The following is a 72,089-nucleotide window of genomic DNA, read 5'->3' on the forward strand; positions in this document are numbered from 1 at the left end:
AGCCTTACAACCACCTTGAATCATCTTCAGCATTCATTTTAAAAACCTGGAAGTTATTGGATTCTTTTCTCTCACCATGAGATTCCCAAAGCACAGTGGTGTGTGTCTTGGGTCCAATCACCAGAACAAACTGGTCACAACCAGCACTTCTCATGCCACCTGAGGAATGAGTAGCACCAGGCTGAGCTGATGCCCTTTCCTTCATAACACAACCTTCTCAAACACTCAGCATTTGAGCAATGAAGGAAAACCTGCACTGGTTTTCACCATCTATCCAGGTTACAAAAACACAAAAATATTAGCCTAAGTAACATATCTGCAGCAGAATCCAAGTGTACCATAGCAACATCTGTGCCATTCCCATGTAATTTTCAGCAAGACAGTTTTCTACAGGAAAATGGAGCAGAATGCATTTAAATGAGTCACTAACATCTCCCATCAGATCCTCAAAAGCTTACTAAGCTTTGTCCTTCAAACCCAGGCAAGGTTTCCATGAGGATCTTCAGCAGGGAGCCATACCTCACTATTCTGCCTCCATATCCAGTTTCTCCTTTAACCATATTTGAGCTGAAGACAGCTTTCTCTACAGTGACTGAAACCACAGGTAAGTGATCACTGACCTGTGTAGGAGAGACTAACAATGCAAAGAAATGATTTTCAGTTACATGTGGGATGCAGATGAAAATGGAAAACGAGTTGAAATGGAACTTTTTTCAAAAAGTTTCAAGAAACCCTGTTCCCAGCTGAATTCTTAATGGTTTAATCCAAAGGTCCTCCCACTCCAGAGTTCCAGCACACTGCTGACAAAAGTGTTTGGAAGAACTCCAAAACCCACATTACTTGCTTCAATTAAAAAACAAATGAAAGCACAAAAATATTTCCTCTTCATTGCTGGGTTGAAAGCACAGTGTTAAAGCAGCCCAGGTAAGCATTCAAATGCCAAAAGATCTTACTTTACAAACTTATTTACACAAGCAGTTTACTAAGACAGGGCTCTGGACAAAGCAGCACAAAGCTATGCTTGGCTTGCCAAAGCAGTGGAAGTGTAAACTGAAATCTTTTAACATGGATCACATCTAACAGATGGACTAATGTTTCCATTCAGCAGAATTTGTTATTGACCCCTTGGAGACTGCAGTATTTTAGAACAAAATAGGCCCAAGCCAAAAGAGAAAGGAACATTTTTTTTAAAAGCAAAGATGTATAACTTCAACTTTTGCAATGCTATGTGTCACTAAGTTGTTTATACTTCTCCATAATATACAAGTACAGTCACCAACTGAAAGCCAGGCTTGCTCTAATGCACATCATAACAGCAGTTCCTGCAGACTCCTCGCTGCCTTTACAAGAAAGGAACTCCTACCCTCAGCTTGCTTGACAATAGCTCTACACACAACTTTCTCAGACATTCAGAGAGAAATCATGTTAAGCTCACTAGGCAAGCTATGTTATACAATAACATCCCTCCTTCTACCCTGCCTAGCGACCCTCTGCTAACATGGAAAAGCTGCATTTGCCTTCAGCCACTAAATTGATAGTGAAATTCAGTTGTCTGCTGTAACTCCAAACTCTGATCCAGTAATTTAAAACTGAACCCCATCATTGCAGAGTACTCTGAGATAGCCCTCCTTCCCACTCTGAGGAGCTATGGGATAACTAACCTCAGAAACCAAGTTATTCAGCACAGCACATTGCAATCTCCACGGAGGATTAAGCTACACCTGCCAATGGATGTAAATTCCCTATTTGGAGGTATTGTGAAGCAACTGATGGTCAGCTACAAAATGAGAAAAGGCTCACTGATTTGAAGAGCACATTGCAAAATTTGTACTTTTGCCTTATATTAGCTCAATACGAGCCAAATAAGTTCATTAAAGGTCCCATGACAGTTAACAATATTGCCCACAAAGGCATTTGTTTTAAGCTGTATCTTAGTGTACTGCCAATGATACATTAGTTTTACTCCAAATTAACATGAATACAGCAGCTTGTCCCATTTGCCTTGCTCAGACACTAAGCAGAGCATTTCATTTGGCTCCAACACCCCAACACCACTAACATTTACAACTTCATAAAGGAGCTAGAGGTATTAAGACTCAGCCCACTCCTCACCTGCCTATTTAAACCTGAAAATCAAGACAGGGTGTTCAGTATCTACACAGGAGAATCAAAAAGCATTTGTGCTAGTGAAAAAAGGAGAGAAGTATTTCTGAGGAAGTGTGGAGTTGCATTTTGCATGCAGCTTCAGATCTGCTAGCTTTTTCCAGGAAGAATCAACAGATGTGGATTGAGTGGCCTACTTCACATAGTGATTTTTTTCCCCCAAAAAAACTTCAAGCTAATGGGAAAGATCTATCCATATATCAGTGACTGGTTGAGTTGCAGGGAGTTTAGTTCTCATAACAAAGGAGACCACCACCAATCACAAAACCTGCTATATTCAAAACTTATTTACACTAGCAAGGCAAGAATGTAAACATTGAAGTTACTCAAGTGATAATAAATTCTGATTGCAGAGACCAGAAACACCTTAATTTTACCAACTGTTTCACTGTGCATTTGTTTGTTATCCATGCATGTATCACATTAACCAGAGGGGGAAAAAAACTGAATATGGATATGCAGTGATGCACAAACTAGTTATCACTACTGATGAAAGATACTGAAATAACTGTCACTATTACTCTGAGAACAGAGCAGTGTTCAAAAGATGGTAGAACAAAGGCAATCTTCAAAAGGATCAGGAAAAAAACCAACAAGATACACTGCCACTGTGGTAAGCCATGCTATATCCACTATTGAAACAGTAACAAGCAGATGGACTTAAAAACTAACAGGAAACCAGAAACTCCCCAAAAAGGCAATGAGGATAAAAGATCTGGAACAGTTTGGGTTACAAAGACAAAACATAACAGCAAAGCTGAGAGCACAGAACTCAAGACAAGAAACAAGTTAATCCCACACCCAAAGTTAAAAGCCAGCTTTAATTTTGCAGCAGACCAGATACTATTCCAAGGTGATGAGCTTGCTAGCACTGGAGAAAAGAGCCAAGCTACTAAACTTTAGTCAGATTAACAGCATACACAGTACTCTTCTCCTATTAACACTTAAGTGCAAGTAATTAGCCATGTCAGTAATTAGCCAAGTATTTAGCCAAGTTAGCAATCATGTTCAACTTCTGTTACTGAAAGTAGGATTATTTCCATGTCCTGCACAAAAACTGCAACAGCGTTGCCCAGTACATGCATAGAAGGGGAAATTTTCACCTAGTTCAAGTACTTTACACCTTCAAACATTTTTACAGGACTCCTGTGTGGCATCAGTGCTTTGTTTTTAATATAAACTCATACAATTGCTGTACATGAAGCTGTTCTGAATACATGTTTAGGCACAAAGCATTGCACTAATCTGTAACTAGCCCTGTACAAATTAGGCCAATAAGAATCCATTAAAAAACTATCCAAACCAGAATTTTACTCTAAGGAAAATTAAAAATCAAGCACACAAGATCAATGTAAACGCGTTCTTTAATATCACTGAAAATAAATCTGCATCATCTTAAGAAATCCAAGTCTTAGGTGGGTTTCAAATAAATAATCACTTTGACTAAATGTTTACATATAAAGGGAGCTCTCAAAGCAGCAGTGCACGGTTTACAATTCCTCCCAAACACATTCCCCGAAAGGAATGTACAGTAGGTAGTGCACACTGGAAAAACAATCAAAACATAGAGCACACCTGCCATCTTCAATGACAAAACCACCGAATATGTTGAAGAATGGGGGGTGAGAAGTGAAAGCATGCACTGCCCTTTAGAGCACCACTATTCTCCCACAGTCTTTTTACCAGCATAATAAGAAGGATAAGAAGCCAGGGAATACAAGTCTTTTCTTGCTTCTAAAATCCACTCTCAACTTAAAAATTAACAAAGCAGTGCTCTGGTACAGGAAATCTATTCTTCAAACTGATACTGCAGCATAAAATATCATCCCTACCCTGACTGGCCTCTACTCCAGAACACCTACTCTGATTTTCAAATTCCTTTCTAGTAACTGCATGACCAATCCAGAAAGCTTAGGCAGGTAAGAGTCGTTCGTAGCAGATCCTGGCTCAGCATACTGAAAAGAAACATGACATGACAGGCTCTAAGGGGTACAGTTCCCAAGCAAAAACTCTAGTGTCCTATGTGCGCTCACTCAAAAATAAAGCCTTCCAAGAAGTAAAATTCTTCCTCAAGGTGAACATCGATTACTCTGCCATAAGAACATGCCTGATGTGAAATTTCTCACAAAACAAAAAGGAAGATTGAACAAATCAGAAAGACCGACAAGAAAAAAAAGTTCAACTATAAAAAAATGTCACAAATAGACTTGCAAAAGGGTTACTGTAAATAGTTTTCTTATTTAAGTTACTGTTTCATCAAAACATTTGCTCTCTACAGATATGGATAGCAGTCTTCCACGCTTTGTACTTTAGATCAACACACAACTGACCTGCGATAAGCACAGCAGTGCTCACCGCAGAAGCAGGTAACCCAGTAACATTAATCCCCCAGTACACTTAACCTGCTTCATTCCTCAAAGCTTTTCTTCTCCATTTCTGATAAACCTGGAAAAAAAGTTCTGCATCTCTTGGCTACAGGCCAGTAGAAAAACCTTACTAAGTAATACTGCTGTGTACCTACTGAACAAAAACTACAGGAGTTAAAGGACTGTTTCAGTTGCTATCTTGGCTTTGGCAAACACAAACTGGGATAACATACATGATATACTTTAGACATTTGAGTAAGGGATGCTGCAACATTTAACAGATACAAAATGTCTTAGATTTCTAGAACTGTCAGTACACAGGATTCCCAAGTTGCTCTGGATAGAGAAGCAGGATAATCAATTTTCAAGGAAAGCCACATAGTCGGTCAATCTGGCCAACTGCTGTTCATTTGGAATTGGTGGAACGGGAGCAGGTTCTAGAAAAAAAATAATGAAAGTCAAAAACACAGCATTAATAAAATTAAGAAAGTAAATCAATGGAAAATATTAAACACATGAGAATCTTAGGGGGCACATCTGAACTTCTGCCTATGCAGCATTAGCTGATAAAATATTTTTCTGTCATCTGCACAACTAAGTCACCAAAGAGTTACTAACAGCAAAGATACTTCTACCAAGTTCCAGTTGTCAGCAGGCTTTGAAATTATTTTTTTTTTCCTATACTGGGATCTATGATTATTGAATATTCCCTGGACTTGAATAAAAATGCTGCTGGAGCTCTTCAGGTGCTCCTTTCCTTACAAGCTGGCATACTGAAGATACCACAGATCTGTTGGTTACCTAACCAACAAAACACTGCACAGGTTGCAGGAGAACGCAGTGCACATGCAGATACTTAAATAAACACCAATGTGGAACTACAATTTAAGGATGGGGTAGAAGACAAGTGGCTAGAATCAGCTAGACGTGGCAGGAACGAAAGATCAAAAATTAAAGTCAGGAAAATTGCATTGTTTATTCTTCCTGAAAAGTTAGCAGCAGTTGAACAAGACATACTGCTTAGAATAGTTTCAAGAAGCAAGACCCTAGCTCTTCAAACTAAATCTGTAAACTGAAGACACTTCTGGCAACTGTGTTAGACACAACAAGCCACCAATTCAGATCTACTGTTACTTCTCATAAAAAAAGAAACTATTCTGGGAATCAGCATGACAAAATACAACACACCTCAACCTACAGCTACGCTTTGAGAAAAAAATTTCTTACACACAGAAGACTTCAGAAATCCCTCCTCATGAAAGCAATGAAGCCTACTCAGAGCTGCTTTGTGAAAAAACTGCCTTTTCATCAGAAATTTCTTTTTGTTTTACAGCAACTGCCTACTCCTGCTCTGGAATCAGCTATGTAAGTGTGAATCTTGAGCACCATTTAAATTGCAGATTTGTATGTAAGGGGAAGAGAAGACTGAGGGAGAAACATTTAAGCAGCCCAATTGTATTTTCCTATTCTGTGGTGCTGAGTTATGAAACTAATCATATTAATCATGCAAGTCTTCAACATATGCAAGCAAATTGTACACAAAGAGGAAGTACCTGATGAAGGAATAAATCTGTTAAAGGAAGCTTCCAGTACACCTACAGAAAAAACATAACAGAAGTTAGCCCCATGGACCAGTTTTAAATGATTATATGCACCAAGCCAAACCTGGATAAACAGGTATTTAAAATTAAGGCTGTTCATTGCCCAGGTTTTAGTTCATATTTAAAACATACAATACTCAGTGCTCAGTGAACTAGACATGCAGCTTCAGAACAGTGAACACCTCCTGCCTCTTTCTTTGTCCCAATAGCAGCTCTTGCGCTCATTTTTGGAAAAGAACCACACGTAACTAGCTCTCAAAACAGCTTATTTTGCAACTAGTTCATGAAAAAAATGGTCAAAGAGCTCAGGACTCTGTTTGGTTATGTTCTCTTTAGATGCATGACAGTTTGGCTCCTGCTTCTAGAGTAGTACTGTACAGCTTAAGAGCAGTCATTTTATCTCCGCCTTCACAGCTTAACATTTATCTTTGCCTCAAACAGAAAACAGCCGTCGATACCACTATGAAAAAGTGTTTTCACAGGCTGAGCTTTGCAGCAACACAGATCGTTATCAACACCAAGACAGTTAAAAGATTCCATAGAAAAAGTTTTAAAAGCAAAGGAAATTATTCAACAAGTTGAGGTCCTCAGCACAAAGATCTACTAAAACCCTGCCTAAAGAAGTTTAACTTCTGAAAAAGTTCTCAGGTTTAAAAATGATATATTTTTACTCATCTTTATTAGATTAAGACATGTCATTTGAGGTCATCCAACTTATGTTCCAATGAGTCAGAGCCAGCAGCAGAGGAGGAGCTGGAGAAGTCAGCATATCCTGTCTGCTTTTGTTTAAAAATGTTAATTTGAGGATTTAGTTTAATCCAGACTGCTTGTAAGACCAAACAAGACCCACTACTCTGTACTTCCTACATTTCATAAACATCCCATGTTTTACAGCTGCATAGGTCCACATAAAATATCTGACATAACATTATGCAAAATTTTAATTAGAAACTATTGCATAGTTATTAGAATGGTAAATTCAATGTCCAATGAAACAACAGCTCCACCCACCTGGCTTTTTAGGCATTACCATACGAGTGGAAAAGTCTGCTTGCCAGCCCTGTTCTAACACACCTGAAAAGATATTTTTAAAGTTTTTAAGAACAGATCTTCCACAGTTGTTAGAAACAAAACAGACACACACTAAGACCAGTAGAAAAGCATCTCTGTATGTTGCCTATATGCTATAACCGAGACATTTCTCATAAGTATTTAGACACTTAGTTCAACAAGCAAGCTCTTGAAAGTAATAGCACATGAAACCAGTTTAGCCCACTAACTTCACTGTTTACCAGTGAATTGCTTTGATGCTTCCACAGGTAGAAGGGGATAAAGGTAACAGGTAGCAAGTAAAATTGAAACATTTATCTAAAACTAAGCCGTTTACCTCTATGCACTGCCTCATCAACTCCCTCTAAAATAAACTCAGGCTATATATATACACATTTATTTACCACTTATGGCTCTCTGATCTCAATCTTTTACAGAAAAGTTACTCAGTGAATTAGCAGAAAGTACCTTTCACAGCTTCTTCTACAGGAAGCCCAACAAAAGCTGCAAAATCATCTGCAACTATTGATGTATATGCTTGAGAAACCAGTCCAAAAGCTCGCCTCCTAGTTGCATCTAAAAAGAGATAAATGTAAGCAGACATACTAATCTCCATAGCCAAGAAACCTCAGAAAATGTTTCCAATCCAAACAGCACACAATCCATTTGGGAAAACCACTAAAACCTCAAAGTTCCCCCTTCCTTCCCACAATTTGTTCAAGTCGCAGTCAGCAGATACTGACAATAGCTTGCTTATGTCCAGGGCAAAATCTGTCAGAGATTGCTTTTAACTTCAAAATGTTGTTTGCAGCTGCTTGGGTACTACCACCAGGATGTAAACTGCAGTTTGAGGAACTCCACTTTTGACTGCATTTGCCATTTGAAATGGATTTCTCAAATAGTTCTGAATCAGAAAATCATGAAAAATAGCAATTAGTTACAATCATTTCTTTTATCCCCACATCTTCTTTAGTACCAAAGCACCTACAAATCAGTTGTTCCTAATACTCACAGAAATCATTGCAAAACTTGGAAGATTTTTTTTAGCAGTCTGTAGCGCCCTCTAGTAGCAAGACTGTTTATTTGCATGTTACTATTACACAGCCTATAACTACTAAAGCATTTGTTTAAAGCCACACTTAAAAGAAACTTTCATAAGCATCACAAGGTTCTGAAATGTCAAACCAAGCTGCCTACGCTTCTGGTTAAACAAGTTGGATAAAGTCGAGTGCCTAGTAGCCCATTTTGCTATTACAGAGCCAAACACTGTGTGAAAATCCAGTAAGAAAGAATACACAACCAGACAATAAATAAAAGCATTCGAAGTCATACCTAAAAGTTTTTCTAATGAGCTTTTTTCATTTACACCTGATACCTGAGATCCCTTAATTAAAACAGACAAATGCTTGGCAACAATGTACCTTTGCTTTATAATGTTACTAAGCTGTTGCTTGTCAAGAACAAAAAAATTAAGGTACCTCTAAGTGCTTCCATGATTGGTTGAATGGTCTCAGACCACTGGTGCGCACTGATTGTTGTATAGATTCCTGGGAAGTCTCTTTGCCAGATTCGTTGGCCTACTGACCAAACTGCACCAAGTTCAGCATTTGCCTGTTGAGACAAAAAACAGTTAATCCATAGTTGTCTGTTCTCTGCAATGCCCATTTTACCAATGTAAAATGCTATGCTTTCAGAGGTGTAACCTTCCTGAAATAACCCATGCAACAAATTTCCCCCCCCCCAATAAGAATGTTGCTTCACACCAAATGCAAGTTACACCTAAAAACCAGACCAGCTACTCACAGAATGCTGCTGTTCAAACGCAGCAAGTTTCAGAGAAAGCCCAGATGAGATTTGGTTCAGCCTACTGCTGACTGAACTGATAATTTTTTTTTTTTCAATAAAAAAGTCTTTCAGAACCATGTGACAGGTCCCATCTTGACCCTGAGACTTCTTAATTCAGGACTACAGAGCACTTGTTTCTTGTAAAATATACGACCCCAACTGTTTCTTTGAAAAAACATCTCAAACTGAAACAACAAGTAAGGTTTGGAGGCATTCCTAGTATATTTAGCTAAATGCTCAACATACATCTTTGATCCACATGCAATGCAAACTGAAGTGCCTTCAGAAAGTTAAATCTGATGGTGCAACTTATCTGAAGTTGCATTTCACTGCACAAGGTATTTTACACCTTCAGGTGGAATATGGCCCCATCACAGAATCAGGTATTCAGAACACAGCCATTGCCTTCCTCCAGCTGACTACCCCTTACCACGAGGCTTTCAAAGAACTCCAGATTTACAGAATCCTGCATCACAGATTACTTTGTAAGGAAGAGAGAGTAGGCAAATCTGCAACTAGAAGACTTTAGGAAGACCAGTATGCCATCTGCTGGACATGCAGCTCACAGCAGAGAACTGAGCCCAAAGCTACTCACCCAACAGAATCCTTGGAGGGGGAAAAAAATCATCATGTGCAAGCTTACACAAAACTGTTTTAGTATCAGCTGGCATTTTATGAAGTACTTACAGATTTAATAGCAGGAGGGATTCTTTTCCAAAGATATCGTGCATTATTCCTAGAAAAAGGAAGTTAAAAAATGCTTCTCAGTGACCGAATGTTTACTACAAGGGGACACCAAAGATTGGTTCAGATGTTAAAATTAACTCAAGCATGACACAATCTTGGTGCTTTCAAATAATTCCTTTTATGTCTGATGAAGTAGAAAAAAGTTATTTTCAAGAAGACATCACAGTCACAACAAAATATTTCATTAATCAGCTCATTGAATAAAAGCTGAGAAGAGGTTTTCCACATTTCTACCACAAGCAGAACTTCACAAAAGTTAGGTTTGCCCTGTTTTTGGAACACTTGCAAATTGAACAAACACACGCACAACTAACTTTTTACAGTCAGTTGTCATTTAGACTGGTGGTCTCCAAACTTGGATCATGCACTTATCAGTAAAACCTTTTTATGCACCACCACCACCAATACACATATTCAGAAATTATACAGATGTAATATTGTACTGATATAAAACACAGAAATAGAACCTTGAAATTATAAGCCAAAAATGCAATTCCAGATTAACATTTGTTAGTAGTACAAGAAAGTGTTCTTAGTGTGACTGTACCCTGCTTTGGGGATCGAAGATTTAGAGTGCTTGCTCTTCTCAACTCAGCTTTCTCACATGCATTTAATTGAAATATCTAGTCATTGATCTTTAGAGCACAGCTGAGGAAATCTACAATGGAACTGATTAGAAATGCTCCAAAAGATTTAAAACACAAAACAGAAAATAAGATTCACTGCATCTTATTAAAGCACGGTTCTACAACACCAAGTCAGGATTAATTAACTAAAGCTAATATTCAACATCAGTACAGAATGGAATTTTGCCCCAAAATAACATACAGCTACAATACAAGAAAACACTCAAATCATGGAATCACTACCCTGACATTAGCTTTGGCTTTGTCATCGAATGTGGCAGTGTTGTTTACTCTGCCAGAACAAGTAACCAGAAGCACATCAATAAAACTAAATGCAAAGAATCAAGTTCATACAGGGATGCAGTAACAGCCCACCAGATTAAATTTAAAGGATCATTCAGAGGGATGCAGATGCAGATTTAACATCTTTAAACCATCAGTGTCCCTCACTTTTAGTTTAAAGCTGCCCTACCACACTGTAGACACAAGCAGCAGCCTGCAATCTTATTCAAAGTGAGCAAAGCTTGGAAGAGCCACGAGTCAAACACCAAAGTGTTCCATGCTTTCCAGTTGAGCCCATTTCACCACTTAAACAACTGAAATCTGCCCCTTCAGTTACGAAGGTGGACAAGAGCCAACAGAGGAAAATATTCCAACAGAGTAAGAGGCTGTGAGGCTGAAGTCTAGACTTTAATTTACTTCAAGAACACAGCATTACCTACATGCATTTTGTTAATCCCACAACAAACCATTAGCATTCTGGCAGCTACAGATCAGTCCTGATCAGCCTAACAGTAACAAATCCACTACCTGAAGTTGAAGATTAATACAAGCCACTTACATGTCATTATGCAACAGGTATAAAGCCAGAAGCTGGCCATAAACAAGAGGCGTTGCAATTCCTCCAGGGGCCTAAAAAACAGGCACAAGGAATTTAGTTAGATATTTTAAAAGCAGGATATCTTACCAACTAAGCAAGCAGCTAAGTTCAGTAAAACCAAGCTCTCCTAGGCAGTTGCTGATTTCACATCAGGTAACAGCTGTGGACAAGTTGCTGCAGTACTTTGTAAGTAGTTGTATCTTTCTATGCAGAGTAACTTGCACACACCACAAGTTTTAGTTAGAGAATTTAGCTTTGTTTTGCTGCATCAACAAGGAAGTGACATTTCACCATGCTATGTTCTAGCTCTTGCTCAGGGAAGTGGTAACCATCTTTATATCTCCTCACAAACTGTTCTAGGCACTCATGATTTCATCTACCTCGATCTGAACTTCAGTTCCATGCAGGAAGAAAAATTCCATCTATTCTGGAACTTTCCATTCTGGAAGTTCCAGCCAGAGCACAATTTCTTTGCTCACTCAAGCTGCCCTTCCTAAAAAACAGCCTAAGCACTGCCACACTTCAGCAGGCCTCACAAATCATGCAAGTGGGAAAAATGAATTATCACAAAGTTATAAAACTTTGATAGCCCATCATAATTTAAAAAGTGAAATGACTGATAAATTGCTAAAAGCTTATTGCAAAAGGGCAGTGCAGCAAGCACTCTCAGGAAGCCAATTATGCAGCTACTTGATTTAATTACACATGTGATTTACAAGCTCACCTAAGCCAGGAGGAGGTGATTAGCTGTGCCAGAGTGGATATCATCCCCAGCTATTCTTACTGTTTTCCAGGGATCATCACCTACCCTGAATAGTTTCTGCAAATGCTCTTTGGATTACAATTGCTAAAACAAAGCCAGCTCAAGCAATACCACCTGTAAGCACCGTGCAACTGCACCTCTAGTGTTTCCCCGTGACAAATTAAAGACAATTCATTAATTTCTGTCAGAAGACTGGAAGAACAGATGGAAAACCAACCACCACCAGAACCAGCCTAAAAATCTGCAGTTTTATAACTACAGTACTGCTGAAGGAAGCAAAAACGGAGCTACTGCTCACAGTGAAGCATTTCATAGAACCATTACGGCTGGGAAGGAGCCCCAAGACTGTCGGGTCCAACCATCCCCCTAATGCCAGTATCACCATGCCCCCAAGCACCACGTCCAACCTCTCCTTGAGCACCCCCAGGGATGGTGACCCCACCACCTCCCTGGGCAGCCCGTCCCAGTGCCTGGCTGCTCTTTCTGACAGAAATGTCTCCTCATTGCCAACCTCTGAGCCCTGCCCCGACCCCCCCCAGCCCCTCACAGACGCCGCAGGGCCCGCAGCGGAGCGGGCGCGGGCTGAGAGCGGCGGCGAGCCCACAGAGGGGGACACCCCGCGGCCCCACCTCGAGCTCCTGCGTCTCGCACTGCTCCAGCAGCTTCCTGAAGCTGAAGGCGCCCTCCGCCATCACCGCCACCGGCATCTTCCCCCCGCCGCCTCCTCCGCCTCCTCCTCACAGCAGGCGGCGGCCCCGACAGCCCTCACTTCCGGCGCGCACCTACCGTACTTCCGTCTGCAGCGCCAAACGGGCCGCTCTGTCCTGCGGCTCTTATGCTCTGGAGGACTGCGGGGAGGGCGGGGCCAGCGCCGGGGGCGGGGCCAGAGGGGCGCGTGTGTGAATATTAAAATGATTATGTATAAATAGTACATGCCTGTGTGTATATGGGTACATATAGCTATGTAAGAGGGTATATCCGTGTATATATGTGCATATATCCCTGTATTTATACATATATGTATGGATATGGGGTATATCTATGTATGTACACGGATATATCCATATATATGTATGCATATGGAGTACATCCATGTATATATATGGATATATATGTATGTATATGGGGTATATCCATGCATATATACGGATATATCTGTGTATGTATATATATACGTATGTATATGGACTATAACCATGTGTGTATATGGATATTTATTTAGGTATATGCAGTATATCCATGTATCCCTTATACATATGTATATGGGGTATATCTTTGTATGTATACAGATATATATACACTATGTGTATGGGGTATATCCATATATATATATGCATATATATATATTTTGATATCCATATATATATGGATATACCCATGTATGTGTGTAGACATATATATATGTATATATATGGAGTATATCCATGTATGTATATAGATATATCCACATATATACTCCATTTATATATAGCCATATATACACTGCATATACATAACCATGTATACCTCCCTATATTTCTCCATATATACCTCCAATACATATATCCCCATACATATACCTCCATACCTCCATATAAATATCCCCATACCTCCATATATATATACCCCATATACATATCCCCATACCTCTGTATATACATATATATATAAATATATCTCCCCATATATATATCCCCATACACACATATTTAGAGGATATATGTGTCCATATACATAACCATACATACATATGGCTACACCTATCCTATAAATTAGCATTTGCACCAAAAACAGGCTCCGTGGTGGTGGTCTCGGCGCTTTGGGGTTGGAGATAGGAGGAACCAGGGCACAGCTGCTCCCACCTCCAGCCGCCCCCGTCCCCAGGGCCCTTTGCTGCACTGGGCCCTGCGCTGCTCTCACCTGCTGCTCACACTCCGAATTCTCTCGATTTTTGGAGTGGGAGGCAGCAGTGGGACATCCCCCGCGACAGGACAGTCATAATGCTGTCCGTGGAGGCAAGCACCCCAAGATGTGTTTAGTCCCTTGCCCGCAGGCAATCCCTCCCTCCTTGACCTGGAATGGGAGCTGATGGGGACAGAGGGTTTCCATGCTTAATTAGCCATCCTTAATGAGCTCTCAGGGCCACACGTTGACTCGCAGCGAGCAAGCACACACATGGGCAGGGGCTCTGGAGTCTTGGGCACCCCTACAAACCCCACAGCCTTCGCTTGAGCCCTCCAGGCCCCGAAACCCAGCTTTGCCTTCAAAGGCCTCCCCTGGTGGCACTCACAGGCCTGGGCAAAGCACGTTCCTCCTCTCACCTGGGCGATTGATCACTCCAGAGATTGGGAAAAAATGATCAAAATAGGGCTGGTTTGTGAGAGCTTCCCACGAGAGGGCACTGCCTGCAAGGGAAATGCAGAAAAATCCGAAGAAATAGGACGGAGCTTTCGCCGCCGTGCTCCGCTTCTCTCCTGTGCAGCTCCCGGCCACCTCCGAATGTCCCCCTCTCCTTTCATGCCAGAAACTCTTTCTATTTTGGGGCAGCCAGGCCATTTTTGTTTATTTTTTTTCAGGCTTTCATTAAGCTTTTGGGACAAGGGAGGAAGCGGTGCTTTCCAGTGCTGTTAGCTGAGCCTCCCAAAGCCACCAGGACCACTGATACTCTACTAGCAATGTCTCTGTGTGGAGGTAGCCAGAAATACTGTTTCCCCATTTTTACTTGTTTATTTAATTATTCTTTTTTTTTTTTTTTTTTCCCCCATCCCTCTTCTCCTGCCTCTCATCTCCCCCTTCACCACCCCTCCTGCCCCAGGGACATCCCCCTGTAAGCCCATGATGCAGCAAAACCATGGCCAGGAGGTGAACTCCTTGGAGGATTTCTGCCCCTCAAAAAGCCAAAATCTCTTTTATTTGAGGCCTGATGACTGCTTCCCAAGAGGTTTTCTTCCCCTGGGGCCGAGCTTTTCCCCAGACTGTGTTAAATTGTCAGGGACAAAGCCAAGCATTGGGCGAGGAGACATCGTCTGCTCACACAGTGCAGTTCCAAGCCAGGGATGTCCAAAGAGCTCAAATTATTTGCTTTCGGGAGGGGATGAAGCTGGTTAATACAGAAAAATGTCCCCAGACACCCACTGCAAGGAGAGGTGGCACAGCCATATGTGGAGGGTTGTCACACATGGGTCAGTTTTCAGTAGGAGGTAGCTTCATTAAGGCAAATTTGACCATTTTGGTTGCAGGACAAAATTTTCAAAAGCTGCATAAGGATGTGATAGCAGTTTGGGGGAGGAAATATATTAGAAGGGATTTTTTTTGTTTTGTTTTTGTTTTTACGCTCTCAGCATCACCAAAAGTGTCGATGTCTGAAAACTTCTCAATGAAATACTCTTGTCAGGAAAAATTAATTTTGATTTCTCCTTCAGCTCTGTTCAGACTAGCTTAGCGAATGGAGAATTTTACCCTGAAAAGGAACCATGAAATCGGCCCCAGGCTCAGCATGGTTTAATGATTAACACGTAAAAGAAGGCTGCATTGTAACCAAAACACAATAACAAAGTTCAGGGGATGGCTCCTTTCTGGACCCTTTATGGAGGACGGACTGAGAGCTTGGATCAGGCTTCAGGTTTGGGTTTTTCTTTCTCATTTTTCTGTTGCTGGTTTGTGGAGGGTTATGCCGCAGCCCACTGCAGGAGGCATTTGCCAGGCCTTGGTCAGCGCATTGACCACCTCTTCCCAAACCTTCCAGTCCCGTCCTGCAGGATCCATCCACAAATTCCCCGCTCCTGAAGTGCACTTGTGTCCTTCCCAACCCCTCTGTCCTGTCCCATCCCCACTGATGGCTTTATGAGCACCATCCTGCACCTCCAGACAGTGACCGAGGTGGGTCAACCCGGCATCCTGGCCGTCACAGGGTCATTTGTTCTATTTGGGAGCTTCTCTTCAATTTAAGCACCAAAATAAAAGCCCAGCCTGGGAACATAGACAAGCACGTAGGAGAATCTGTCCCGCAGCAAATCTGGCCAGGTTAAATTAATGGGAAAACTCCTTGTACTGAAAGGATCCTGGTTTTGCCTTTGGCCCGTGGGATTGAAAAGCACTTTAAGTCTTGGCTTCCAGCTGTTGCGGAAGTGTAAAGTATATTTAATGTGATTTTTATTCAGCTCCTTATGGCGGTGATGGCACGAACATCTCAGAAACTCATTTATGCCCCGTATGAATTTTAATGCAGCAGCCAAAATGGGTCCTAGTTCTGCAGGGCCGAGCTGTCCCAAGGAGCGGTTCTTTGTTCTCAGAGTCACACCAAGCCATTTCCAAGAAAGATTACCAGGGGTGTTGGGGCAGGGCTGTATTTCCCCAGCTGCTTTCGTGAGCTGACTGGGATCTGAAGGCACGCTCTGCAGTGATGATTACAAAAGGTTTCCCTTTCTCATCTCGTTCAAAAGCTTTTCAGGGGAACAAAAGAATCATTATGGGGAAAATAAGATTCAGCACACTGATACGGAACAATAGGAAAGTTAATTTAATGTGAAAGTTAAAGAAAACGGCGGTAAAGGGTCAAGTTTAACTTCTCCACACCCTTCCCCATCTCCTCAGTACCCTGATTTATATGAGCTGCGTCCGACCGGACTAAAGGCTGTACCTAAATACATTATTTCCTCCCATTACATCAAAGCCTGTTTTACACCAGCCCCTGCAATCAGAGTGGACAAACGCCTCGTTTTTACGAGCTGTGCGCAGCGGAAAGGAAGCGGAGAGCGGCTGGCGTGCCGGAGGAGCCCATTTCCTACACCGAGCCCTTTTCCGAGTGCTCGACGTGAGGTTGCAGCCTGCGACCAGGTCCCCCCTTGTGATATTCACGAAGCACCAGCAGCCAACCCAAACAGCTCAGGGATGGTTTGGGAACGCCCTGACATGGGGATGCCCTGCATGCTTGCTCCGGTGTTGGGGCATTTGGAGCATCCCACAAAGAGCAGCGGGCTGGGGGCATCACTAAGAAAGTCCAAGTTATTTTTCCAATCTATTAATTCTCCCCTCCATTTTTTTTTTATTTTATTTTTGTTTGTTTGTTTTTATAGGGCATCATTTTCAACTCCAATAAACCAAAAGCTCTCTAGGGGATTGGTATTTTCCCCACCTCATCCTTGTTCTTTCAACTCCAGCCTGAAAACTCTGTTTGCTGGAAATGCCTTGCTTGCTTTTTATTACCACAGGACAGTTTAATGCAACGTTGAGTGCTGCCTGTGCTCTGTTGGCTTTCCGAATAAAGTGGATCCTGCAAATTTAATGTGCTGTTCTGTGTTAGGTGGCACTTTATACGCAGGTGTTTACAGCGCTGCTCAGGCACCGTATTTCACTTAGAGCAATGTGCAGGGAAGGACACGAAGGGGACCTTGTCCCCTTCCTCCCACCATTCATATAGGGCCATGGCAAAGCAACCTGCCTGGATCAAGCAGGGAATTAGCAGGGGTGGCCAGTTCTGCCAGCAGCTCTGGAGGCACGGGCTGCCCTTTCTTAACCTGCGAAGGGGAAAGGAGACCCTCTGTGTATTTAACCTAAACTTTGTTTTCATGACTTTCGAGGCACGTCTATGCATTTTCCTGTTTTTGCTTCATTCCACAGGATCCTTGGCCAAGTTTCTGTCCCCTCCCAAACAGCCCCAGCTCCTCGGCCAGCGGTTTTTGTTCTCTGCATATTTTAATCCTCTGCAGTGAAGACCCTGGATAACTTTGATCAACAGAATATCGCTTCTCCTCACTGCATCTTCCACCACACAGCTCTCTTGATTGGAAATCCCAGAAATCCCCTAGATTTGGGGGTATGGAGAAGGGGAAATCCCAAGTCCAGCACAGGGTGTTTGGGGGGAAATTTGGGGGAATAGAAGGGGCATCCTTTGCCCAGCATGGGAACATTTTGGGGAATGGGGTGAGGACATGCCTCTGCCCAAGGCTGCCCCATGGCATTGTCCCCGACCCCGTGCCAGCAAACCTCCTGGCCGTCGTGACGGGAGCGTGATGCATGACCGTGTCTCCCAGGGCAGGCTTTTAAACCCGCTAATCTCCTGTAATCGCATGCGTGTTGCAAACACCTGTTCCCCCTGCAAAGCCTCCGGGACTCTGGGAGAGCGTTTGGGTGAGCGTAATAACAGGCGCAATTAGAAAGGCGGGCTTTGATCTGCGGGGGGTAAGGAGTCCAGGCAGCTGTGCTCAAGCCTCTCACGCAGACGCTCTTCTCCTTCTTCTGTCTCCCTCTCCATGACATCCTAACAAAGAAGACCTTGTGTCTGTGATGCCTCGTTACGGCTCCTTCCCAAGCCCCAGCCACCTGCCTGTGCCCGTGCGCCGTGTTCGGGCACCTCACCCATCGCTGCTGGTACAGGGGTGGCCTTGATGCTTGCAATGAGCTGCCAGGGTTTGGTCCCAGTTACTCCAAACCCACTCTGCAATGGGTCCTTTGTCCTCTGTTAACAGCTGGCCTCTCCATCCAGGTGTGCTCGCCATGCAGGGGTCCCCATGAGCATCCCCCCAACAGGGGGAACATGAGCGAGGTGATGATGCTCTGCTGCACCAAGCAGTTTGCTGCCTGTCCTCAATGTCAGCATTTCCCTCCAAGCCTTTGCACTGTGTGCACATGAAAAAAAAAACAGACAAGGAGCTGCCAAAGCAGGATCCCAGCCGGCATCAGCAAAAGTCTTTATGCTGTGCTGGTTGCATGCAGCTGAACAGATTTCTGCCCTTGCTAATGCAGCTGAAGTGTGCTCAGCCCTGGAGGGTGAGCAGTGTGGAAGCACTCTGTTCAGGCAAACACAGAGGCTTTAAACTGGGGCTTAAAATGCTTAACCTTTATGATTTCAGGTGGATTTTACTGGGTTTGGTGCATGCATGTAGCAAGGGGATGTTCTCAGGTCATTTTACAGGGATGCAAGCACAGGGGCACCAGAAGCAGATAAAGGTAAAGCTAAAACCAAAGCTTCCTTTCCTGGGAAGATCTACCACACAGGTAATCTTGCCTTGGCAGGAGCAGAAAAGACAACACAACATGTCCTTTCCATCCCAAATTTCCACATGTCTTTGTAGGCATGACTGCAGGGGAAGTACCTCTTAAAACAAGAACAGGGCAAAAAAAAACCTTCTGATCTTCTGCCACATAGTTTCCATAAATGCTGGAATAAGGCGGTTCTGAAAAGGAAGCGAGGTGGATACAAAGTGAGAGGAGAAAAAAAAAAAAATCTCAGGGAAAGAAATCTAACTCCATCAGGCAAACCAAAACAACAAATGTTCTCTTTTCCCCATCCTTTTATTTCATGGAAAAAAACAACAGAAGAAATAGAAACCAGGGAGGAAAGATGAAGACCCTTCCGTTTGCAAACACTCACGGAAAATGACAGGTTTTTACACATGGAGGCTGTTCATCAGCCTAGTTTTGGCCCGAATTTCTCTGTTTACAGTGGGCTCTCTGTGCGGTCAAAGCCCACGCCAGAGCTGTCACTGCAAAGCAGCGAGTGCCGGCGGGCAGCGATGAGCTCAGTTAGAGGTGGTGGCAGGATCCGAGAGCAAGGGGATTATTTTTGCTCCCTGAGGAAGCAGCAGGTGGAAACAGATCCGCAGTGCCTTTCCCTGCGGTCGCCCGGCGAAATGCCTGCCTGGGATCCCTCACCGCAAAGCCGGGGAGTTTGCTTCTCCCAGCAAAAGTTTTTCATTAGAGAAGTTTGGGTTTTATAACAAGCCTGATACATTTGTATAAATATTTTGTTCCTTGGGGAGGGCAAGCAGGCTCCGGGAGAGGCTTTGTTTAACTGCAAAGCAAGTCTTCCATCAACTGCAGGGGGTTTGCCCGCTGCCAAAGCCTCCCCGTGCCCTGTGCACGGAGTCGGGATGTGGTGACCTGGCGAGGATGGAGCCCATCCACCCCCAACCCACATGATGCCCCGTGGTCCCCTGCTCCCCATAAAGGAATCCTGATATTTCTCCTCGCTCCCCCCAGTACCCTCCACTGGGGTCTAAGGCAATCATGAAGCTGGAAAGGCTTTGGATAAGCCTTTATCTGCAGCACGGTTGGGTTTTATCCCTCATTAATTTCTCCCAGGAAGGCCAGGCCAGCTGGCTGGTGCTGGGTGAGATGGGGAGTTTATGTAAAATGAATTTTTAGGAAAGAGAAGTTGGAGGAGAGTGAAAGGAGAAGGCTATAGTGAAGAGCAGAGGGGTTCTGGGTGGTAGCATCATGTGACAGGGAATGGGCATCAGGAGCAGAGGCTGGGGGCATGGCAAAGATGCTCCTGCAGCACTTCACCTCCTCTTGGCATCTCAAAATGTTATTTTTTACCAGGATTTTCCTTGTGGCACCATATATGCCAAAACCAAATTGAGTGGACCCTGACCAAGTCAACACGTAGCATCTCTGGGCATTTCCCAAGGGACTAAGCATCATCAGAGGAGGTGCACGAGGCAAAAAGGTATTAAAGAGGAGGTTAAATGTAGGTCCTTAAGGGTGGGTTTCCCAGTGCTAGACACACGTGAGCCCTCTGGTGCTGGGGGACATCCAAAAGGAGCCATTTGGCAAAGGGGCAGAGGGCCACAGCCAGCGTAATCCCATTGTAAACCTGCCTCCGTGCCGGGAGGGATAAGGCTGGACATAGCCAGCTGGAAAAAAAAATCCTCTGAGTGCTGAGTAAAAGCTTGCCAGGCAATTAGCATCGCCATTGTCCGCTCCGATTTAATTCTCTCACAGGGGGTTTTGTGACTTCTTCTTAATTCCTCAATCAGCCTGATGGGAGGATGTTTCTGTGGGGTTTGGGGAACACTGTCCCCGGGTCTGTGCTCTGCTTCTGGCTGGAAACAGCCATTTTTACGTCAATAACATGAGAGCAGTGTGGGGAGATGGGCTTCTAGCACAGGCTGTGCCGTTCGGTTTGAAAGGAATAGAATAATCGATAAAGGGAAGGTGGCTGTGAGAAAGGCTGAAGCAGTATCATCCAGCATTTAAATAATTCCTGGGCTAAAAGAAAAAAAAAAAAAAAGAGAGAGAGACATGCATACTCCATAAATGAGGAACTGTAAGTGTTTATGACAATAACAACGGCAAGAGCACAACTCATAACATAATCATTCGATCAATTTTCCCCAAATGGTTTCCAGACTAAGGGCTGGAGCGGGAGGCCAATAAACAAGCTCCCTAAATTCCACTTATACTTCTGCCTGTGAGCTGGCACAGAGCACCGCATGTGCCCGGCAAAAAAGGCCTGACCTCAAGGACAGCTCGATGCCGGTGTCCCTGAAAAAAACAGCTTGCTCCATCCCAGCTCCCCTGCTGGAAAAGGTGACTTGTCCCGGCCGTCAGCGGGGAGAGCCGAGAGATGAAAGCCTCTCTTCACCCACCAGACATTTCGAGCAGAATTACCTTTTGATGAAAGCATTTCTGCTGACATTTTTTTGTCGTCCGGAAAGCAACATGAGCGGAAAAATATCCATTCAAAATGAAACAGAAAGTTTCTCCTTTTTCACCTCCTTTGTCTTCCGTGGAAGAGTTCAGCAATGTTTCCTTTGCAAAATATTTTCTTTGCCCTTGCAGCCGTTTCAGCTCTCCCAGTTGCTCTGATTACTCGCCACCTCCAGAGTTCCTGTGACATTTATTTAATGATCTTGAAAAGCCTGTCAGCGAAAGCTGAATGCAAAAAAATATATATAATTTTAGCAAATTATTACTAAATCGCTACTTTCCCCGCTTCTTTGAATGTCACTGTTACGGCGAGTGGCTTTCCCTGTGTTAGCCCGTGTTTTGCCACACTGATGTGTTTTAGCCTTAATAATTTATACCTTAATTCCCAAATTTTTCAGAGCCCACTCCCCAGGAAGGTATTTTGGGACAGACCCAGCATCTCCATATTTCACTGGCTATGGACGTAACTATTTAATTTAAGCCACGGAGCTATTTATTCTGCAAGAACACTGTGCTTTTATTAGCCATTTATTTACAGTACGTGGCATTCCCCACGTGCATGACCTGCTCACGAGCACAGAAGGAGGCTATTTATTTTGGAGTCTTCTCTAATTTACACTAACCATGGAGCAGGGACCCATAAAAAGGCTGGCAAGCGGAGCAGAGCCAGCTTGTGGGCTCTGACAACACGGCCACTACAAGGCACTATTCATCCCTCGCCCATAAATATATATTTCAAGGTGCCCAAGGGAGTCCAGAGTTCAGTTTCCATCTCCTGAAAGTTTTTTTTTTAAAAAAGCAGGTGGGCACCATGCACGTGGTCACTTTGTATGGTACCGACCTTAATGCAGGCTGGGGAGGCGTAGGGCTGGTGATCCTGCACCCCCAGACCCCATCACAGCCCTCTGCCCCCCTCACACATTGTGTGCATGGCTGGAAGGGAAGAGGTGCAGCCACATTTCAGCGGGAGAGGGCCAAAAAAATAAATAAATCATAACAATTAGGAATTGTTCTACCGAATGCCTTTCCTTCTGTGGCACCCCAAAGTGTTCTTAGGGAACCCTGCAACACCAAACATCTGGGCACAGCAACAAGCAATAAGCAACAACAGCATGTTCATTGTTTAGCAGCCTTTTATAATCCGTCCAATGGTTTTTAAATAAAGTGGATGGAAAATAATGGAGATTCCAGGCCCTGGAACCCATTATTCTTGCATGCCAAGAGCAATGCCGCTAAGTGCAACAAGGACCCTGAAGTTAATGAAATTCCTGCCTGAGCAAACTTTTATCATGCTGTTTGGTAAAATGACTCGCGCATCATAAAAGCAACATCACTCAAGCTGTTAAAATGTCTTCTGTGTAAAGTCAGGCTAAGGAGCAGGAGGAATACATTTGTTAAATTACATATAACCGGTCATATACATTTTAAATATATCTTTATTAGGTTACTGGAGGTTGTTGAGTTTAAAGCATGATGGTGAATTGATCAACTGCTGTGCCAGTGATAGAAGTCTCCTGTTTGAATGGAAGGCTGAGAAATTTTAACTGATTTTCATACAGAACAGCAATCCATCACCCCACCACGCCTGGAAAGGCTCCATTGCTAGAGCAGTTTTCTGTAAAAATGTTTCATTGACAGTCAAATGAATAAATAACTGAATCACTTCAAAGCCCCCAAAGGAGCATTTGTTTGAAGAATGGGTTTTCGATGACAGCATCCACCCTGTTTCTAAAATCCCTAATAATCTTCCCTCTTCGACTCAAGCTCTGTTTTGCATGAGGGGAGCTTTGCAGAGAAAACCTTCAAGGCAGCCCTAATTAAGTTCAGCTTTGTCCTGATGAAGCACATCTCTGGAGCTGGATTTTCGTAGCCCTTGTGTCTGCCCTAACGTCTCTCCAAGTGGAGCTGGCTGGAAAATGCCCTGAAAATGTGACAGGGACTGAATTTGCCCTTGGAAGCCCAAGCAGGTGTCAATAAGCAGAGGTCAACTGCTGACTTTTCACCCACCACAGCCTGCTCTTTGTGAAGGGACACACGGGACAGATTTCTCCTCTTCTGCTGCTGGATGGAGGTTGCAAGAGTTAATTTTAAGGGCTGCCTGAAGCTCAGCTCGTTTCACCTCCACTCCCCCCCTCCTTAAAGTTTTTAAAGTATTTAGCTGGAATTTATTTTCAAGATCAGTTATGCACAGTGCCTGTGAGTAATCCACCCTGGCTGGATAGATAACTCCAGGTCTCATTCATCATTTTTCCCTGACCCTTTATTTATAGAGCTGATTATAAAAGTGCCTCCGCCAACAGGCCAGCAGCTCTGTTGAAGTCAACGAGCTTGGGTCAATTTGTACCCACAGAGGAGGCGAGCCCGAACCTTCATCTTTTGCATTTTGGGGGCTTTCACTGCTTTTTGACCAAAATCTGAAAAAGGAGAAGCAACAAAGCTGTGACAGACATCAACCATTTCAGCACAGCTCAGAGAGTGAGCCAGCCCTTTGCCTGGAGGCCTGGGGAAGTGCAGGGAGATGAAGTAACCCTAACACGTCCCCAGAAGGACTCATAGCTCTCAGGAGCGGTCTCCTGTGGGGAACAACAGGACAACATCAGTGTCACCATCCCTACCTCCTGACCAAGGGGCACCCGGGATAGGACGGGAGGAAATGGAGACCCCATCCCATTAGTGAATGGCCCCAAAACCCTGCTGTCACCAGTACCTCTCCCTTTCCCGAGGAGTGCTGTGAAAGCGCTGCACTCCATGGAAAGAAAACCACTTCCCCTGGAGAATGCTGGCATGCTGTTGAGCAACAGAGGCATGGAAAGTATTTTGGATCGCAGGTTTCAGGGAGGTTTCTTGGAAGCAATCACTTCTTGTTGTTCTGCTTCGCTGACATAAACCTGGAGGGCTCGCTGCATTTCTGCTCCTCACTTGGCGTTGCCAGAGTTGTCATGTCTTAGCCCACGCCTGGCGGTGGTGCTGAGCCCCACCGTGATGCAGGCACCCAAATTTAATAGGGCTGACAGCAAGAAAGACGGAGGCAACTTGGAGACAATCCAGAGACAGCCAGCAAGAGTGACAAGAGGCTGAGAAGCCATGAGCTATGAGGGATGGATGAGGCAGTTGGCTGTGTTTAGTCTAGCCCGGGATAGCAAGGCAGAGGGGCATGATAACAGCCTTCCAGCATGGAAAAGCTGTCACAGGAAGGGCTGCCACATCGTGCTGCGTCCACCTGGTAGGCGGTGGGAGAAATCAGCTCCTCTTGCAGCCAAGACAAGGCTTGGATGTCAGCAAGCACAGGGTTTCTGCCACCTAGTAACATCCATGAGAATGAAGGGCTTAGGGAAAACAGGGTCTGGATGAAGAGCAGCTGGCGATGGAGTGACAACTTGGTGTCCGCAGACCCTGTCCTGCTGCCCCAAGGTCTGTCCTGCTGCTTGCTAGCACCAAGGGAAGATATTTCCCCTCCTCTGGTTTGTGGAGGAGTCCACTTTTAACCTAGGTCTGCTTTAAACGCTAACCACACACAGGTGTGAGACCTCAGGCGGCTGTCCTTAGAGCAGGTGGCCAAGCAGAAAAATGGAACCACTGCTGCTAAGAAAAAAAACAAAACCATATGCAAATAAATAAATAAATATATAAATCATTCTGTACCTGAAACCTGGCTCTGCTCTTGGATGTCTCCTAAGGTCTCTCTGAGTGCTGCCTTCCTGAACCTGCCCAGCTCCTGGATTTGTGTCCCCTGCTTCTCCTTGGCACATATTGAGCATGAATAAAGCAGAGCCCTCCTGCAGCTTGCCCTCTCAGCCAGGGCTGTGTCCTCCCTGTGGCGCTGAAAAGCTGTGAACAACCCCGGTGTGCATGTCCGAGTCTCCCTCGCTGCGCAGCACCAGCTTTCTGCCCCCTTTACCTTTCTGCCCAGGATGATTTTTGAGGACTTTGCAAACTGTTACCTCACGAGGGGTTGTTTTGCTCAGTTCCCTGTTAAAAACAGTGAGCACACGTGGCGTTTAATGGAACAGATGGCTGGCTCGGACCTCTCCGGCCCCATCGTCACCCCGCGTGCACACACGTGCGCTGTCGGCAGCGCTGCGGATCGTGACCTCGCAGATGGTCTGGGTGAGCTCAGTCCGGGACAGATGGAGCGTGGACCTGGGGGAATGCTCCGGGTCCTCCCCGGCATTTGGTATTCCAGGAATCTGGGGGGGAAACGGGCTTCATCTCGCGCGGACTGGTGGATGGAACAACCCCCAGTGTGCTGCGGGAGTTTCAGCCGGGATGTTGCACTCCTGAGCAGGCTGGTTTCCAGGCGGGTGCAGCTGGGGAAAGTTTATTTTGCTGTGCTGCTACTATCCTGAGGTCATAAAGGCACTCTTGGTGCATTAGCCCCTACTTAGGCCATGCTGGTGAGATGCAGGAAGGACCGAGCATCACGGGGAGGAGAGGCTTTTTTGGCTAGGAGGACCTCAAAGGGATGTGTAGCCCCTTTGCCCCAAGGGCTGTAACATCTTAGGAGCCCCCTCACCACGTCCTGGCCACCAGCACCATCCCAACACCCCCACAGCTGATGTGAGCAGCTGTGTCCCTCTCTGCTTCTCCCCACGTTCCTGCAAAGGGACATCCCCAGTGTGCACTGTGCTGGGATTTCATCCCCCAGCATCAGCGTGCACAGACCCACGGATTAAACCCAGTAATAACAACCAGTAATTAATAACGTAACTCAATCCCAGCTGGCTCTGGAGCATCAGGAAACTGCATCCCCTCCCTTCCTGTCCCCTCCTGGCACTGGCAGTGGGGTGAATCTGTGGGCTCGGGGCCTCCTTATCAGCCGCAGGCAGCAGGAAGCTCCCCGAGCCGGGGCGGCCGTGGTGCATGGTCTTGTGGCTGCCCTCTCTAATAATCCCTGTATTTCTCGTGTTTTAATCAGCCTGCTCACTGTCCGCAGTGCCTAGCACTGTGGGGCCAGCACACCTAGCCTTACCAGCATAATAATTAGGAAGCCTTTACTGGGTAAGAATTTAGAAATATCGAGTATCTCGCTGTTGCTGTTTCCGTAGATAATAATCCCCCTTTCAACTACATCCTTTCCAAAACACAGAGACAAAATGCAGCACAGTGGGAGATGGCATCCGTCCCCAGCCTTTGGTACGGCTGTGGAGGTTGGTGTAAAATGAAGGGCCCCCATTCCCATCCTCGCTGCAGGGGAAATATTATAGGAGCTGGCTGGGGCCCAGGCCTAAATGTAACTTTGGAGAAGACTTGAGAAGCTCCTGTAAATGAAATTCAGGGAAGGAGGCTGCCTCTGAGCCAGTCCTGGCAGAGAGGAATCTACCTCTGAATGGGGCTTTTCCCTCGTGTTTTCCTTCTGGCATCCTCCTAATATGACAGCAATTAAAAGCCCTGAAAAATGGATGGGAACAATTTGGAAGAGGTCTCTATTAGGTTTGCTCTCATTAGCACTGCAGGCTATTTTTTTTTTCAGCTGCTAATTGACAGCTGCCTTCCACATGCAGAGTCAAAAAAAAAAAAAAAAAAAGTAAAAAAAAAGCCCCAAGATTTTATATCAGGAGTAGTTTTAACCAGGGCTGTCTTGAGCTGAGGACCATGAGAAGGGAGATGGTGACGTGGAGCTCATGTCAGGAGCCATGGAGCAGGGAGGAGTCATCAGCAGGGAATGGCACTCACCCAGCATCTGGAGATGCCCTAGGAGATATGTCAGGTCAGCACATCTCTTCCTTGGAAAGAAATGGGTTTGGCCCAGGAAACGCACACCGAAATGCTCCGTCTCGGTGCTAAATAGCTGCTTTCAACCATGCCTTTGATCTGCGGGAAATTACAGGCCTGGCCACAGCTGCTGGCTCTGTTAAGCACATGCCAGCATCACCAGGTGTCTCCACTTCCCCTGTGGGCTTCTGGGTCACACCCAAGAGGGCAGAGCTCTGTCCCCAGGAGGGACACGAGAGGTGCTGGTCCTCTCTGGACAAGGAACAACCAAAAGCAGATGAGCACCCAGAGGAGCAGAGGGACATGTACCAAGCCCCTAAGTCATTGCTCCTTCTCCAGCTGATGCCCTCTGGGACAGCTTCCTCCCAGAGGAAATAGGTTTTCTCCAGCCATGGGCTTTCTGACATCTCAACATGTTGTTTATGGTAGTTATTAGATAGAGAGACTATTGCTTTAAATAAATCGTTCCTTGGGCATAAGGAAATTATGATGGTTTCCCCAAGCTGAGGGCAGGGAGGGAGTTATCTGAAACACAAATAACCACTGAGTCTGTCAATGGCTCTGTTTCTATTAAAGAGAAATATGTAAGAGATCAAATTCTGCAGCTAACAGCTAATAGTTGGCTACACTGCTGACATCTCCACATAAGCTCGCCCCTAAATAACTGAGCTTTGGAGCTGACTGGGAGTTCTCACCGAAATAGCTCTTTCGGGCAGGGAAATGCAATTTCTGCGAACTTGGAATTTTCTGCAGGGAACTGTTTCAGAGAGTTCCTTCTTTCCTTGGGAGCAAACAACAAAAAAGCCAACAAGCCAAACAATATTTAATTTCAGTTTGGCTTCCTTAGGATGAAAGCCTAAGTTTGTGAAGTTGAGCCGAGATGTTAAATTTCGTCAGTATAGCATTATCCAGAATCTGCAACAATTTTGCTGTGCTGCTATTCATGAGAAGTTTTTCTGGCTGGGTTTCCTCTAGACTACATTTCCCACCATAATTTCCATAGTCCTGCTTACCTGCTGAGCTGGTAAGCTAGGACAGACATCGTAGCTCCCAGGAACACGAGGTATAGGGGATTTCACTGCGAAGTCCTTGCAGGGCTTTCGTCCTGTGTGTCCTTGCCCTGGGACACCAAGGTGACCATTAAACCAGAGCGATATTCAACCTGAGCAATGGCCCTGATGCTCCCAATCCCCTCGTTGTGAAATGATACAGAATGGCAAAATATGGTGCAAAGAGCCAAAACCCACAGACTTGTGGCCTGCTGGGACAGATGTCATACCCACAGCCTTGAGGAGATCAAGATCTAGATCTAGATCAGTTGATGGCCACACTGCAAGAATCATACATTGGTCCAGTAGGGCTACAGGCTGCCAAGTAGGAAATTACTGTTATTTAAAAAGATGTAAGCAACCAGCAACAGGAAGAGGAACCAGAAGACAATGTTTTCCAAATACAGATGGCCTCATTCAGCGTACAATAGCATGCATAGGATATCATCCCTACGCTGTGTATTTGTCTGTAGAGACCATTTAAATGGATTTAGGACAGGAGTTCTCAGTCATTTGGATATCTTGCTGTAAATTCCCATGTGGCTGCTTTTATCCTGGTATACGAGCACATTTGCTATGCAGATAATCTCAGTTTGGTGGAGTTTAAAATGAAGCTCTGTTCCTACCATGGAAGAAGCCTTCCCTGTGGGACTATACCCATATGATGAGCCTGGCTTAGCTGCCAGAGTAGCAGAGAAAAGAGGACTGCTTTTGGTGAGGGAAATATGGTACGCTGGGATGATTCACAGCCCCCTGAGCATCCCTGGGTGTCCGCCACGGATGTAACGTGATGTACCCATTCTAATTGCCACCTGTTTCCATCTGACCCTCTGCCTCTGTGAAACCAAGCTCAGGTCAGCACCTGACCTGTCAGTCACTCGGGTCTAACCCTCTAAAACACAGAAAAAGCATTCTCCTCTCTATTGTACCTCCCTAACATGAGAGACAGAAATCCTGCATGCTCTCTGGAAAAGACTGCTCCATGAACAGCAGTTACTGTAGAAAAGATCAAGCTTTTCCATCCATGGCAGACAAAACCTCACTAGCTACCAGCCTAGCTACCAGGGTGCCTGCTCAGTACTAATTGCAGAAAGCAGTCTACACATTAAATAGCCTCATACCACACCAGAAGTAGTCCCACCCCCCTAGGCACCCATTTTAAGATCCCTAAAAACTCTGACAGTGGAAAAGGACCCTCATCTCTTCAAGTCCCAGCTCAGGCTCATGTTTCTGGTAAAGGACATGGGAGAAAATCCAGAAAAAAAAATGCTGCTTTGAGCTCTATTTATCTACTTTATCTATCTATCTATCTATCTATCTATTAGGGGAGTACATGTATTCCTACAGAAAAAAAAAAATGTCTGGTTTCCTAAGATCTTGTTTGGCTATCTTATTCTCAAGAAACAGGGCCATTTTGTGGCCACCCGGAGACTTGTCAGCAGTGGAGATAAAGTGAGGATGTCCCCACTGATGGGGTCAGAGAGACCCATCTTTTTCAGAGGGCATGGTCACATCAGTGACAAGCTGTCCCTGTTTGCCACCCCGGCTGCTTGTTCCAACACAGCACACCCAAAGCAGCTTTCCAAGTGCAGCTGCTAAAAAAGCAGTAACAGAAATCCCCCAGAGTGGTCTCCCTCCCGTTTTCCCTATCAGCCAAGTGGCACTCCCCACCATGCCGCAGGAAGGGCCGAGCACTTGCCTCTTCCAACAGCCAGCAGAGAGAAACCAGACCTGAATCTCCTCGTGGTGATAGATGGATCAGAAAGGGGGTTGGAGCTCTTTGTGTTTCTCAGGGATAAGGATATTGTTTTCCTCTTTATCCCTCTGAGACTTAGGGGCTTGGATCTGTGAAGGCTAATGCACAAGGCCTCGCAGGCAGGGGAGTTTAAAAGGATGACTTCATTGGACTTTGTCATTCTCAAAACACGAAGTTTTGGAGAACATGCCATGGCACTTGCAACAACACATGATAATGGGGTGTAACCTGAAGATTTTACTAGCTCTCACTTGGCACAGTTAGCATTAGCCTGGGCTGCCAGCGTTCAAATAAGTCGCGTAGCTTTGGCTCATGTTTTTGTTGATTCTCAGGCAGAGAGCTGCTCCCTGCCTGACAAAAACTGCAGCTGCATGTGTAGTTCTGCTTGTACATCAGGGATATCCCTCGAGAAGTTAACTCTGGCCACTGTCCACCAGCGAGCCACATCCTGAGCCTGCAGACACTGCTGCATTTGCAGCTCTTGGTGACCAAGCCAGGTTATCCTGTCCTGGCTCTTTTGGGCAATGCTTCCCAAATGTACCGGGTGCCCTGGCACTTTACCAGCTGCTCCAGCATGCAGCAGAGCTCACATAAGTGGTGCCTTAGGGCATTGCTTGCAATTGTGGAATCATTTTGGTTGGAGAAGACCTTCTGGATCACTAAATCTGTCAGACTGACCCACAGAGTCCCATCACTAGACCGCGTCACTCAGTGCCACATCCACACAGCTCTTAGATGCCTCCATAGATGGGTCTCCACCTGGGCAGCTCCTTCCAATGCTTTGCCCCAATCTCCATGAAGAAATTCTTCCTAATGTCCAACAGGAAAAACAGAGTTTTCCAAGAAAGACGTTTCTAAACTGGAAGGAGGAGGTGTCACATGAAAATTTCCATAAGAAAGTCCCCCCACCCCACCCTTTTTTTTTCTTTTTCTTTTTTTTTCTGGTGAGCCTTAGCAGAAAAGCTTTTGTGTAAGAGGATGATGCATTTTAATCAGTTCAAGGAGGACATCAATGGGTAGCGGGAGGACTGAGCCCTGGCCATAGCCCTGCTGTTGGGTGACCTTGGAGGATCACTGCCATGCTGTTTTCCCATCTGTACAGCAGGAACAAGAAAGTGCCATACAAGAGTTAGCTGGGTTATTAATAGAGGCCTCTGGCTGAGATTTTGAAACAGCCCAGGGGATTGAGAAGCCCATTTATTCCGTATGATTCAAAGCAGGCAAATGACTCAGATTTCCTTGACACTTTTGAACATTAAAGTTAGGAAAAAGCTCTCTCAAAAGCATTTGTCTTGAGGGAAGCAGTCATTTGAATATGTGTCTTTCTTTTTCCAAGTACAAATGGGAGCAAATTACCAATGAAGCTGAAATGTTTTGTTTGGTTTGATTTTTATACTGAAAAATATCAGATATAGATCTGAACATCAACTGCTCTGCATGCTATAGTTGTGGTAGAAAAACAACTAATGTAGTGGTCAGAAGGAAACATTTTGACTATATGGGATGGAAATGTTTCCATAATTTCCTGTTTAAACTGTAGGTGAAATAGATACATTCTCCCAAAATGTTTGGATTTCATTAAATTGCCATTTTTGGCCAGATCCAATAGCAGCAACAGTGCGCGTCTGGTTTAAACAGTTAATAGATATAATAGATTTTCTCCAGCATTGCCATAAATTACTTCCTGGGTTGACTTGTAAAACCCCAGTAAGAAAGGGGGTAAGGAACAGGCCACAGGAAGGTCATGGCAGGATCTGGCCTGGCATCAGGACCAGAGCATGACAAGAGCGTGGGCTGGGGACCAGAGGAAAATTGGAGGAAGGCATCTTGCAAAAGAGCCTGTGCAGCCAGATGGGATGTTCCAGTGCATGTTTATAATTGTGTATTTCTGATTCAGGGCGGCTAAAATTAGAAGGCAACAGAGGGCATTTAATATGCAGTAGCAAAGCAGTGTGAAAAGGCAGATCACTATTTGGGGAAGTGGATAAAAACATGGTATCAACAAGGAGCATCAACATTTCTTGGCATTTTATGCGGGTCCTGAAAATACTTGATCCCATGTAGAGGCAGGAGAATGGACTGTATAATCTCTTGCCTTCATTTCCAGCCCTATTTATTGGTGAAATGGATACATCTTGATTTCATTCTGACTTTCACAAAATCTGATATGGCTCTATGACTTCATTAAAAAGACATTTGGAAGCAAACAAATGAACGACTTGACCAAAATCTTTATAAGCTAATTTTTCTCCTGGAAAGTTTTCATTTTGACAAAGGGGAGTTTGCCACAGGGGAAAATAAATAAATAAATAAATCACTCCCTTGGAAAGTGTTCAACCAGCTCTTTTTTTCCTTGGCTCGGTGTTTACTGCAGTCTCAGATGTCACAGTGACACAGTGCTGAGATGCCAACATTACGCTTTTAAGTCAGTGCCGTATCGACCCCTTATCTCACCCATAGACCTACGGCTCTGCTGCCCTAGCTGTGAAGACAGTCTTTCACCCAGGGTGGGTGTTAGCTGCATGCAGTAACACCTCTCCCCGGTTCTCATGTGTGAGTTCAGCAGATGTGTTGCTGCTTCTTAATCAAAAATCCACAACTAAGAGGAATTCAAGGTAAACATCTCCTTCCAGCCAGAACGGGCAGCAGTGATAATTGGTTCTCGCCCGAGATTGTTTTTCTTCTGCAGGCCGCTGGGCTGATGTATTGGAAACCCTAAAAATAAATGAGAGAGAAGAGGAGACCAAGAGCTCCATTTGCTAATATTAGAGAAGCCAAACTGGGATGGATTACGTTCGCTTGGATGCAACATAATTAAAAGGAATTTGTGAAAGAGATACACACGGGGAAATTCCTAACAACATAAAAGGGAGGAAGGGACGGCTCATAAAAGAGTGATTCCCTCTGTTTTTTTTGGCAGCCCAGCCAAGCTTCCCAAACACAAGGTTGTAAAAGGACTCCACGCTGAGCAGAAGACAATAACAAGCAGGTGTTATGGAAAATGACCCTTCCCTGAGCAGATTTGATATTCCTGCCATCTCAGCGCATCCTACGTCTGCATCTTAAATCTGTTTTCGATGAGCAGATGCAGACTTAACCTTGAGTCCAACAACCATGGAGTTCAGCTGCTGTGCTTTCAGAGAGGAGCTCGTGTCTCCATGCCTGCTGGCTGCCACGAGGCGCCGCACCAAGGACACATACCCACCACGACTTGGCCACCCAGGGCATCCAGCCACCAGCCCACGCATGGGCACAGGAAGCTTTGCTCCTGAGTCTGTGAAGAAATCAGTAACCTAACTCCAAAAAAAACCCCCAAAGGGTTGAGTACGAATTCCCCAGCTCTCATAAATGCCTCAGTGCTTACAAGGATTTCAGTCATTACATTCACATTAAACCATATCAAAAAATAAATAATAATAATAATAATAAAAAAAATCAGAAGGGGTGTTTTCCTGTCCTATGTCAACGTAAAGTGAGTTTAAATGTTCTGGGATTTCTCCTATGACAAGGCAGCTGACTTCATTTAGAGGCTGGTTTTGAACATGCTACATGTGAAACTAATTCTTAATTTGTCTAAATTCAAATGTTGTGGTTCCTGACACTCTAATTTGATTTTTACCTCTTCAGCCCAGTATCAATATGAAGCATATAATTCAGTATCAGAACAAAAATTGCGGTGGTGGTGGTGGAGATATCCTGTCCTTGTGCTGTGCAAAACTCGGTTGTATTAGGCCGTAGTAGTCAGCGGAAATCCTCATAATCTAATTCATTTTTTTTCTTATGCCAGAGTTCCATGTTTTCAAACAAAAATACCCAAAATGTAACTGTAATTGGAACTCAGAAAAGGGAAGATCAGCCAAAATTAGCAAGTTTGGCTTGGATTCATGCCGCTACTCTATTTTCCAATAGTTTCTCCTCAAAACCACAAATTAGCACTACACGACTTGAAAACCCTCTCTGCAGCCGGGATCCTGGGGGCAGGGATTGTTGTGCAGCCCGAGGGTTTCACACCTCTCCAGCCTTCTTGCAGGGGTTAGGGAGTTTTGCTTCCATCCTTCCCCATCCCCGGTGCCAGTTTTGCTCATAGTGTCCTACAGCAGAGGGAGAGACCTTCCCCAAGGCTGAATGCTTCACTTCTCAGTTTTCTGGGTTGGGTTTTCCATTTCCGACCCAGCCTGGGCTGTTTATTGTTTCCCTGCACTCCGCAGAGGATTCCTTGTACATGTGCACCATCCCTCATTTCTACAGCTGAATGGCGGAAATAAAATAACTTAAAAACAAACAAACTACCCAAACCCAACCACAAAGCACTTCCTGGAAAAGTTTGCCGATCTGCCAAAATCAAAGTGCTCCCCTAAGGCAGGTGGAAGAAATTCCGAGCCCCAGTGGGTTCCTGCCCAAGCACCTCCCCAGGTTCTCCACAACCCAGAATGGGAGCCACCAGCTTTGAGCCTGGAGACATCACGTGGGGTTTGCACCAAATCTGGGTGATGCAGAGCCATTAAAATATTATTTAACTCCTGCACTTGATGGTTCTAGTTTGGGTTCAGCCGTGAGCCAAGTTGGGTTTGCACTTACGGGGAAAACCCCAGGTGTTCAGTCTGCATTTGCTTTGACTTGTCACCCTGATTTTTGTTCCTGTGCAGGCAGGAAATCCCGTCGAGGCAGCTTTGCATGCACACAATTGGGGATTCCCCAACATGACCACCCTGGCTGCCGGTGCCGACAAAACCCACTGCCCTCCTGCTGCAGGTGGTTTTCCAGGAAACAGCCCTAATCCTCTCTACATTGGTTTGACACCATGGCTTACATCTCACTGAAGATTCACTCTCAGGTATAAGCAAGTCCTTAAGCACTGCAATGTACTTAAATATTTTTTTTTTAAAGGTATGCAAGAGCTATATGCCTTGGCTCCCGTCATCCCTGGGAGTTCATGTGCTGGCAGAGGTTAAATAGAAAAGAAATCATCAGGCCATTTAATCTAGAATAAAACTATGATAGCACCTATACATTACAGCAGTAAAGGATTTGGGCAGAAACAGCAACATTAATTGCTGTCAGCTTGGTAAAAGCACCTATTCTTCTTCTTCTTCTTATTGTTGTTGTTGTAGTTGTTTTTTTTTTTTTTTTTTTTTTTTTTTTTTATGTTCCTTGTAAAAAGCAACTGATTTTTGACATTCTGAACTTGCTTTTAGCTGAAATGGGTAGGAATTGTTTACAGGTTTAAGGCAATGAGATGGTTTCATAATGACTAATCTTTGAAAAAACATGGAAAATACTGTACAAATAAACCAAAAGGCTATAGTGAACCTTCACAGAAATTTGAACTTAATCTGTCAGAAATGTTCTTGTTGGCTTTTAGAGCTCATGCAAATAAAGAAACATAGAGTTTGGAACAACAAGTTGAGTTATTAGCCCAAGGTAAGTGGTTAATGAGTGCTAAATATACATGTCAGTGAAAGATATACAAACTAAAAGTGGCACTTCTCTTCTCAGAGATTATGTAGGGCAGGACTAGCAATAAATTAAATCTATCAAGCTGCCCTTTGGCATAGACTAGCATCATTAGAGCCAGCAAGCCAGAGTCCTGCTCCCATGGCTTTTCCCATTCCTGCCCCCCTCCCTTTCCCCATGCCCACAGTTGCCCATCGAGTCATTGCTCTGTGCACCCAGGGCTGAGACCCACTTGTGCTGGCTTTTCCACTCCTTGTTGTGTGTTTTGAGAGGGGTGAAGGATGGGTTGGAAGCACATATTGCCTTCTGCTGCCTGGCTGCAATATCCCAGCTGCCGCAACGCCAGCTCCTTTGAACTGTGATTTATTTGTGAAGGAGGACAGGGGATGGCTGGGTTGTGCTGTTTAAACCAGACCTGCCAACCAGTCTTTCCCTTCAGCTCGCTCTGCCCCTTAGACTAAACAGGTTAGGGCTCGGCTGAAAGGCATTGCCCATGCCAGGTGATTTGTCATTGCCTGCTGAGCCTGGGGGATATCGGTCCTCATGTGGGGAGCCCGGTCCCAGCACAAGCACCACTCCCGTGCAAAGCACCGCACAGGGCAAGGGGTGGAAGGACCTCAGGAGTTGTTTATTTTGGATGTCAAATAATAGTAATAAATAAGACCAAATAGCAGCACGTGTTAGCACTGAGTCATCTTTGGACGCCAGAGAAATGCACAATCCTGGAGCTGGAGGGGACCTCGTGGGGGTGGCGGTGCTGCTTGCTCAGGGAAGGACTGCATCTCTCCACTGGAGCCAGAACATCAAACCCATAGCCACTGAGCCCCACAAGCAGCAGGAGCAAACACAGGCACTAATTTCCATGCCTTGCCCCTAAGTAGCATTTATGGCATCTTTCTGCATTTGATTTTCAATGAAGTTTGATGGACATGGTGAAAACTGCCTTGCCTGTGAGCAATTTCCAAGCTACAGAGGATGCCCTCACAAATCTTGGAAGGGCTTTTAACTTTGCCTTCCAGCCCTTGAGACATTTACTTCAGGGATGAGAGACTATTTGTACCACCAACACTTTTTAAAATAAAAAGGGGTATGGGGCAAATCCAACATTTACAGGCAGAAAATTACAGCAATGAAACATTTCCAGCAGCAGTCTCTTTGATGGGAAATGCATGGCTACTTATATTTCCAGTTAAGGACCATGCTGAAGCATGGTATCTCAAGTTGTCTGGGCTTTTAAGACGATCGGGGCTAGAAAGGCACATGTTATTAGTGGTGGTGAACAAGCTGGGAAACAGATCTGCCTGAGAGGAGGTTTTCCAGCTCAGTTTTGAAATTGATTTTCAGGCTTTTTCACAACTTGTGTGAACGTTTAAATAAAAGAATTGAAAAGTTCCCCCCAAAAGGCAGTATTTCCAATTGAAAAATTTACATCAAGACACAAATTCGAGTGTCTTTTTTTTTTTTTTTTTCCTTTAAAAGGCCATTTTTGACAAAATTGCTCAAAGTGATCTAATGTGTTGCAGTTGTTGAGATGTCGGAGGTGTGATGACAACGTAACCTCAATGTAGCCTCCTGCCTTTGAGCATTTTTTAGCATTTCCAGAGAGCAGCTCCTGCAAAGCCCTGCCCGCGGGTGTTTTCCTGGGTGATACAAAAAATTTTCCTCGGTGGATCCCTCGCCTCTGAGGTCCCTGATGGAGAGCCCACAGCTGCTTTGCTCAGCGAGGAGATGGGAAGTGTGAGAAAACCTGAGCTCCTGACTCAGGTTTCACAGGGCTGGGAGGATGAGGACCAGGAGAGGGTGTGGAAAAGCCCCCCCCCGTGCTTTAGATGCTTAGGAAAAAAGGGGTGTAAGCAGGGGTGCTTTACAGCCCGGACTGGGAGGGACTTTTGGTGCTGAGTGTCCCAGCTCCAAGGGCACAATTGTAAATAGGGGGATGGGGTCATAGCAAGGGTTGTGACCTGCTTCTGTTTTATTTAAAGGGTGGGCAGCCCAGGAAGGTTTCCTCTTTTTTTTTTTTCTTTTTTATTTTTTTTCATTTCTTTTTAGAAAGACATGGGTGAGGAGAAAGCATTACTCGCGGTGGGTAACTTTAGGAGGGACGCACTGGAAAGGGGAGAAGAGCACATCTGGCAGGGGGAACCACGAAACACCCTCCCCTTTTCCCTGGCTGCCTTCACAGCAAGGCACACCTCAGTCTCTTCTTCAGAAAACCCTGTTTACAAACTTGGCGTGGGATACCACAGGTAATTTAGTATGTTTACACAGAGGTAAGAGAGGAAGGGGGTGGAAAGGGCACGTTGTTGTGGTGTTGGTTACCTCTTGATCCCCATGGCACAGCTGCCTATGGGGATAGGGATGGGGACATGTACAGTGTGATGTGCTTTGGATGTGACACACAGCACCAGGTATGGGGCAAGAAATGTGATCCAAAGTGACCTCACGCTCCTGCCGCATTCTCTTTTTTCCCCGTTAAATAGGATTTTGACATTATTATAGTTTTCCTACTAGAATGAGAGCCTTTGGCACAGAAAACAGATGTGCTTAGAGTTCAAAAACATGAGCTGCAAGCCTGAACTTTTAATTTATGGATGGGGTTTTACCAATTACCTTAGTCTGTATTTTCCTGCTGTCCCCTCCAGGCTGAGGACCCCCGGTGTCGGGCTCTGCGTAAGCTGGGGCTGAGCAGCTGTGAGCTCCTCAGAGGTGAGGCGAGGGGGAGGCAGCAATCCTAATAGCACAGGGAAAACAAGGGGGAGAGAAGGGAAACCTTATCCCAGGCAGGAGCTGAGTACATCAGCAGCTGGGTGCAATTCAAGAGCAAGCATCATTGCATGGGCAGCTATCTGTAAAATAAGTAAGCGCAGCATGTGCCCCTCTCCTTTTGCATGGCTTGGCTGTGCTGCTCTCACATTGCTGTGTCATGTAGGCTCACGGTCTCCAGAGGTGGAGCATCCTGAGGTCCAGTTTATCTCCTTGCTCTCCACCACCCTCTCCCTCCCTTCGTCCCTCAGCAAGGCGTGCGTGGGAACCGGTGGAGGCAAGGGATGAAAGCGTGCAGACCTTTCAGCTTTGGAGATGCAGAATTTCCTCCTCAGCATCAAGTCAGGCCCCGAGCCATTTTGGTGGGGAATGCCATCACAAACAATGTGCTCTGTTTTCCTGGAAGGAGCTGCCCAGGATTTGCGTGCGGGTTGAAATCCCCCTCGTTAGTGGGTTGTGTTTTCTTCTCCTGTTTTATTTCTTGTTGTATAAAAACGTGTTCCAAAGAAAAGGAGCCGAAGGGCAGACCATGACAAACCGAGTCTCTTCCGTCTTTCTTCCAAATCCTCCAGAGATATTATTTCATCCTCATCATGGTATAGAAATAATATTTACCTCAGCTGCAGCCAACGCATAGCATCTGTAGCGCGGTGCGTGTCTGCGTCTGCCACACATCTGGGTGCCTGGATGATGGAGAGGAGTTCAAACACAGCCCCGTAACACGAGTCTAGCAGGAACTGCTGGCCATCGCCCAAGGTAAATGGGCAGGATCATCCGTAGGCGAGGCGAAGGCGGTGGTCAGCCAGTCATCTAGCTATGCTCACACCACGCTTGCCAAAGCAAACTGTCTGCCTTGACCCCGACTGAGATTCCCAGCACAATCCTCTTTAAGCAAGCTCCAGCGAATCTTGAATTATCCCGACACACAAATAAAATCCGTGAGATGAGAAAGCCCTAAGAAAGGGCAGCCCGTGATGAACATTTCCCATCTCTTCCTCTCTCCGGCTCCAAGGGAAAAGCTTGCCCCCGATCACCTGGGATTCTGCTGCTCCCAGGCTTTTTTCCAAGGTCTACAAACAAATGCGATGGATCTGCTTTCTCCTGATGCCTTCCACGTAGAGGTAGGAAGCCAATGAGAGCACAGTCCCCTTTGACTTATTTCCCTTGATTCTCCCAAGCAAACACAGACTTGGGTGCTATAATGAGACAATAAAGGCATTTGTAGAGAGACAAGAGGTAAATCACCAGTGATTTACCATTGTTTAGTGTCTGAATTTCTCATTTTCCCTTGAGAGCATACAGTCAGCATGTATATGGGGCTCTTTTCCTACCTCCCGACACACAGGAGCCAAGCAACACGTTGGTTCATCCTCTTTACATATTCTGCAAGAAAATGGTTAAAATGCATCCTTTTGGAGGCCTTCAGTTGTTGGCTACCATGTTTTCAGACTATTTGGGAAAGAAAACATCTGTGGGTTCTGGTCACTGAGAGGGCTTTACACTTCTTCCACTTTTCCAAAGGTAGCCCCCACAACCAACTCTTCCATACATCTCAGAGATGTTTTTTCTTCTCCCTCCTAAAGGCTGGAGTGGTTTCATGTGGGCTGGTAACTGTATCAATGGGATTTAATGACTGTCCATATGAGGCATGCAATGAAGTGCTCTTCATAAAAACAAACTGCTGACTCAGAACTGAACAGCAAGGGATTAGAATTATGAAAAGCAAACAGGAAATGCTCGAAACGAACAAAAACATGATATCACAGCTGGTCATTTTTTAATTTAAAAACTGTCGAGGAAAAGGAACATAGGAGACATCAGAGTAAACCCACATTAATTCCTCACGATAACTCAGTTCCTAAAACTAGTGAATTGGCAAAAGAATGGATCACGAATAAGTTTGTCTCATTGGATAATTGTAGCCTGGTTGGTACCCCCCTCTTTCCTGAAGAGACTTGTGTTTTCTATAGCAGATACAAGAAAAAGATCTTCAAGATGAGAAAGACTACATAACTGCAAAAGTGGTGTCTTTTGTTATTTTGGTGGTGTGTTTTTTTTCCCCAGGAAATGAGAAATACCTGTTGGTTTGGGGGAAGGAACTGCATGTCATACGTTACTGATACTAGTCTATACAGTTCTCATGAGGAAGTTTTTAACTGGGAAATTAAGTTCTGTGAAGCTACCTCGCTTTTTGAGAGTGTTGCGTCAGTAAAGGTAGATTTTATCAGAGTTTACAGCTTTGATTTTATCAGAGTGTTTTGTCAATTTCATTCAAGTTTTACAAAAGTTTACATAATTCAAATCATCATAATAAAATATAATTCAATATAATACAATTTTGATCAGTGGATGATTTTTAAAAATCACTTTGCAGGCAAATTGGAAATTTGATAGTCCATTTTGAAATAGAAGGAAAACAAATTTTACCTCAAATTTCTTTTCAAATTATGAAAATTTTCATAAAACACAGCATCTGGTTCCCACATGTCTCTGATTTTTACCATGGTGAAGCCTCCAGTACGGTGTCTCCTCACATCACACGAGATTAATTCAAACTGGCTTGGATGAGAACAGTCCATGAAGGCTAAGAGCTAGATGGGAGAAAAAGCAAAAAGACAACCAACAGAGTATATTATTGGCAGAGCTGGTGGATTCCATAGGGAGGTCAGTGTTAGGTCTATTTTTTTTTTATGTCTTTATTAACGACATGAAAATGCAACATGATATGGCAGTAAAACAAGGGAGAAAAAGAAAAAAAGGAACATAAAAGAAAAAAGAAGATTGAGCAGTCAATAAGAGAAAAATTCTATTTCTATGAGGTTACTGGTTAGAGAACACCTGAAACAGCACGTTCCTTTCTGTGCACCCAATGCTATAATTTGCAGGGAGTTCATAGAAGAACAACAGCGATGGTGGAAATGGAGGTGTTGAACTTGGCTCGAGGAAGGATTGGACAGAATAACAGGCTATGAGCGCTTAAAGAAAATAAACACCCAGGGAGAAACTCTGACCTGCTTGAAGCTGATGTCAAGACTTTCATTGACTTCTTCATATCCAGGATTTCACACCAAAGAGGAAAAGGAATTATTTAGTGGTGGAGAAGGCTACACAGAGATAAACTCTGAGATATCTCTGGGATAAAAATAGAGGTAAAATGTGAGTTCAATATCAAGGGAAAACAAGGCAAGAGATTTCAGTTTTGTTTAAAGGCAGCAAAATCCAGAGTACCAGCAAAATAATGCAGAAAGAGCCAACTGCAGCTTTGTAACCCTTTAATTAGAACAAGGTTAAATAAAACAAGTGTTACATATTCAGCTCTGACGAGTGAGGAAAATTGGATGTTAACAAAAGCAATGCTACACCCCCTGCAGCCAAACTCCCAACTGTAGCAAGAGACAGCATCTCCCCAGTTTAAGCACAGATGTTTTTATACGGCAAATGTAAATAAGACATTGCCATCTGGTTAATAAAATGCACATCTAAGCTAGACTTGTCTGTATGTCCCCAGATGTAAACATTTAAAAATACATATATATATATTATTTCTCTAAGGTCTTCATCCAAAATGCCCGTAGAGGAAGAATTCTCATTGACATCAAAGTGTTGAACAGGACTACAAAATGCCTTCTCTGTCTGTCTGTCCTATAAATTATGAATTTATATTAAATTTCACCACTGTCTGTGAAGCGATGTAACCAGGTTTAACTGCCAGCATGTATGGTAGACTGCCCAAAGTCTGATGAAATTTAGGGGCTATTGCAGAAATTGGCTTCTGAAATGTATAGCACATGTAAAAAATCAGGCATAAGGCAAACTATTTTCAGCAAATGGTAACTGTGCTGAAAAAAAATCCAATTTGGAGATGAAATCTATTTATGCATATGAGTTGAAATTGTCAACCAGTTGTTTGGTATAAAGGGAAACACATTCTTGGAGAAGTGGAAACATGGTGTTCTTCAAAAGACTTCTTTCTTCCCAAACTAGCATACTATTAAAACAAAATTCAGAAGGATTAACTAACCATAACATCAAAAGAAAATGTATTGTCCCAAGTTGCACAGAAAGTTTTGAGTGAATCACTTACAGGAAAGGTTTTTGTCTTTCTCATTTTCTTGCGAAAAAAAGCAAGAAGTTTCCAGATGGGCTTGGTCACCTCCCCAGGTAGTCCACTCCTTCCCTCACTCCCATGGGAACGCCATGGATGTGCAGGCCTGTAGGGATCATCTTGTTCATTCTTCTGCAGAGAAGATATTACAAGTTTGAGGATGTTTGAGGATGAACGCCTTCACGGAGGTGTCTAGCTTTGCCTGCACGACAATGACAGGAAACCACAGCCTTGGACTCCACTCTTACCACACCAGCATACTAGCTGTGGGAGTCTGCTGCCAATTTTTATCTTTATAGAGGGGCTGAGCTTGCAGGAAGGTTGCCAGAATGAATTCTTGCCCCACCAAGAATGAAAAAAGAAGGTAAGATAACATCACTCAAAGTCTCCATGTGCATGCAAAAAGGAAACATAATTCAACAACAATATAAAGAACTTGCCAATTTCACATGAGATAAACAGCTAGAGCTACCCTCCCATGTGTGTGTTTTGGAAGCAGCTTTAGCACTCCACTTGTCAACACTGCATACTGTAAGACTCTTCCTATCTTACTCAAGCTTTGTATAACTGTTTTAACTAGTTTTTATTTATTTATATATATATTTAATTATTATTATTTATTTATATATATGTCGTCTTTCCAATCACTGTGAGTGGCAAGGCAGTGGAACAGTTTATCTCATCTGTGTATCTCAAGGGTGCTCATTGAAAATGAAGAAACAATAATTTGGCTGTCCGGGTGCAAAAAGCAAGAGGAAGGTAAGAGGTTTCTTCTGACACATCAGCCAAGCTGCTGTGACCCTTTTGTGTGATCACAAAAGTGAGTGATCACAAAACTTACACCATTGAGGTGTAAGATTTATTACTGTGAGACTACATTGCCAGGATAGGACAAAACCCAGCTGCTACCAAAAACTCTAGCAGAAAGGCACCAGGAACCAGTGCTTTCTATTTATCATATTTGAAAAAATAACCTCAAGTTTTATTTACTTTTTAAATAAACAATCTTAAAGCTAAAAAGAGCCCACCAGCATCACCCCACTACTTTTAACTATAAGCTCTTTGTGTGCACAAGGGGTAGCATGGTTTCAGGCCATCCTGGTCAAGCCTTGGTCAAGGTTGGAATGGGTCGCTCCAGGCAGACCTTGGAGAGCTCCCATGAATCCCTGACACGTTGATGCTGGAACTGGCCTTTCAAATCACCCTTTTACTAAAATCTCCGTTTAGACATCAGAATTTCAAGGGGAGATCTCTAAATAAATGAACGATACCTTCCTCCCAGCTGGTCCCACAGTTCGTTGAGACAGGTTGGGAAAATATCCAGCAATACAATAGTTGCCTTGAGGCATGAATAGCATCCAGCAAGTCCATCAAGCATCAGAACCTACATTTCTGGTTGGGCCCCTGAAGAACCACTTCAACATCTCTGGGTCTCCTTGGATTGGGTGAAACACTACTAACTGTTTTTGGTTGCTCAGAATATTTAAAGTTAAATCATAAGGGGAAAAAAATAAAAATCTTACTCTTGCAACCCACATGGGGCTTCCTTGCTGGTAGAAACTTCTCAAGAGCAGGCTAGACTTGAGTCATTGTACACTGACAGAAAGTTTTTCCCTTTTGATTTAAATTTCACAGTTGTTACATTTTTTAAGAGGAAGTTGAAAATGTTTACTGACATGAACCATACTTTGTGCTTTTTCAAGAACTGAAAACGCTCCATTTCAAGGCTCTCTTTGAAATGTTTTCCTTTTTTCCTGAACACTTTTTAAGGCTGTGTCAAGCTTCCTCATTAAAAGCAAGAGGTGATTTCTTATCAGCTGCCTGGCCTGGTGTGATGTTTGCGTTACGCCGTGACGTTTTGTTTAAGTCCTCAGGGCTGAGGTCAGGGGCTGGCACTGCAGCGGACAGCCTTCTTGCCTTGTTCACGGCCAGGGGCTGGGAGCTCCTCTTGCCTTCCCCAAAAGAAAGACATTTATTTTAAATGAGTGAGTAACAGGATTGGGTACATATTTAGGCTGCCCTATCCTGAATAATCCAAAGAAATCAGCCCGTTCTAATAAGGGGAGAAGTACTCCTCCATCATTAACAGATCCCAGCTCCATTTTCCCTTTCATCCTCACGTGTATCCCCAAAGCATGTCCCCAGCCAGAGCCCCCTCATGAAGCCCCACTGGGTTGCAGATCTTCACAGCCCCCTCCAGGGTTATCCTTTCGCTCATGGAGGCCCATTTTTGCAGGGAAATGACCTGAAGCATTTTCTAGCTTCTTTTCCATTCTTCCAGCAAATTATCTCCAGACTCCAGCTGGCAGGGTGGGAGCAGAAAGTCTTCATGAAGTGGCTCAGACAGTGCCTGAGCACGTACAGAAAGAAAGCCTGGAGCCATGTGTGTGAGAAGAGAGGTATGGAAAATGTGAGTGAAAACAGAAAAACCGGGAGAGGAAAGGAAGGATGCACCCCAAGAAACAGACCAAGCAACATGGACATGATGAAAGTTGTACATGGTGCATCCCACACAGTGCCTGGAGCAGCTTGGGCAGATGTGGGGGGTCGCTCACACTGCCATGGCAAAAGCTGAAATAATATGGGAAATTTGTGAACCTTGCTCCTAGGGATCCTCGGAAGCAACACGAAGTTCATGAGGTGGCTGAGTGCTGCCCTAGCTTCCTGGAGGAGCTCAAACCAGCCCCCAGGTGTTATTTTAACAGTTTCTTGTGTATAAATGTTTATAAAATGCCTGCTTCAAATACCCCTTTAAAATAAAATAAAATAAAATAACCCTCTGAAAAATAACCTACCTCTTATTGCATCTTTGGCAAAATATTTTCGTAACCTTTCCTATCTTCAACCCTGGGGCTTCTGCTAGCTGAGCAAAGCTCTCTCCTCCCCACTCCCCAGCCTGCCCATGCTCCTCCCACAGGGCAGCAGACCACTTCCTTGGTGGTTAATAAGATCACACAGGGCTGTAAGCATGTCAAGATTTGGGGGCAGAAGGAGGTGGAAGGAAGAAAAGAAGCTTTTCAGATTCACAGACCCATCACAACCACTTGGGTTTCATCTGCAGGGGTCAATAGGAGTGAGGAAAAAGTTCAGGGAGCAAAATGATTTGCTGACATGCAGCATATTTGATTTTCAAGGCTTGGGACCTTAGACAGGATTGAAGGGCTGCTCTGTGTGTCCTGGGCATGGGAGATGTCTGCTTTCTGTAACTCTGCCCATTATCAGCAAGCCCTGTTGCGAATGGTCTGGATGTCATGTCACCATGGGGTGACTTCTTACCAGGAACATCTTCCTGGCAAGGGAGGGCAAAACAGTTTGAAAACCCAAACAAGAATAAGATTTGGCATCTTGTGCAATGTCCTATTTTACCTTTTGTTCCCTCTTCTTATCCTTTTATTCATTTAAAAATAAATAAAGGAAAACAAATAAAGGATGAAAGGGATAAAAAAAAAAAATAAATGGTGAGGCTTGTCTTTCATATGCTGTAAAGTGACCAAAAGTCACTTGGGTCTGGGCTAGCTACATGGTCATGGTGGGGGGCACCACATCAGCCCCAGAGGCACCCAAACGTCAACCCTGATCCCCATGGACAAAGCATCCAGAAGCCTCCAACTAAACAATGAAGGTTCCATCCTGAGAGAGCTTTTGGGAGGCTTTAAGGACCCAGAAGCAGGGTTACCTGCATATTACCTGGAGGTGGACAAAGCATCCCTTGTGGATGAGTGAAGGGTGGATCTCTCCAGGGTGGTTACAGACACTGACCAGGGACTTGGCTTGGCAAATGCTTGCTTCTTCCCAAACTTCCCACCCTCCTGACCCACCCAGGGCAGCAGGGCTACAGCCCATGGCCAGTGAGAAACGACACCTGAAGCTGAATCAGCCCACAGCTGAAAGTCATCATACTGCTTGGGATAATAGAACTCATTTCATGTCCACAGCGCTTGCCCCTTTTCGTTCCTAAAATTGTCTGGTTAGCAAATCCCAAGGCAGAGCTGTCAGTCTGCCCCCAGCCATCACTGCTGCGGCACATGAATGGGGACAGGCTCATTTTGAAGTCTTCCTGGGGTAAGTGTGACCTACTTTCATGGCCGCAGCACGGTTCATTATGAATTCCTAATGATCTCATTGTTCCATTAAATGAAGGTTGCCACCTGTCCCGAAGACGTTAGATCAAGCTGGGATTAACATATCTGCTGACCCATTTCTCCCTTTTGTAGGACACAGAGCCATGATCAATAGGTTTCTTGGGGCATCCAGGGCTGAGCGTTGGCAGCAAGCTGGTGCTGGCTGCGATTGGCACGGGGTGTCGGGTGGCCATTTGGGGTTCAGATTCCACCCACATAGACCCCGTCAGAAAAAAAAAAAATGTTCAAACCCTATGAATAATTTATCGTGGCTAAAAATCATGGGGAGGGAATTGCTGAGGTTGCATCCAGGGCAGATGAAATGCTTCTAATTTAAGAGAGGCTATAAGAGACTCGATTAAGGGTCTGAAGGCTGCTTGCAGTTTTGCTCAGGGAAATGATCCTGAGGGCAATGCTGCAGTAAAAATGCACAGGTTGGCACCCAGCAGCCTTCCTGCGGGTGCAATAGCCTGGCTCAGCACCCAGCTCCACCAGGGCACAGGGTTGGAAGCACAAGCTGTGCAGCACTGGGGGCAAAATGAAGAAAGGAAGAGAGAATAAAGAGAGAGGAATAAATCCCCACGGACAGGCACAGAGAGCGTGTCACAGCCAAATGACCTCAAGTGCACCGCTTTCTTCTCTCGCTTGAGGAAGGCAGGAGTACAGCTGCATTTTTCATAAATAGGAACACCCTAGCTTGATGTTTTTTAAAGCTGTCTAGACAGTACAGCAAGACCTTATTTCATGTCACATAATCACTTTCCCATTTTTCTTTGCAGCACAGGACATTTTCCAAGATTAGATAGAAGCTGGTGGAGCAGCGTGTTATTAACCTTGGGTGTGCCTCCCTGCTTTAGGCTCTCCTTGTCCGAGCAGGAGGTGCCTTGCTGTCTGATCACGTCTCCCCTTTATTCCTGTCTTCCCCCTTGAAAGAAGAACTTCTTCCTTCATTAGATGGCCAAAGCTAGAAAAAAATACGCGTGGAGAGGAGATTTGCCCCTGCAGAAGAGTATCGCAGGGGAAGGACACTGGGCAGAGATGCGTCCCTCAAAAATACCTTGCTTGGTGTTCCTTGCACCATTTGCTGCTGTTGAATCCAGGTCCTTTTTTGTGCACTTTTCAGAGAAGAAGCCCAAACAGCTGCCCTGCCAATGCTGTGACCAGGAAACCTGGCCAGCAGCAATGTTTTTATAAAGTCTCATCCCACGGCAGGACTGCCACGTCCCCACAAGGCTGTTAAAATGATCAACCCTGCACAGCAGCAGGCAGCACTCTCCCTTTTTCCTTGCTCAGTGTTTTGCTTTAGAGGATGCAGAACCTGACTTTGGGAACAATTTCAGCTCGAGAGTACCTAGTGTTTTTCTTCTCCTTCAAGCAAACTGCTAAAATGATCCAGGAGAAGTGCCTTTCCTTGTACAAATTCTCTGCTGCGTAGCAGAAAGTGAATACATGAGCTGCCTGATATTAATGCTTTACTTCACAATTTACATATCAAGTGCTTTAATGAATTGTTTTCAGTATCATTGTCTCTACCATGAATAAACTTAAAAGTAATGGATTTGTAATTAATTAAAATTTAATTACAATAATTTGTCATTTTATTATTTGCAATTATTACCGTAAAGGCAATAAAAATTGCAGGATGTCACAACTGAATACAAATCCCTAATCAGAAGCAATCAGCTTGCACCGTAACCTTGAACAAGGGTGATTTTATTAATGCACCTCTGCTGGAGCCTGACCTGCTGCCGGGCCCGTGGTGGATACAGCACCTTCAGCCCTGGATGGGGATTTGGGTGATCATGGGGTCATCATCTTGCAAGCAGAAGTTTCTTTGCTCTGAGGTATAAGTAAAAAAGGGCAGGGGTTAAACCGTGGCTGTGCTTGCTGCTGCCATCCCTGTGACTATTTCCAGGACTCTCAACATCCCTGTTCACATGTGGTTAATTCTCCCCACTTGAGGGAACAAGATATGCGCTTCCTTGTCCCTGCATCTTGATATCTTGAGGCTCCAATCATTTCCATGACTGCCTGGCATATTTCGTTTGGCTTGGCCCGATATCTTAAAAAAACATGTTTTAGAGCAGTTTTCCACTGGCTAGTCTCAAGACATCTTCAAAAGGCATGAGAACTGCACCCACAACAGCAATTAGACTGCAATTAAGCAAAGACTTTCCAAGTGAATGCCCTCAAGGGGCTATTTTTGTGATGTGGGATGGGGTCTTCAGGTTGGCTTGTCCCATCCTGCTAAATTTATCCCTTCTCACCATCATATCCCAATATTTTCCACAGCCCAGGCCATCCACTGGTTTTACTCTTTGAAGTCCATTAATTGGTTTTGAAAGGAGTAAATGCATTTTTAACTTCATTTCCGAGGGAAAGCTTATGTTCATTTGCCTGTCCTCCCACAAACCCTCCTGGATGTGTTGGCCAACTTCACGCAAAGCCAACAGAGGGAGGAGAGCTGTCTCACTGGCACTCTGTACCTACAAGCTAAATGAAAACCAGGCATTTGGAGAGAGGCGAGAGGAACCCATTTGATGTCCCCTCATCTCCTGGTGACTCTCACTGGGTTTGAGAACCCCAGATCCATGTGGGAAGTGCAGATCCTGAAACATGGTCAAGGCTGAACCCTACGGAGCCCCGGCAGACCGTCGTGTTTCAAATGCAAAATGTCTCTGCTGCTTCTGGTCAGGAAATTGGCTACCACTTCATAAATCAACACTCCACTATCATGTTTGCTCTGTGAGCAGACAGTTTGCTGTGAAACAATACAGTCCTGGAGGCGTCAGTGCCCTTGGGTTATCTTAGTGGGAGACTGACATCAGAGACTCACTTTATCCACTAGGACGGCTGCACTGCACTGAAATTCCCTTCCACGACACCCTGATAGGTCTAAACAGCCTCTATTTTTAAGCTGTGATACAAGAGCTTTTTCAGAAAGCTTAAGATCCCTACATCTCAGCGCTGAGGCTTGCAGAAACATACAGCTTCAAGCACGCAGCCATCCACATAGCTTCGCCATGAGCTGAGAGCTAAAGGCGTACATAAAGCCTCCACGGCATCAGGGACTCATTTTAGGTGAACCTTAGAAAACAAAAACACCATAGTCCTGGGGTATTTGCATTTCTTGTAAACATGCTTGCAAAAACACTTAGCAAATGAATGTTAATTGTTCTGCAGAAATCCCACCCTGTTCAAAGAGGAAAAAAAAAAAAAAAAAAAGCCCAAGGTGGATGTTGCCAATTTTTCCTTTGACCCCCAAATAAAATGCAGGTGATCTCATCTGACATTGATCAGCAGAGCCTGGGTAGGAAAATAAAAAAGAAATTACTTCATCTTAAGTGTCTATTAGCTGATGTTAAGCAATTAAAAAGGCTCAGTTTGATAGTAAAACCCTTGTGACGAGCACACGGATGCCAGGACAAGCTCGGTAGGACTGGAGCTGTCACGGCGGCTGTCAAAAGCACCTAGCTGCGACCCTTTAAAGCCATTTAAGTGCCTTTAGTTGGGTTTGCTGGACAATTATGCCTCTAACAAGCATTTACATGAAAAAGGCTGCAGGCCCCTGCTTTTGTTGCTTTTCCAGCTGAAGGCTGGAGGACCCGGGAGCATTTTACACACGCTGCAGCTGCTTGGGTAGCAGGGAGAGATAAAACTTGACAAATTAACGCAGCGCACGCCAAACAAAAGAGTGACCTTTGAACTTGTGGTTGCAAGGATCCCAGCCCAAGATTCATTCAGAGCTAAAATCTCCGGCTTTAGCCTTGCCCCCATGACTGCATCTGGCCTCGGCCGGGTGGATAATCCCTCCTGAGCATTGCGCCAGCCTTTTCTTCTGTTTTTCACCCCATTCCTTAAGGAAGGGATGGCCACTGTGTGTCTGTCTGCTCCTTGCTTCCTCCCCATAGGGGTCTTCTCTCAAGGAAGCTTCATGCAGAAAGCCCTCCAAGATGACGATGTTCTTGGTGTTCTCAGTCACTTGTTTTTCCAGGGCTTTCTGTAATATATAAACTAATCCATCATTCAAGCCATAACCCTGGCTCTTGTTGAGGAAGAAATGGACTGGCGGTGGCTTCACAGCTCTACTGCCTTTTTGTCTCCTGATTTAGACTTTCACAAATGATCCTGTTGAAGCTATGTCTTGCAGTGGCACAATGCGAACTGATTTTGGTATAGATTGATGATACCACATTAAAGCCACTTGGCAGGGGTAACATTGGTCTGCTTGTATTCAACGGGTGTCTCAGAAGAAAAAACGTCATCCAGCCTGTGTCCGTACCTGGCCACCGCCTTTCTTCAAGCGCATGCTTCTGTGGATAAGTGCACAGCATCGTCTCAGGGTACCCAGGAAAACAGAAACCTTTCACCTCCCTGGAAACAGCAAGATAAACCCTCTATTTTGGAGCCCCTTCTTTATATGGGAATTCTCATCAAGTCCGTTAAAATAGGAACAAACAGGAAATGCTTTATATGCCTCTAAAATAGATTCAGAATGCTCACTAGAGTGACACAAAGGTAAACAAAGCATGGAATATGTAGGGCAATAACAGCAGCTCTCACCACATAGCTCAACATTTAAGGTTAAAATAAATAAATAAATAATTTTTCCTTATTTTACTCTTCTGTCATCCAGCAAGAGCATTGCCAAACCGTGAGGCAGCTCTAGTCTGAAGCTTGATTTCATGCTTGGCTCCCACCGTGAATGTGAAGATGGAAGTGTTTTGGTACTCTGGGGTGGGACCAGGAGTCAGGTGTACTTAATTTTCAAGAAAGGGACCCACATAACAGCATCTCTTTTCGCGCTTTAAAGCAAGTTTCACTGCTGTGATATCTTTGGTTCATTATACCTTTTTCATTCCCTTTCCAGACAGTAAAAGCCAAAAGGAGAAGCTGTAACCACGTAACTCTCTCCTGGCATTTCCTGAGCTGGGATCATGTGGATGGGAAGGATTGCACAGCCCACGTGCAGATGGACCTAACACAGAGCCGGGAAGGGTCTGGGGAACGTCTGCTCCCCACATCCCAGGGTGTCCCTCTACAGTGAGCACTGCCAGAGCATGGTGATCACGCTGTGAGGTCTGCACAGGTTCATGCGTTGAGGACTAAATATGGAGAAATTGCATCCAGCCCAGGAAGAAGAGCAGGGGGGGAAACACCAGATATACACTCACCCTGTTTTAATGGTCATCCGCATCTGTAGACAACTACTTTGATTGCTCTGAGAGTCAGGACTTGATGATCTCGGAGGTCTTTTCCAATCTAATGATCCTATGAGTATATGGCTCTATCTTTAAAACCAACAGCACCCCATGGTGGTCATCCCCACAAGTCCTACCAACATTTCAGGAGCAGCACAGACTGGGGCTGGGAGTTTCCGAGAGGCTTCGCACCCCAGCCTTACATCACCGTAATCCCACAGGGACTTTTTTCTTTCTTTTAGGCCCCCCAGACCAAACCTACATGAGTTTTTCATGTTCTTTCTGCGAAATGTGAAGGTCTGTGCAGATTCCCTCTGCCACGCTGGGGATGTGATGACTGACGAATCGAGATGTCTCTTGTCAAGAGCACCACAGGAGGCACTGAAAGTATCTGTCTTCTGGAAGAAGGTTAATTACAGAAGCTCAGCGTGCATGTAGGGGTCCCACCAGTCAGCAAAAGATAAGCAGCCTTGGGAGTATAAATTATTACAGGCGATAAGGCAGAAGTTATCCTCAAACAGCTCTGTACATGTGTTCCCGAGATTGACTCCAGAGACGCTTGTCATCAGATGTCAAACAAGAAGCTACAAAAATTACAGAGAAATAATTTCCTGTATTTTTTTTTTCTTGTCAGCAAATGACATTTTCTCCCTTGTTTGGATTAACTGAATGATTTCAGACCCTAAAAAGACACAGCTACAAGAGGGGAAGCAAGTCCAATACCTGCTCATGGGTGGCTGTCCAACCCAGCCACCCCATCATGTCTGCAGCAATGGGGGCTGGCTTTAGCTCTAAGAATGAGATAAATTACAGACACCCACCGCTATGGTTTTTGTTGTGACTATCTCTTCTACAAGCCATGTATAAACAGGAAACCACACCACATGGCAGGGAGCGGACTAAATACTGGCAAATACTGATAGAAATCAGGTCATATTGACATCCTTTGTTTATCCATTGCTTTGTTAACACTGTTTATCCTTTATAGCTTAGATAATGTCTTGGCCAGATATTTTTTTGGGGGAAAAAAAAAATAAATAACACAAGAAAAGAAAAAAAAAATCACATTTCCATCCATCTACTACTCTCTTGTCCTCCAAAATCTGTGGTACTGCAAATGCTCACTGCCAAATATCACTAGCCGTGTTGGACCCAGAGGAGAGGAGGCTCCTGATCTGCAGGTCCAAGCTGATTTACACCACTCTTCCATGAAGGTTTCTGTCTGATTCCCAGGAGCTTGCTGCCATGTCTTGCTCTGGGGGGATTTCTCTCCTACAAACGTGCCAAATGCACTTCAGGTGAGCAGCCTGCTGCAATGCAGGACAAACCCACAGCCTAACAGTGCATTGCACAGCAAAGAGCAGCCTACATTTGGCTCTTTATCCCTACCTGGTAGTTTATTCCAGGCCTGAATTCATCGTGCTGGAATGAGGAGTTTACGTGCATTGTAAATTTCTTTCAGTGCTATTAACACGCCAACATCTGCACTACTGCAAACATGATTTATTTGCAATGTTTTGTGTTTTACAGCAGCAGCTCATCTGTTCCTAACGCTACCCTCCCTGGTCCAGATAGGCCGGAAATATCAAGGTAGCGTTCCCACCGTCGGCTCTGGGACATCAAAAATAGATGACACGAAAAGACCCTTAAATTCCTGCGTTCATTTTTCAGGGATTTCTTTACCCAGCTGAGTCCACAGCAGGTCACAAGCTTCTGCTGGCTGCTGCCTCTTTCACATACCTTCCGCCTTAGTTTTCTGGTGTAACCCCTTACTATTCCACCCCTATCGACAGGGCTGTGGCAGTTTTTACCAGCTAACGAGCTGCTCCTCCACTTCCAGATTTCTTCTGTATCACACTAGGGCTTTTGCAATTGAATCCGATTCATTTTTAAGCACTGCCTCTATCAAGGGAGCTCTTTATTAAGCTCACAGCATGCGGTGTTTAACCTTTACAGTGGGTTACTCGCGTACTGGATTCCTCCCTGGAGGTCAGACCCTCTTCTCTGCCTTCACCATGGGATGGATAACATATCCCAAGTGGACAATGTGTCCCCTTACAGGAAAAGGTGTCCCCCTGCAGAAGCACAACGTGTTTCATGCTGGTACCTAATGCCACCCACTGCACGAGGAGGACAGACATCTCATTATTGATCGGGGTCACAGAACCTGGCCCCAAAACAGATTTTGGGACTAAGATACTCAATGCCTCATCCCCTCCACAGTTTCAGCAGTGCTTCACCCCGCCCCGGGCCACACACCACCATCCCCTTTGCTCGAGTTGTGTTTCCCATTCACACAGGAAAAAAAAAAAACCTTGTTATAACTCCGAGCTGACGCTGTTTGGGGCAGGGTCTCTCCAGTTCTCATGGACAACCACACGCAGTTAAAAATATTGCAGCTGCTCCAAGCAACCAGATGTTACCCCTGCAAATTTCCTCAGCCCTGTGCTCCTTCGGTAAGGCAAAATCCCTGGCTTGGGATGCAGCCTTAAAAGGGTTTGCTGAAGATATAGGGTGGGCTTTGCTGCATGCTCTTTCCAGCAGGAGTAGCTCTGCAGATGCTGGGATATTCCCAGCGTGAGCTGGGGAGCAGAGCCATCACCCTGAGCAGCCTGAGGGGTTAGGAAGGGCCGTGCCACCACGTGGGGCAGGATTTTGTCCTGTCCTTAATTTGCCTGTGGGATCTGAATGGAATTTTTTCCTATTTCTCTGCCAGGCAGGAAAAAAAATTCTCTTTGTTGTTGTTTATACTGGACAGGATTAAAGCTTTCAGTATTTGTTATATTTAGAAGCCTTTCGGACCCAGATGATTCAAAGAAGCATTACACACGGCTTTTGCTCTGTTTGCCCTTCGCTCCGTTCCCTCGCTTTTATTGTTCTTCCAGTTTACTCATCTTCCATACCCAGCATCCTTGAACCTGCCTCATTTTTCCCAGAACAGGAGCTCTCAGAGCCCATGAAGATGGGCCAGCCTTGACTTTTCCAAAGGACCGAGGCGTTTTTGTTTCTTTTTACCCTTTGATTTTCCTGGGGAGGCTGGGGGAAGGAGGTACATGGCTCAGACCTGCAGGGAACTACTCACAAGCAAAGACGAGGCCGCAATATGTTCTCATAAACCTTTCCCAAAGATGAGCAAGTGGATGATTGCTTTATAGACAACTTGCAATGGAGCAGAGGGGAGGGAAATTTAGAGAAGTTTACACCCAGTGCCCATTTAAATTATTCTAAAAATCAAACCCACAAAATCATTAAGTCAAACTCACTAAATTATTCACTTCCACGTGGCCAAAAACCTTATTTTTTTATTATTTTTTTTTTGAATGCCACATCCACCACCGTTTTGCAGAGCAAACACATGTTTTGCTGCAGCCTCCTCTTACCCTAGCACGCAAAGCAGGATGGAGCTGGTGATATCCGATCTCTAATGGAAAAAAGCTGCTCACTTGGAGCTGCTCTGATTTATTCAGTAATAATCTCCCCTACGGGGAGTCTTTGACCTCCCCACAGAGGCTCCATTAAAACGGAGCCTAGTAGCTGGGGAGGGACAGGTAGTTAGTTTTAGATGGCTTTGCTGCAGAGAGGGGCAACAGGTACCAACTGTGCACTGTCAAGGGCCATTTCTGCACATTGTCTTCACGTTAAACACAAAGGCAGCCATCAGGGCAGAAGCTTATTAGCTTTTTGAGCGAGGTCTGGTCCAGACCCCGTCATTTGCTTTAACTCAAACCCTGTGCACTGATGCTGGTGCGTGTGTTTAATTTGAAGTGTGCAGACTCTCCCCTTGCTCAACGCTGAGCTTGCACAGAGCTGCTTGGAGGAGCAGGATGTAAAAAGCACTTCGACTCCAGCTAAGCCTGACCTATACTTTTTGGCCACGGGAAACCGAGGAGCAGATGTTTGGTGCTGGGATTTTCCTCCCAAAATATCTCTGCCTAATGCACATTTTATGGACTTGCTATTGCCATGTACAGCACAGAGGGGCCTGTGCTGTCACACGGAGGGAGGTAAAGAAGGCATTTGACAACTTTCCTCCCCTTTTTGACTCAAGTTTTGTTTTTGTAAGCGATGGGCAACTTTTCAAATTCATTCAAACTCATTGCCTTGGAAGCCCTTGTTATCTGTTACGCGTAGAGCAGTGTTATTGCAGCCTGGATAGCTGAGCCTTTGCAGAGCGAGGTCCGTCTTCCCTTAGCCCAAAGGATGTCACTGGGTAAAATAACCAGATGAGCTTTCGAGTGGAAAAGTCCTTCTGCGGGCCCTCTGTCTGAAGCAGGACTGCTCGCCCAAAGATCACCAGAGAGCATTTGCTGTTTTCTTTGCGCTGCGTGCAGCCATTAAGGGATTTTAGACTGGGTGAGGCAAGATTTCTGCTAGCAGTTGGGTGGCACTTTTGACACATAAGCACACTAAAAGGAGTCTACAGCAAACCTTTAAGACCTCCCCACTCACTGCAGCCCTGATTTATTTCATGTGTGCAAAAGCCCACCTGTAAGCAGGCATGAAACACGAGGGTGCATGGCTGGTTTTGTTCCTTTTTGATCTGGAAGGGACATCTATCTGCATGCACTAAGAGCTACAGCATGAAGCCAAAACGCTCAATTAAAAGACAAATGATGTGCAGGAAATCTCTTAGGTGACCAAATATTTACTGCGCCAATGAAACTCCAAAATAAGTTCCCACTCCGAAATACTTGAAGTTACTAGACTTTTCCCCCATTTTTCTCTATATGGCCAAAAAGTTTCCTCTGGGAAGACATCTCAGGGCTGCAGCTGTGTTTCCCTCCCACCAAACTGCCGGGAGCATCCTCTGGACATGGCCCAGGGGGCACCAAGGGGCTGCACGTTCAATTTGGGCAAAATGCCACGCTCCCCTGCGTGCTGTGCCAGCCACGGCTTGTGGGCAGGACAACACGTCCCCACTCTGAACCCACCCCACAAGGAAGGGGCAATCTCAGCCCTGGCTGGGCTTTTATTTTTCTCTTATATATATAAGTAATGTAAATAACTCAGGGCTAAGTAGCTCAGGGTTGGACAGAGCCTCGCTGCACCTCTCCATCAGGGCTTTGCTGGAGCAGTGCTTGGCCACCCTGCTCCTGTATGCAGGGGGTTTCTCCCAGGTGTTTCTCCCATTTTTAGGACCTTGAATCCCTTCTGGGCTGGACAGACTGTCTGCAATTACATTTTTGCATGGCATGGAAGCTGTTTCCATGCAAGTCCTGGGGAGCACATGTACCAGCGCTGTTGGGGAACCAGAGCTGGATGTCCCCTGTCCTCTCCTGCCCATGGGCTGCTTATTTTGGTGTCTGGGCTCTACAGAGGGCTGATGTGACGAGGTTTGCATGACATATTATCCATACAGATCTGAGCCAGGCAACTCCATGCCGGGAGACCCAGGGTCTCCACCGCAGTGCCCCCAGGAGCGATGCATGACGGCAGGCGGATGAGTTACTGCCTGCCAGCTGAGCAAAGGCAGCTGCCTGCATGTGTGCCCTTTGCTGCCGCCCTCGCCAGCAAATTCAGCCCCAGGAAAGCTTTTTGTCGGTGTGCAGCAGGAGCCAGGGGGGATGCAAGCACAAGCAGCTGCTGGCACTCACCGGGGCTCCATTCCCACTAAGCATGTTTGGGCCTCGATGCTCAAAGGCAAGAAAGATCGGGGCTGTTTGTTTTTCCCGGCTGCTCCCGTCGGACAGCTGGCCATTCCCAGCACTGGCTCCTGGCTCATTCCCCATCAATGGCCTTGGGCCAGTGCCTCCGGCAGACTGCAGGCTCCCCGTCCTGCTCTGGGGCTCCTGGGCTGCTCAGATTGGGCCGCACTGGTTCATCACCACCCTTCCAGACCCTAAACCCATTGCAAAAGCTCCCAGACAGCCGCGACCTGGTTTTACCCTTCCCACCCCAAATGCCCAGATCCCAAAAAAACAAAATACCCCTGGGGCTGGAGCAGCTATGCCAGGAATGCTCCAGAGGGCTGCCAGCCAAAAACATGAACTCCTCCGGCAACGCACTGGATAGTTTGAGTGTTTTCCTCCTTCCATTAGGATTTATTTATTTGTGCTTGTTTTGCTTTGATTCTAAGCCTTGGTAGTCCTCGTGCCTTCTTTGCCTTTCCCGTATGCATGTGATGGGCCCAATTTCCCAGTGATCAAAGTGAGAATAAAACAGAGAGACTGGGAGATTTATAGCTGGGGAGATGCAAAGTGCAGAGGGCAGGAAAGCCCAGCCTTCCCCTCCTCCTTGGTGTGACTGTAGGGGAGCTCACAGCCAAAGCCTTCAGAGTGGATCCTTGGGATCCTGCAGGCGGCCCAAGGAGGTGGGCAGTAACAGCCTGATGTCCCCCTGTCCCAGTAGAAAATGTGTCCTGCCAGAGAGCAGCGCAGCCCAGGAACCCCAGCTAAAGGTGTCCTATCGGGTTCTCCCCAACACCTCCCCAAAATGCCGCGTTTTGAAGTAATTCCTCCTGCCAGCATCTCCCTTTATAAAAAAGCAGGCTCTAGTGCCATTTAACAATCCCCTCCCATTTCTTGACATTAGCCTAAACCACGCTGCCAAATTAAGCGAGCCACTGCCCAGAATAAATTATTTCTCTTCTTTTTCTCCTCTCTCTCTCCAGCCCCCACCACTGCCATCCCTCAAAGGGACAGAGCACAAATAATTCAGCCTCTGCCACGTGGGCTGGTTTTAATCAAAGGATTTGCCGGGCTTCTACTGTGTGGGACACCTCATTAACAACTTTGCACCTTTAGGAGGGAAAAAAAATTGCCATTCCCCTCGTCAGCATCGCTTCGCTTAGTGCCAGGACATGGCATTGGCTCCAGGTGTCCAGTCTGATGTTTTGTGCCCTCCTGGGACAAGATGTATTTCAGTGGGAAAAAAAAAACAACAACACAACAACAACAACAGGGCATGGCTGGGATGAAAGGGCTTAGAGGAGCTGCCCATCAGAGATCAGAGCCTAATGAAATTTGTCTTTGTGTGTGTGTGTGTGTCTGCTCCTCTTTTTTGGGGGGGGTCTTTGTGGAAAGCTGAACTTATTAAAATTCAGGGAGAACCCCACACAAAGGACACTTCTTAGGGTCCAAAGGCACACTTATTACCGCCGGGGTTTTGATTCAGATTGTACAGAGCATGCCAGTTTCAGGAGATTTTCGGTATTGTTTGGGGAGAAGAAAGCAAGCCTCACTGATCATTTTCTTTCCCCGTTTAATCACAGCTGCTGAAGTAAGCAGGTGCTGCAAGTCAGAGCCCTCAGAAAAGGGGGGAAGGGAAACATCATGGGGAAAAGCTCATCTGCATGATGGACTTTTACTATTTCAGCTCATTAAACTGCAGCCCAGCGGTGTTATGCTCCCGGTTTCCTCTGTGACAATGGCAAGGAACCGCTGGGGAGGCATCGCATGGGCACACAGGCAGGAGGCAGAGCCTGCCTGGACTGCAACAGGTTGGCATCCATCAGCCAATGGTCTTAAACAAGCATCTATTTTCCTGTGCATCTCTAACAAACTGAGAAATAATATGAGGAAAAAAAAAGGGGGGAAAAAGAAAAAAAAAAAAAAAAAAAAAAAAGGTTGTAACAGAAAGAAGGGCTGTATTAGCAGCATGGACTGTAAATCTGGTTTCTTCCATTCATTCTCTTATCATATTTGGGAGAGCAAACCCAGGGGTGGCTTTTATGTAGGGCTGGGCAGATGAGCCTCTGCCAAGTCCTCTCTTTCAGGAGGGGACAGACTTGTAAATATAACACATCCTGTGACCCTCCTCTCAAAATGTACAGCCCACAGCCACGTTCTGGTTCAGAAAACTGCCCCAGGAAAACTGCTCACAAGTGTTTCTGGTTGTGTCTGCAGCTTATCTGAGTGTTTGCTATATGCAGCTGAGCCCTCAGGGGTGTTTACTCATGAAGAGCAGCAGCAGGAGTTTCTACTAACCAGATTTTGACACTGACAAGAGAGCTGGGTCCACCTGGCTTTTTTTTTTTTTTTTTTTTGTTCTTTTTTTCTTTTTTTCTGCACTGCTTGCATGTTTCCACCTGCTAAGCTATGAAAGCTATGAGAAAACCTCTTGTGTTTTCTTATGAGATTTTTCTTCTGGGAAATCACAGAATCACAGAATTGTCTAGGTTGGAAGAGACCTCAAGATCATTGAGTCCAACCTCTGACCTAACACCAACAAGTCCTCCACTAAACCATATCACTAAGTTCAACATCTAAATGTCTTTTAAAAACCTCCAGGGATGGTGACTCCACCACTTCCCTGGGCAGCCCATTCCAATGCCTCACAACCCTCTCAGTAAAGAAGTTCTTCCTAATATCCAACCTAAAACACCAAGGCACAAACAGGAGAGCTGATGGAAAAGCATCATGACCACTGCTGCTGTTGAATAATCCACATTGACCAAATTACTAATGGACAAGCAACGCCCAGATTAATTCAGGTTATTAAGTCAAATAAGGTGGGACTGTGTATCAGGAGAACATCATGCTTAGCTGAGCAGCTGTGCACAACCTGACATCCACTGATCTCATAAATAAGTTATACTTATTTATATGTTTTACTCACCAGGGAGGATTTGCACATGTATCTACATAATTTCCAAACTGCAGCTTGGGGCTGCCAGAGCTCGTGGAGTGCAGAAGTCCTTGCAGAGATCAGGATGAGGGTCAAGTACTCCCAAGATTTCTTTTTGATCTCCATCAATGATATTATTTGTTCTTTTCTTGAGATCTGTGCAAAGAGAAGGTAAAAATAAAACATGGCAGGTAAATGGTACAAGAAGTATAAATATATTAATTATATATTATAATATTATTTTATTAATACTTATTTTAATATATTATTATAATATATTATTACAATATATTATTATATTAATATTATAATATAAAGGTTAGAAATGGTTTGAGAGATTCTACAAGGCTGGAAACATGTCATTGCATGCATATATTGACTTATATGTAAGACAGCAGTTCTTTTAGTCCCAGGAAAACAGAGAGAAGCCCTTCTGTGTGGCCATGTCCCCCTCCCCACAAAGCATTTGACAGATTTAAGTGGGTGAGCTGACACAGCAGATCTCGAGGCTGTGGAGCCCGAGACTTTTCTATGAAATATTTGATGGCTGTGTAGAAACACAGTGAGTAATGGCAAAAAAATTCCTGGGAAGTGTGCTACAGAACATCACCGGCTTTGTTCTGCAGGGCCCCGAGAAAAGCACAGAGCCTGCTCGGCGGTGCCACCCTCAGCAAATGAACATTAAGATGTAATAAATTTGCAAACCATTTCCCCCTCCAGCCCCCTTATTTCTGCAGCCCAAACTGCCAGCCTCCTCACTGGCTGCTGAAGGAGCCCACATGAGGCAGGAGCTGGAAGGAGTGGATGAGACCTCCCTACTCCCTTTGTGGTGACAACACGGGCAGGAGGGCACGAAGCCCCCAGGGGCTAAAGGAGCTCAAGGTGAGGCCCCAGGTGGATGGAATTGCACAAACACCTACAAAGACACGTTTCCTAGAAGCTTGCATGCAGGGAACACATTGCTGGAGCCATAGCAAAGCCCCAAAACATCTTAGAGGATACCCCCATCCCAAAGCACTTGAGAGATTGGGAGTTTTGCTGAAGGGTCATTAAAAGGTTGGGGTTTTTAAAGTAATGTATGTTGTGCATCAGGTTCATCTGCTTGTTGAAGGTCGCCTTTTCCAACTGTTGTTCAGTACAGCAAACGCAGAGCCTTGTTGGCAGGGTATCACAGGGCTCTGGACGAAGCTGTTGGGGTGGTAATGCCAAAATTAGTCAATTTAATATGGATAGAAGGGGGGAAATCTATACATGCATATATAAACCTATGGAACTCATTGCCACGCCATAGCTGATTTTAAGATTTTTATGCATATTCAATGAAAGGATGGGTATTTATGGCTGGAGCTCAGTCATCCCAGCTAAGGATTTCTCCGAGGGGTTTCACAAGGACATGGCACACAGTTCTTGGAGCACACCATGCTTTGTGGTGATCACTGCTGTGGGGTGACACCACCTTCTCCTTGAGGCTGCCAGTCGGTGGCTGTAGGAATCTGGACCAAGTGGGCCATGGCTGCTTGGTGCCCCTAACCTGATGCACTTCTGGGTGGTTTTGAGGCCCCAAACTTGCTCCCAGCTGTGATCGCCCACGTTATCTGGCCCTGCAGCCCACCAGATGGTGCTCTCGGTATTAACTATCTGCTCCTTTCACTTCTGCAGAGAAACTCCAGCACAGGTGGGGTGTGGAGACAGGCCATGAAGCGCAACTGTTTCTTGTGTTTTCCTAGAGCACCAGCCAGGTGACACCACATTGTCCCAGACATAACATGGTCCAAAAACCTAAAACAGAAACACGTTTTCAAAGTTTATGAGAGTATTGGTGGGCTATGGGTGCTGGCATGCACCTTCAAGGCTAAACACGTGGCTCTTTGGCTGCACCACAGCCTTGAGCTAAAGCACTGGGGATGGGGTGGGCAGAACAAAGGTGGTGGTGTGTGTATGTGTGTGTGTCCCAACTCCCAGGACACTGTACCACGCACCAACAGACCCTCGGGCTCTTTGGAAACCCCCTGGTGGTTTGGAAACCCTCTGGAGGCCTCTATTCCTTGGAGGCCTTCTCCGTGGGACTGTCCGCTGAGCTTTTCTGGAGTGATACCACGGGGCTGAAGGAGCTGGATAGGATACTGGGGGACCTCGGTGTTTCTGCTTGGTGGAGATACCAAGCCTTTCCTATCTGAGAGTAAATTTGTAACAGGGAGAGGGTGTGCAGAGCCATCAAGGGATCTCTACCACCTGAGGTGATTAGCTTGCACAGACATCCAACCAGTCATGAGTTTGGAGGCTGGAATAATGAACTGGGGTCCCTTTCAGCTGTAGTTTCTCCCTGATTTTTGACAAGAGGAATGTTTACAGTTCCCATGCCTTGTGTGATCTGTGATGGTCATAACTATATCAAGTCTGCAGAACTGGATTAATGTCATAGGGCTGATCCTGAGGCTGTTTCTTTGGCCCTACAGGATGGACAGGCAACTGCTTTCATTCTGTGTTTCCAGTTTTGCAAAGCTCTCTTCAATTTATCCCTTGTAAAACCTGGGGCAAAGGGGAACATTTAACGTGCAGCTAAATAAAAAACAGAAAGTGCACCACACTGGCCGTCTTCCTAAAAAATAAGTACATTTACTGCAGTCAACCATGGGACATCAGCAGCAAAATAAAACCTCAAGCACAGAAGCCACTAGGCAAACTGGCAGCTAACTTCGTGGCTTTTGTTTCTTTTTTGCCAGTAATGTATTTTTATCACGGAGAAGCAGGAAAAGGGAGAGCATTAAAGGCTGCCTGTGCTGGTACGCAGGAGCACTCCAGCCATTTACGCCCGTAATGAGTTCTGCTGCCTCTGAGCAGAGCACAGGTAATAGCAGGTCATAAAGAGGGTTTACCACCCGAATTGCCAGTCTCTGAAGGTTACTAAAAACCCATTCAAATGAGCACAGTCAAATCAGCCTGGCTGGTTTGAAATCACCTCTTTCTTAATAGTTTAGTGGAAACCTCAGTTTTTCCAGGCATTGGAAGGGAGTGGAGCAAATGGAGCAAGCCCAGTGTACAGCTGGTGTAAGCAGGAGGGGAGTCTGGCCAAAATCTCTTGAATTTGTCTGAAATCTAATGCTGCCGTTTGTTTGCTTTGTCTGGAGCCATCCCATCAGCTCATTGACTGGCTGTAAAAGATCCCTGCTTTATAAAAACAGTATATAAAGCACATCCAAGTTGGGAAGGGCCAATGCAGCCTTGGGGCTGGAAAGCCCTGGGGGCTTTCCCTGGTGGAAAGCCACCACCGTGGCCCTGCTCCTGTCCACCTCCTGAAGACACCCCGTGGAAATGGCGAGGCTGCGAGGAGCCTTTGGGGACAAGCAGACATCTGTCCCTTGCCCCCTGCTGCAGGGCATTGCCCAGGAGAGCCACAGGCTCACTATTCCTAAATGATTCAGTGATTATCTCTGGTGAAAAACAAACCTCTCAATTTTTTCTTTAAGGACATGTCAGAAAGCTTGCTTACAGCAGTGGTGTTGGAAGTGTGCTCTATAACCTTTCTTAAAAAGAAATTTCAATTATATTATTATAATATTTTATATATATGTTATTATTTTCCACCTGAAAAGGCCATGAGAAGGTGGGCAATGCTCTATAAAAATAATAAATAAATAATAATATATTTTTTAAAGGCTCTAACACTTCTGTTGTGCTTTCAGTGCTATATTTCACAGTGGAACACTGAGAACATGACTTCCCAGCCCAACCTCCCCTGCCCCAAGCTGGCACCCCTGTCCCTAGGAGAAGCATCTTCTTCAATCTCTTCACCAAAAAAAAGCACCAAAAACGTGCTTTTTCTACCTGATCTGAGCCAGGATTTCTCCTTTTTGGCTCTTGGTTTCCATCCACCCTGACCTTGAGCCATCCAAAGAGCACATCTCTGTTTTGCTTTAAAATCTGGCCCCAGGAATGGAGTGGCTAAGCGCCAGGGATGCAGTCACTCAGGTGTGACACGTACAAAGCTCCTTGAAGAGAAGCTAATGATTTTAAGAAAGAAAAAGTTGGCTTGGAGTGGCCTATCTTCAGTCTGGCATATTACTAGGGACATATGACGGTGCTTGGGGACCTGGACCACCTCTGCAGTATCCCTTCGTGCTCTTGGTGCAGGATATGCTCTTCTGTATATTTTATGCAAGAACCATTTCACCTTTTGGAGACTGAAAATCCATCTTGTGCACATGCCTTTTCATTTACAGCCAAAAAGAAAGAGTCAAAAAAAGTTGCATTTCTATTGTTCATCTCGCCCTTTGATTTCTCTCCATTTTCCTTGTCTTTGTGTGTGTGGGAATGTGCATTTTGTGGGAACGCATAATGCGTTTTAATGTTTTCTGCAGTTGTTTAGTGGGTCCCCTTCTGAAACCTTATGGACCACCATGGGCTGAGAAACTGGGGTGGAAGATCCAGAGAGACAATCTCGTGCAAATCCAGTGTCATCCCTTTGAAGTCCTTGGGGCTTCCACGGCAGCCAGAAGTAATTAGTGAGAGAAAGGGATTGTGAGAGCTGTGCTGGCTCGCAGTCAGCAATTCCCGCTGACTTTGAATAAAACAGAGCCGAGCCAATACCGAGCACTGTTGGAATTACGACACCAAATGCCCAACCTATTTATCCAGCGGCTGCGGGGCTCGGGGACAGCTCTCTGCAGCAGGACTTGTGCTGTAGATCAAAATTAAAGACTCTTATCTATGTCTTAATTAGGTGCATAGCCCACTGGTCCTGTGCCTTTCTGGCAGCTGGGGCTGCCACGTTCCCAAAGGGGTGGTCAGATCCGTATTTCTTCTGCCATCTTGCTTTTTCTCCCCTCTTCAATTCCTCTTCCTCCTCCATTAGTTGTTAGCAAGGTTTCTGTTTCCCATGCCCAAAAATGTTGGCATCACTGAGGTCAGAAGGTGTTGGTCAGAAGGGACTTGGGGAGGTCTCCAGCCCAACTTCTTGCTCCAAGCATGGCCAGCCTCAAAGCAGGATCCCAAGTTCGGCATGCAGAAGGCAAAGAGGTGCTAGATGTGATGGATGTGACAGCAAATTGTGTTTAGGGCAGAATGCTAAAGTTCCCAGAACAGCTTTCCAAGAGTAAATTCCGATTCAGCCAAAATCTTGATTTGTGGAAGAATTTTGATTTTGTCAGAGTTGGACAGCAAAACCTCAGTTTGAAACCCAAAGCTTCATCCCAGCTTTCTCATGTTGGTTAGTCTAGCCTTGTCTTTCATTCTGACACCCATGTTTAATATAACTTTTTACAGTGTTTAGACTATAACGTGAAACAGTCCATTTCAATCAGGTCGCTTCCATATTTCTGACTCTAAATTTCACCAGAACTTCCACTCAGTGAAAAATTTGTCATTTCTTCCTGATGTGGGACAAAAGCAAATAGCAAAATGACAGAAAGTTTCATTCCATGCGGTGGGAATTCGTCTTTCTGGATGGCTTTCCCTGCTGTCAAGAAGAAGGGTGGCTGGCTGAGGCAGCTCATGAAAGCTTTGAAAGTTAATCCAAAGTCTCTAAGCTGGCAATGCATCCACCAAGCCTTGCATCAACTGCCAATATCATGCGGATGGGATTTTTCAGGGTCCCCTCAAAGAATTGAATATACAGCTCCCAAGATGCCTGAGGCCTCCAGTTCTGCTGGGCTCCTTTTGAAGAGTCCTAGCCTTTATTTCATTCTGCTTTAGATAACCAGAGTGGGCCCCTTGCTCATGGGAAGCATTGTTAATGTGTCACCTCCCACCAAGAGGAGCTAAGAGTGGGGGAAAAAAGGCGCACGAAGATATTAAAACAAGGAACTGGAATGTCTACAAACTGTTTGGAGAGTTCATTCTGAATTCACATAGCCCCATTTACTATTGAAAATGGCTATTTAGCTATTTATGGCATTGTAAGCAATCACTCTTGGTTTCCACTTAGCCTCAGATGGATGGTTGGCCCATATGTCTCATGTTGTACTTAAGCAGGAGGGGGAAAAAAGAGGGAGCATAGAAATGAACAGATCTTTTTGGATGGCCACATCTGGTCCCCATGTGTAAGCCCAGCTTGGGGGAAAGCCTGCTGACAGAGAAAAGTTGCATGCTGCGGTTCTAGACAAGCTTCCTCATACATATAATATTTATACATACACATTTTTTTATGTGTGTGTATATATGCCCACAGATAGATATTGAGTTGGACAGATCTGTCATTTCTTTTTCTGTTCTGAAGTGTGTAGAGCCTGCCAGATGCAGACCACTGGGCAGCCCCAATTCCTTGTGGAAAATGATGCTATCCCTTATGCTTTCAGACACGAGAGGCTGGGGAATAGGGCACAGAGAGGAGATCTGAACACCCTTGGGTTTGCAGTAAGGATGCAGGACAGAAAGCAGAGGGGCTGACGTGAAGCTTTGCACATGTCTGATAGGTTTAAATGAACTTCTGTGCAGTTCTCCAGGTGCTGGAGGTCACTTCTTCATGGTTTCATGCATAACAACATGTCTCAAGCTTGTCCTTTCTCACCCACGTCTCTCCCAAGGGCACAGCGCCTCCTTCTTGGACTCAAGGCCTCCAATTCACATCTAATTTTCCCCTCCATATGTTTTCTACTTGTTACAGTTTTTCAGCCATCTCTCCCTTAATAGACGGGGAAAGCTGGGCCACCAGTCCATTTTTTAAGGCCACTGCAAACTTGACACCCCTTTTCTTAAGACCAGAAGCCTCTCCTCATGGCAGAGCTGGTGTCCTCTTTCCTTAGCACCCCAGGACCCCGATCTCTACTGTGACCGAACAAATAGAGCTGCCGGGATGTTATGGCTAATCAGCAGGACATCTTTAACCTATTATTGATTTGGACAGCCAGCAAAACAAACAGGAACAAAACCAACTCAGCTCCTTGATCCAAACAGCCGTCTCCCAAGGGCCTAAGTGTCCAATAAGATATAAAGAGGGAGCGAGTTATGAATGCGTGAGCATGGCCGATGACCTGGTGCTTTGCTGAGCTGGAGCCAGACTCCTAATATTAAATCTGTGTCAGAGGAGAGGTTGCTGCTGGGCCTGAAGAATATTCTAGGAGCATGAAACAGGCATTTGAAGGAGTATTTTCGCTTGGCGAGATCCTAGATTTGCACGTTGCAAGGCCAAAAGGGAGCCACATGTTTCTGAACACTGGAATTTATGTGGTGGTCCAGGGGGGAGCAGGATAAGGCACTCATTTCCCTTCTTGCTTTCATGTTGGAGCTGAGGGTCTGGTGTCCCTGCACCTTTCTGAACCCCCTGTCCTAGTGAGACCTTCTGCATGGCCTCATCCAGTGACCCCTGCAGCAGGGAGAATTAATCTTCCCCACCACACAAACGCACGCAGAGAAACCCAATAAGCAGCCCCTGTACTAACAATTAGGTTTGGAAGAGCACATCAAGCACCGAGCCAAGTGATCTCAAGTGATGGAGCAGCCTCCACCCCCCAGGGCAGCTGACTCAGGAGCTGTTTACGCTCATGCTATAAAGCAGGTTTTATCTCAGCACCCATTCTCGATGTGTCGTGGCTTGGGGAGGCTCCCAGCCAGATGTCATTGACCCCCAGCCCAGCACTAGGGGATAGCAAAAATATTAGCGTCCCCCCAGTCTCCTGTTTCCCATACCCAAAATGGGATGGGTGGAAAGATGTGCCAGCTCCTTGCAAACCCAGGGGACGAATTGGTGCTTCCCAAGAACCTCACGTGGGAGAAAGGATGGGCAGAGGATAGAAGGTGGTGGTGGAGACACAGAGTTTGTCGTTAGCCTTCATGCCCTGGCCTGCCTGCAGAGCCTTTTCTTCAAACTCGGCAGCACTTTCATGTTCCTTAGCCAGTCTGCTGCGGAAACTGGGTCAGGGATTCGCATCAGCGAGGCTTATCCATCATCTGCTTTCCGGAGAACCCTGCTCACAGTACCTCTTTGTGCCGTATCAGAGGGCCCAGGACTGATAACTGCCCTCATTTTCTCTGTTGGAAGAAGGTTTTCACATCTTCCCGTGAAAAGCTGCCACTTTGAGACCTTGGTTTAAACTAGAAAGCTGAGGTCCTGTATCTGGAAAGCATAGCCCTTTTTCTTTTTTCGTCTTTTTTAAAGGCTCTGAAGACAATCCCACAATATGGCAAACATAAATACATCACTAAGTTTTGAATACTGGCAAAAGAAGGAAAAAAATAAAAACGTGTCCAAAGCCTGTGTTTCCCCCCTGCAAACACCAGAACGGTTTTCAATGTTTTGTGGCTGTTTTACAAGTCAAATCACTCTGTTACGAAATGCCATTTTTCCACAGCATCCACCAATACTGAACATTCTGTTTAAATAAGCCTGTTTGTACTTATATGTGAGCAACATACATTAATTTTTGCTGGCTTTTTCCAGGGATAGGAACGCGGTTCCACAAGGGCATTAAAATAAACATTTCTCAAGTGTTTGCTCTTTATCATATAACAACAGCAAGGAACTGAGCAAAACCCATGTTGTTGAGAAGTTATGTGAGTATTACGTTTTCTTTTCATTAGATCCTGCCAGGACTCGGGGGGAAATTTCTGAGGCTAGAAATGACAACGAGAAGCAGGTTTTGAATAAGGGGTGCTGGAGGGGTGTTTGCAGCAGGCTGCGGGCCCTTGTGAGCATGGGGCCTCTTTGCCAAGTCAATAGGAGACAGTCTTTGTGCACATGCGGGTTGCTCTGCCTTTCCAAAAAACACACACAACCTTTTCCACTTTCCCCTAAACAGTGAGTCTGACTCAGCTGAAAGCAGAAGCAATTGGATTATGCAGACCAAACATAGGAGTTGAGATGCCAGGACTTCCCCCAGCTCTATGCTATGCACAATCCTTCAAACGAGCAGCCTGGAAGATAGAGAAAATCCTGGGGGTCATCCAAAGTAAAAGCCATTTTCCTATCATAAGCGGCCTGAAACTAGAGCTACAAATCCAATCTTCTTAAAAAACTGAGCTGTGGTTTGGATTAGATGCCCTGAAACTGGATCAATTGACTCCTGTTTTAATGTGGGAACCCAGATCAGATGAGTTTCATAATACCACTTCAGATGTGGCTGAGGACTTAAGAAAGCAACAGATCTTCCAACATTTTCCTGCTGCAGTCCTGGTCTGAGCCAAGAAGCACAAGTACCACTAGCAAAAGCTGTCATCGTCCAGTCTAAGGCCATTTTTCAACGACGTTATAAGGCTGAGCCCAAATCCTTCCTGAAACCTAATTTCCGACCAAACTAAACCACAGCAGCTCTCTATAGCTGTCTCGGAGGCCAAAGTTTTGCATCCTTTTGGAAGGATAGCCCAGAGAAGAGCAGTTTTGGGGGTAAGCATTTCCTTCTTTTGCTTGGCTCTCCTTCCAGTAACTTCTGTTGATGTTTCAGCCTGTTTTGCAAGCTGCAATCCCTTTTCCCTTTGCAAACTGAGCAAGCTTTAATTACTCCCACAATTTTGCCTTTAAGGGAAGAGCCAGCCATATTAATAGGCTAATAAGAGCAATTGCTCTGAGCATCATACTCCCAAACATACAAGCCAGGGTATGATGTGAAAAATAAAAAAAATACTTGGATTATATCAATGCGCAGTCAAACAAAGGAAAAATTACATCAGGGCTTTCTCTCCCTAGCTAGTCTCCAGGTTTGGGTCTTATATACCCTTATGTATGTCTGCATATAACCCCATATAACCCCATTATTTCTCTTTCCTCCATTCCCATCCCTCTTTGGAACAAGGACCTTTGCAAAATAGTACTTCATCTTATTTCGGAAGGACATCAATAAGGCACACAGAGCTATAGGGCATTCAAATAAAGCTTGGAAATCATTTCCTTACAGGAAGGAGCTATCCCAGTTTGTCTTCGTTCCCTTTTGATTATTCTGCTTAGATTAGAGGTAGTCAGGAAATTACATCGGCTTCAGAAAAAATAAAGTAAAATATAAAAGAAAGAGAAAAATATCAAGGAAAAGGAATTTTTTTCATTTCCTGCCAAAAACAATCCCACAACTTTTTTGAGGTTTCAGAGGCTCAGTTACATATCTTTCTTCCTTTCTCCCTTTTTAAAAAATTATTTATTTTTAAAGTTTTGCCATAACAAATACCCCTTGGCAAATGCTTCTTGTTTTTAAACAAAATAAGGGTCATTATAAAAACGTGCATCCATCTTCTCCCAACATATTCTTTTAATACTGAAGATGGAAGGATACTGATGGTTGAGTCATTCAAATCCAACATTTGCCCCCAGGAGTGGGTACCAGGCATGTTGAGAAGACAAAACTCAGCCCCACAAATTTATCACTGAGGAAAAGAATTTTTGGTTTTATAGCACAAGATTTTCCCTGGTGTTTTCTGGTGAACAACTGACCTAGTGAAGAGCACATTTGTCCACAGACAGACCTGTCATCTCACTTCTACTCCTGACAAAACTAGGTCAAAACTTTTCAAAGGATGAAGATGAAACACAGCTGAGTTAGTTACTTCCAGAACTCGATTAAACAGTGTTGGAACAACGGGCCCGGGTGGTTAAAATACTTCCATCAAAATGATTTATGCTTAGCTTTTGTAAGAAGATATTATATGACAGGCCATACCACGCTCAGTTTAACTCCACCTGAATGGTCTTAGCAGTGCCAATTTCCTGCAGTGTATAGATAGAAAAATAGATATAGATGTAGATTATAGATTAGATATAGATATATAGATAGATGACATAGATATAGGTATAGGTATATATATAGATAAAGATGTATAGGTCCAGATATAGATATAGATCCAGATATAGTTATAGACTAGATATAGATATAGACACCCAATTTGGCACAGTACAGCTCAGCATGGCACTGTGACTCCTCTGCCCTGTCTCCCCGTCCCATTCCCACAGCTGTGCTCTGCTCCCAGAGCTGCTGCCCCAATCCACTACTCAAACAACTGCTTTCAAGAAGCTCCTGTTCATTTGTTTTAAATATCCCTCCCCAGGGAGCCCTCATTAGGCAGATGCCACGATACGAATCTTAGAGCAACAAGCAGCAAAGCCTTCATTTGGGACAAGGTGGAGAAACCCATCTCTCGTCCCCAATCCAGCAAGCAGCTCCAGTGGATGAGAGGCACAAGTTTATTTTCTTTTCTTATTGGAGAAGATCAAAACGAAGCTGAGAGTGTGGCAAAGGGTCCCCAGAGTCAGTAGGGGAATAGGCAGGGATCAAGGTAGCATCGTTAGCAGGGCAAAGTGCACACACCAGCTCCTACACCCCAAGGAGGGAGACCCAGCAGGAGCAGCTAGAGCACAGGCATGTACTTGCAAAACAGGTTTATTTCCCACCTTACACATTTTATTTCATATTTCCTCCTCCCTTCGAGTAGCACAGGCTTTCATTAAAATGTATGAGCTGGTCAGTAGGAGCAGTTGCCTGACCTCTGCTCACCATTTCATAAACCCCATCAGGGCACCTCTTACTCTGCTCCTCACTAAATGAAACAGACTAAACCTGCTTAACCCAGTCCTCCCCCACCTGCAGAAGCCTTTCCAAGCTCTCCATCCTTCCTGGATCTGGGGTGTTTTCCACCTTTTTTTATTATTTTTTCCCTCTCACATTCTTCCACCCAGGCCCACACAAGCTCCCCAAACCTCCCTGCTCGCCTTCGTGCTTAACAAGGTGCTGAATGACTAAGAAATGTTTATGCTTTGCTGGCCAGGCAAAATGCATTGGCAAGAGAGAGGTTTTTAAATTCTTCATCTCAACACAAGTGAGACATCAGGGAGGGAAGGCCTTGAGCTCAGCTCCTAGCTGCTCTCCTCCTGGGACAGAGCAAGGCACATAGCACTAGGGCTGGGCTGTGGATCTGGTGTTAACTTGCCATATTTCTGCTTAAAAACTGTAGGCCAGTCATTTCTCTCACTAGAGGAAGCAGTGAAAGAGTTAACATT

The 72,089-nt window shown here is 45.1% G+C and overlaps 1 protein-coding gene across 1 annotated transcript; it reads right to left on the reverse strand.

Moving 5' to 3' along the window:
• Positions 1–2,965: 2,965 nt before the first annotated feature.
• On the reverse strand, positions 2,966–12,825 carry COPS8 (COP9 signalosome subunit 8). Its single transcript, XM_032190164.1, has 8 exons — positions 12,671–12,825; positions 11,240–11,310; positions 9,713–9,761; positions 8,659–8,791; positions 7,649–7,756; positions 7,142–7,204; positions 6,083–6,124; positions 2,966–4,966 (listed from the first exon to the last, which is right to left on the reverse strand). The coding sequence occupies exons 1-8, from the start codon at positions 12,746–12,748 to the stop codon at positions 4,887–4,889; spliced, it is 624 nt and encodes a 207-aa protein (XP_032046055.1). The 5' UTR covers positions 12,749–12,825; the 3' UTR covers positions 2,966–4,886.
• Positions 12,826–72,089: the final 59,264 nt, after the last annotated feature.

The sequence above is a fragment of the Aythya fuligula genome, chromosome 6, assembly GCF_009819795.1.
Source record: "Aythya fuligula isolate bAytFul2 chromosome 6, bAytFul2.pri, whole genome shotgun sequence".
Classification (NCBI taxonomy): Eukaryota; Metazoa; Chordata; class Aves; order Anseriformes; family Anatidae; genus Aythya; species Aythya fuligula.

Coding starts and splice junctions, on each gene's coding strand:
- COPS8 (XM_032190164.1), bottom strand. CDS start 12,748: ATGCCGGTGGCGGTGATGGCGGAGGGCGCCTTCAGCTTCAGGAAGCTG. Junction 11,311..12,670: donor GCGAGACGCAGGAGCTCGAG/GTGGGGCCGCGG, acceptor CCTGTTTTTTAG/GCCCCTGGAGGAATTGCAAC. Junction 7,205..7,648: donor TGTAGAAGAAGCTGTGAAAG/GTACTTTCTGCT, acceptor ATATCTTTTCAG/GTGTGTTAGAACAGGGCTGG.